This window comes from Nelumbo lutea, chromosome 1 (genome assembly GCF_056320005.1).
Source record: "Nelumbo lutea isolate HS-2025 chromosome 1, American lotus-T2T, whole genome shotgun sequence".
Classification (NCBI taxonomy): Eukaryota; Viridiplantae; Streptophyta; class Magnoliopsida; order Proteales; family Nelumbonaceae; genus Nelumbo; species Nelumbo lutea.
In genome coordinates this window covers 139153803-139215001 of record NC_142684.1, presented here as the reverse complement: position 1 = coordinate 139215001, position 61199 = coordinate 139153803, and the positions used below count along the sequence as shown (strand labels likewise).

Below are 61199 nucleotides of genomic sequence, written 5' to 3'. Positions count from 1 at the left end.
GTTGCACAGTATCGAATCCCCATACTCTCCTCTACTAATTCTGAGGAGTGTAAATCAACTCTTATTGAAAAACTGAAAACAAAACTTATAATTTTTCAATGTGGGACAAGTTCAAAACTGGGTTTTTGTAAGAGAAAAATTGATTTTCCAACCAAGTGTGTAGGTGCAATTTCTCATGTAATTGACCAATCAAACTCATTGGATTTAATCTCTTATGAGATTTAAATCCAACAATCCCTCACATTGATTGATCAAGTACATAATCTTCTCTCAATCCAAACTACTATGACACAGTTATGCATACAAAAAGTGTTTATCAACTTAAACCTCTTGTTAGTATAGTTATCTCAGAGCCTTTTCAAAGTTATTGGTGGTAAAATCTTAAACCAATTACTCTCAAGACAGACCGGAAACACCTATACACACAAAAATGTCCAATCTCTGCAAGAGTTTCAAGTTTTGCTCAGCACTGTTACGGCCATGTGCTTTTTTCTTGGTTTCATGAACAATACCAAGAACAAACCCAAACCCTCATGAGAACGGCACCACTTCTATGTTCACATAGGTGAAGTTCCACTATGCGCTCCGTTATTTGACACATTTCAGAACTTCATTAAGAGTTTATCTCAACCTCTCATCATAACGGACATCATTGTTTATGTTGTGATGGGAAATTTCTCAATGTCAGTGCTAACAGTCACATTGTTGTAACTTGTTGTTACCCATTAAACCCAGTACTTATGGTTTTTCAGTTCAGATTGGATTACCATTACAGGTGACTAAGTAAAGGGTTTTAGCTCCATCTCTTTGGTTGTCATTCTTACTAATTCTCTGGCCAAGCCCTTGGTAAGAGGATCAGTCAAGTTTTTACTTGACCTCACATAGGTTATAGTGATGACTCCATCTTGAATTAGTTGCCTAACAAATTCATGCCACAGACTTATATGTCTGGACTTACCATTGTAAGTACCACTGTAGGCCATTGACAGAGTTGCCTCACTATCACAATAAATGGAAATTGGAGGCATAGGAATAGGCCAAAGTTTTATATCCAATAATAAATTTCTAATCCGTTCAGCCACTTTTCCAGCAGCCGCTAAGGCTATGAATTCGGGTTCCATGGTCGAGTGAGATATACAAGTTTGTCTCTTGGATGCCCAAGAGATTGCACCCCCACCAAGGACGAAAATCCATCCAGATGTGGACTTGTTATCTCCATTACCGGTAATCCAACTTGCATCAGTGTACCCTTCTAGTAAACTGGATAATCACAGTAAAACAAGCCAAATTCCAAGGTTCTCTTGAGATACCCAAGAACTCTCCCAATTGCCTTCCAGTGCTCTGCATCGGGATTACTTGTAAACCAACTGAGTTTACTTACTACGAATGCAATATCAGGTCTGGTACAAAGCATAGCATACATCAAGCTCCTTATTGCACTAGCATACTCAAGTTGTACAATTGCTCTACCAGTATTTTCTACTAGCTTTATACTAGAATCATATGGTGTGCTATATTCTTTAAACCCTAAATGCTTAAATTTTTCAAGTACTTTCTCGATATAATGTGATTGGCTTAATGCATAGCCCCTACTATGCTTTTTAACTTTTATTCCCAAGATGATATCTACTTCTCCTAAATCTTTCATTTTGAAGACAAAGGATAAGTAGTTTTTAGTTTCATTTATGCCAACCATATTCGTACCCACAATAAGCATATCATCAACATAAAGACACACAATTACTCCATAATTTTCAGTGAATTTAGAGTAGATACATCTATCAGCACTATTATATTTAAAACCAAAAGCTAGGATGTAAGAATCAAATTTCTCATGCCACTGTTTATGTGCTTGTTTTAATCCATATAGTGATTTAACCAATTTACAGATTTTCTTCTCGTTTCTAAGAAGAACAAATCCTTCTGGTTGTTTCATATAAACTTCTTCATTTAAATTATCATTTAAGAAAGCGGTTTTAACATTCATTTGGTGAACAGATAAGTGATAAATGGATGCTAATGCTATGAGTGTTCTAATGGAAGTTGTTCTAGCCACTGGTGCATAGGTGTCAAAATAATCAAACCCTTTCTTTTGACTAAATCCTTTGGCTACCAATCTAGCTTTAAAAGTTTGTACAGTTCCATCAGTGTTGTATTTTCTTCTAAACACCCATTTACATTTTATTGGTTTTGATCCTGGAGGTAGGTCTACTAGTACCCATGTGTTATTTGACATTATTGAATTCATTTCATCATTTATAGCTTCCTTAAAAAATGTAGCATCTCTAGAGGTTATGGCCTCACTATAGGTTTTTGGATCATTTTCAATGGTTAGGACAATAGTTATCTTATTTAAAATATTCTCTCTATCAACTTTAACCAAAAATACAATTGGCTGAGTAGAGATAAAATCTGAACCTAAGTGTTTCTCTGTTCTTTGTCTTTAACTTCTTCTAAGTCCTATTGTAGGTGTTACAATTGTGTCATTTCTTCTTTCAGTCTCATTGTTATCAACAGGTATTGAGATCTGAGTTTCTCTGTCATTTTCTGTGGATTCATTTTCTATAGGTTCAGAATACAGTTTATTTTCAAAGAATTCAATATCTCTAGTTTCAATTATTATATTGGACTCTAAATCTAGAAGCCTATAGGCCTTGCTATGTTCTGCATATCCAACAAATATGCATTTCTTAACTCTGAATCCTAATTTGGTTCTTTTAGGATCTGAAACTCTATAATATGCTAAACACCCCCACACTTTTAGATATGCTAAATTAGGCTTTATTCCTGTCCATAATTCATATGGGCATTTGTTATTAACTCTAGAAACAATTCTGTTATGTAAATGGCAGGCTGTTAGGAATGTTTCCCCCCACAGGTTTAAGGGTGCATTAGCTTTTAACAACATGCAGTTTATCATTTCTGTAAGTGTTCTATTTTTCCTTTCAGTCAGACCATTCTGTTGAGGGGTATAGGGAGCAGAACACTGATGTATTATTCCAAATTCTTCACAGAAAGAATTAAATTTATTTTTAAAGTATTCAACACCCCTATCACTTCTAAGGATTTTAATTTTCTTTCTAGTTGATTTTCAACTTTAGTCTTATATAGTTTAAACATATCAAAGGCTTCATCCTTAGTTCTCATAAGGTAGACATAGGTGTACTTAGAAAAGTCATCTATAAATGTTATGAAGTATCTCTTACTTTCTCTAATTAATACACCATTGAGTTTACGGATGTCAGAATGGATTAATTCTAGAAGTTGAGAATTTCTCTCGACACTAGGGAAAGATTTTTTAGCCATTTTAGATTTTACACACATTTCACATTTTTCAGTTGATTCATTACTATAAACAATTATACATAGTCTGTTCATGTTCTTTATGGATTTAAAATTCAAGTATGCTAATCTATTATGCCATAAAGAGGAAGAATCAACAATATAAGCATAAATTTTTCCAACCAAGTGTGCAGGTACAATTTCTCATGTAATTAACCAATCAAACCCATTGGATTTAATCTCTTATGATATTAAAATCCAACAATATCAATGAAGGAAATAGCAATAGCATTCCAGCAAAGTTGGATACATCACCAAAGGAATTTCAATCATCATCGATTGATGATATAAAACTTGGAACTTGGAAAGAAGGAGAAGAAAGAGCTTTAATTAGGTTTAGTTTGTTACAGATAAGAACAGTGCATTTTGCGATGTGACGAAGCTCCTCTACCTCGAGTGACTCTTCAACCATCGTCTTATTGGCCTTCATCAACCACGTTTATTATGTAACAATAATCCTTAATTACCACCATACTATACTAATATAACCTAGAATAATACAATATATTACTTTCCCTTTTATTTATACTATATGAAAATTGAAAATTAGTATTTGATAAGTACTAATGAGATTTAATTAGGGGTGTTCCACAATATGGTTGGTTTCTTTTGGTGAGTGTGCATGCTTGTTTGTATCAGTTCTTCTATCATTTTCCAAGCATATGCAGATACTTTGCACCTAACGTAAACTATTAAAATATGTTTTTTTATTGGTTTATGCATTATTTTTAATAAATTTGGCTTTAAATTAGTACTACTGATATTTCATTCATATTATACTTAAAAAGAATGAATATCTTGACACGCATCTTAAAATTGCCATTTTGATACTAACCCGAGAAAAGATGACTTGGCGTGATTCAACAAATCTGGACTCATGCAATTTTGCAAGAAAAATGCGAATTTAACCATTCTTCCTCTTTTCTCTTTAATTAATTTGTTTGTTGAATGATGTCGATCCTTCAATGTTCCTAGTCATCAAGTCTCTGTCCAGACACTCAAAATTTAACCATACTGACCCCTGTAGCTTTTTATAATTGTTCACATTCACTCTAACTCTCATTTTCATTTATGGCTGAGGGTGAAATAAAATGATTAATCATATAACCAAAGTTCCCAGTATGATATGTATCGACCCATATCGATTAATACGTATCATTTTGAGAACTCTCCGATATATCTTTAGAAGGGATGTATCAGGATTTTAACTGGTTGTGGAGGTAGAGGAACATTAAACTGACCCCTTTAAATCGGTCTTGGGCTAATGAATATTTTGAACCTTACATACAACAGTAATACATCAATCAAAATCAACTAATTAATTTTTTTTCCTTAAATAGGAAAAGGACTCAAAGAAAAAAAGAGGTCCATGTGAGTTCTGAGTGAGATAAATATAAACCCCTTGTCTGGGGTGGAAATGGGTGCGTTCGTTTGGGTTAGGTGTGGGTTGAAAATCAATACACCCACCCTGACCCTGACCCATATGACCCACTAATCCGAATTATATAAACAATAGAAAGTAAAAATTTTCAACCGAAAGAAAAAAAAAAAAAAAAAAAAAACCCTCTTCTTCTATTTAAATGTAGATGACATTGATTGTGATTGTTTGATGTTGAGTAGTCAACATCGTAACTCTGTACCAAGAAACTTCATCGAATTTAAAAACATTATCTTGATGCACAGAAGAAGCTAGAATTATAAAGGATATTGGAGTTGTAACACAAGAGAGGATAATGCACAAGAATCAAAGCGTGCAATCACTGAGTAACCCAATCCCTTAGAGAGTCCAGGACTCAATAGCTCATTTTATGTCCTATTGGATAATGAAGGGGAATGAATTAAATCATGAAATTGGATAAAAATATTTCTTGAGGCTCATTTTATGTCCTGATCTATATTGAGTATGTGAGTGAGAGCACATTTGTAATGGGATTTAGGGTTTCTGTGATTAGCATCTAATATTTACGTACGAAATATTTTATTTTTCATTATCGTTTTTATATTGAATTTCTGTTTCTCTTTCGTCGACTGTAGATGTAGGCTATAAACATAAGCATTTTCTTCTTGTTTTTCTCTATTTCTTTCAATTGATTTTTGGTCTTGGGCTTGTTCTATCATAACAAATAAAAAAAGTTTTTCTTTCCTTCTTTTTCTAGTTATTTTGAAAGTGAGAGAGAAGTCCATAGATTTTTTAATTATTTCACGTTAAATAAGAAAGAAAGAAAGAATGACTAATACATGCATGTAAATACAAAAACAAAGTAGAAAATGAGACAAAAGAGTGAGGTTACTAATTAAAGAAAACAAGCGGGCAGGTGCAGGTGAGATCGGCTCCCGTAACAGCATTTTCAGCCTTGCATTGAGAATATTTCCAATACAAGGTTATTATGATTGCTTGAATGGGCCTTACAGTGATTGAATCCCATATCTGTGCAGGTCCATTATTTGGTTTGGGATGTGCCTGGATTATCGTCTGCATACATATGACACCATGCAACGTATCACAAATTGACACCAAATTAATTAAAGAGCTGATAAGCTCCTCATCTTCCTTTATTCCAGAGACAACGCCTTTGCCTCAATAAATTCTTCCATGGGCTACGCTTGAACCTGGACAAAACTGCAGTATGTGTACCACCCCGACCCCACGTTAATTTTAACTCTCTCTTGGATTCGGATGCTCTATCTCAATTCTCAACCAAAAAATCACGCCATCCAATAAGGTTTGGACAAGGTTGATTGGTCTGATTGTTGTGGAAATTATTTTTTTTCAAAATCGGACCGGACGGATGATTGGATCGGAAAAACTGGGAACTGTCTGTTTTACCCCAAAACCGCTATTTGGCCAAAGATTGTTGATTTGTTCAGTGAACCGTTAATTTAAGTGGTCACACTGTTTGATTCGGGAATGGTTTTTGGCTACTTTTTATGTTTTTTAATTTTTTTTGTCAGAGCAGGTCGTCTGTTTGGACCATTCAACCCAGGAACTGAACCCTAGAGTGGTTCCCTGTCTGGTCCACTTTTAAAAACCTTAGTGGGAATGCCTTATCTCCAAAATGCCTCGCCTTTTCAACTATCTCTTTGGGTTATTTTGGTGGTGGGCTTACCAAAAGAGTCTGAATTTCCTACCCATCACAACTCTACCACACTTACACACATGACATAACATCGCAGCCACACATGGATAACATCTTACCCACTTACATGTTATTATGTATGGGGAGATATTCCCAATACATGGAGGTAGTGTTTTGTGGGTAAGTGTGGATAGAATTCTTGTGGGTAGGAGATCCAAAGTCTTCCCTAAAACACTGCATCTTCTATAAGGATTAAAAGATGATCATGTTTTAGGGGAGTGGTTAAGAGGGTATAGAAGCAAGAGAGAGTAGAAGGCTGATGTGGACAACTGCATTTTAGAATATAGAATAGATTTGGATAATGCCCGTTCTATGGCTACATACGGATCATACTGAATTGGATAGAAGGTACATCCAAATTTGAGCCATTAGTATTTGAAATCGACTAGAATCTTATCCATATGATATTTGCAAAGAATTCAGATTGCAATTGGATATCGATCAATAGCATTAATGAATTAAATAAAAAATGATGTTGTTAATAAAGTGACTGAAAATACTTTAATATTGCATATCATGAATCAATGCTTTTATTGTATAAATGTATCATTCAAAATATCATATCAACTTTAATAATAGATAAAATATAAAATTTAAGTATTGTTGTCGTTAAGGATGGGTGGAGGGCAACAAGGTAATTTCACTTCCTTAGCCAAGAGCTAATGTGTCATAGGCCCCGGGTGTTATCCCAAGGGTGGAGTTTTTGACGGTCAAGTTAGTCAAGCGCATAGAAGGGAGTCGGACGAGGCCTGAGGAGAGAGCTTAGATGAGGTCACCCAAGAGTAAGAGAGATTAAGAGCAAGAATAAGCCAAGTGATCTTACCAGTAGAGGGATGCCCTTATTTATACTTGACTTTGCTTTGGCAGTGGTTGGAGGTGGTTAGCAGCGGATGGCCAGGATCGCATCCAACCGATGCCACATGGCACCATCCTGGGCCCTGCCACATGCGCCTACATCACTTGCCCCCACTCTCGAGGCTGTAATGGACGAGGTGCATAGAGCTAAGTGGAGACCTCAGTTTCTAGTGCCTTGGCGTCACCCAAAGTGGTGGAGGGCGATGAGGTTGAAGAGTCGAGCCCTGAGGAAGTAGCTAAGGCCTAGGCTTAAGGCATAACTCTAATGCGCTATCTATGCTCCGGCATGGATAGTGAACTTAGCATAGAGCAAGTGAAGTCTCTTGCTAAGTTGTACCATATTCTGAGGGGATATAAGCTAAGAGTCCCCAATATAGGTAATTGGCCCTGGCGGCCAGATGAGGGGAGGTGTGCATACACGAGAACAACCTCTACTTCGGCCTTATGTTCCCCATGCCCCCTCTCATCTCCGAGCTCCTAAACTATTATGACATCTCCCTTAGTCAGCTTGTCCCAATGCCGTCAGAACCATTATCATTGTGCTAGTGATGGTCCGACTATAAAGTGTCCATGTGGTCGTGAATATATTTTGGTGCATGTTTGTGCTGAGAAAGCACCCTGCTAGGGAAGGCCTCTTCTACTTCTAGGGTCGATGGGGTAGAGTGGTAGATAACTCGTCGTCTGTCCACAACTAGAAGAAGAAGTACTTCTTCATGTCTTGTCCATAGGGTTGGTCGTTTAGGTTTGGTTGGGAGGAACTGGATCTCGTGGCCGAGAGGATGATGCCTCCTGTGGGACCCGAGAAGAGAAAGGGGCTTATCGAGGCCAAGAGGAAGGAGAGGCTAGCTACGAAGGAGTGTCCAACTGAGGGCAATGGCGGGGGTCCCATCTGCTAAGGGAGTGCCTTGCCAAGGGTGTTGTCTGGGGTTCCCACCAGTCAGGGCCCCATACTTCATTTGACCACCACAACGAGATGTCATTGCTTGCACGACATATCTTCTACCTCCATTGGAATGTCCAGGAGGGCAATAGCTTGAGCACCCCTGGGGTCGGTCGAGCCCTGATCACTAAGATGCTCCCAACTAGGGACAAACACTCTTGGACCCAGTGAGTGCGCAGGGTGCCCGAGACATCTTGTTGGATCGTATGGCCGAGGTGAGTTTCTCTTCCCCTAGTACTTAACCAATTTTTCTCTTCCCCTAGTATTGTTGTCGGCCTCTATGACAAAGTCGAGGTCCTCTTGGAGTAGATGAGAGTCTTGAAGGAGAAGCAGTTGGAGCTGTGGATGGCAGAAGTTGAAAGCGGTCAAGAGGAGCACACCCATCAGAAGACTACCTAGGCCTACCAAAAGGAGCTGGCCAGCTTCGATGTTGCCTCTTACTTGGAGGGCATCAAAGACACTAAGGCCCAAGTGCTGGCCTTATAGCCCGACTTTGATGTTAGTCGATTGGGGATTCAACCTAATCCAGTGGATTAGAGGTCAGTGGTAGTCGATGGGTACAACCCTCTGAGGGCCAAGCCAGCGAGGAGCAACCGATGTAGACCGAGGCGGCTGAGGAGAATGCAAACATTGGAGCTTAAAGGGTCGCAAGCTGTGGGGTCTCCTTTTATCCATCCTTCCCCACCTCCCTTTTTCTTTACTCTGTCATTTTTTTGTAAGGGACTCGGTTTCTCCCATCTGATGTTACTTTTTGTAAAGCTCACAGGATATATCAATGAAATACTTTTTTGACTAACTTGTGCTCTTTTTCTTTTTGGTGTGCTAGGGTCCTAGGTCTTGCTAACCATGGCTGGCCGAGGTCATGGGTGTTTCCTGTCATAACGAAGTAGCTTATTTGTTTTAGTGTGTTTGTTTATTAGGTAATGGGCCAATGTTGTTGGCCGATACCATGGCCAAGGTCCCCAAGGTTCTTTGCCTTAGTGAAAAAGGCAAGTAGGCGTATGACTCGGTGAGAGTCGTGTGCCTTGGCTGTCATCCAACCCAAGCGTATAACCTTGAAGATTGTGTGTTGCAACTAGTTGTACAACTGAGGGGTCTTGGCATTTGAACGTAGTAGGAACATTTACACTAAAGTTGGAGCCAAGGTGGGAGGAACTTTGCACTTTTCATTGATAAGCTCTTTGTGCAAAAGATTACATATCACTAGTAATACATCTGGAGGTTTTCGGAGTTCCAAGTACGAGGAACTGATCCTCCACCGAAGTACTCTAGCTGAAAGGTGTCGGGGCTGACGACCTACTTGATTCTATAGGGTCATTCCTAGTTGGGGCTGAGCTTTCCAACACCAGGCTCAAACACCATGACCTTTTTGAGAATGAGGTCACCTTCTTTGAAGTGTTGCTTCTTCACTCAAGAGTTATAATAACGAGCAACCCTCTGTTGATAGGCCGCAACCCTAAGTTGAGCTTGCTCTTGGACACCTTTCAATAGGTCTAAATTGTTTCTAAGTTCTTCATCATTCTCAGCTTCATTGTATGTAGTGATGGCAATTTCCCCCGTAAAACCAAGGCCTCACCCTGCCCCGAATGGGGTGGGTTTTCCCCGACCCTAAACAAGGACGGGGCGGGGATGGGGAAAATAATTTTCCCCGAACCGGGCATGGGGTAGGGGCGGGTTTTGTATATAATTCTACGAACCCGAAGGTAAATTAGTAAAATATATAGGTTTAATATTGATATTTAAAATATCTCTAAGTTTTCCCTAAATTTTTAAAATCCTAGGAACCCATAATTTTATTTTTGAATTATCGATAAAGTATTATAGTTCAATTCTAAAATACCCCCAGTTTCCTATATCCTATGTAAAATTGTCCATAAAATGGATATTTTTTAAGTAATTGCCTTGGAGCAAGGAAAATTCGAGGATTCCTCGTCCCCGATGGGGAATGGATGCCCCACCCCGAACCTGCCCCACCGCCAGGGACGAGGCGGGTATGGGGCAAGGTATCGTGACTTCGAGGTGGGGATGGGGAGGGGTGCCCCGCCCTGTTGCCATTCCTAATTGTATGCCTCATTTCGAAGCGTTGGATAGTTGATCTCTACTAAAATGTCAACCTCTGTCCCATAAATCAAGTTGAATGGGGTCTCACCCGTGGTTGTTCGAGGTGTCATCCAGTAGGCCCATAGGACATTTTATAGCTCATCGGCCCAAAGGCCCTTAGCTCTATCCAACCTTATCTTCATCCCTTCCAGGATGGTTCTATTAGTGACTTCGGCTAGGCTGTTGGTTTGGGGGTATCCTACCGAGGTGTACTACTGCTTAATGCCAAGGTTCGCACACTAGTCTCTGAATCTGGCATCGTCGAATTGCTTGCCGTTGTCAGTGGAAAGCATGTGGGGGATGCCAAAGCAACAAATGATGTTCATTCAGAAGAAATTCTGGATCATCTTAGTCGTAATGATTGCCAAGGGCTCAGCTTTGACCCACTTGGTGAAGTAATCAATTGCGACGATGAGGTACTTTTTGTTCCTAGTATCTTGAGGGAAGGGGCTGACGAGGTCCATTCCCCATTTGGAAAAGGGCAATGGACTGTTAAGGGCTGAAAGAGTTGTGGCTAGTCGATGGGAGATGTTGGGGTGTCTTTGGCATCGGTCACACTTCAACACTAGCTCGATCGCATCCTTTTGTATGGTTGACCAAAAGTACCCTTGCGTTAGTACTTTTTGTGCCAAGGCTCTGCCTTCGAGGTGGTTGCTATAGATGTCTTCATGGATCTCTCGAAGAACATACTTACCCTCCTCCTTATGAAGGCATCGGAAATAGGTAAGGTAAAGGACCTTTTGTAGATCTTTCTTTCAAGCATAGCGTAGTGGGCTGCCTGTCATCGGACTCACCTCACTTCATTCTTGTTAGAAGAGAGTTGCTCATGCTGCAAACAGGTGAAGACGGGGTCCATCTAATAGGGCTCAGTTTGGATTGGGAGCTGTTGTACTTTTTCAATGTTGGGTCATGCTAGCTTCTCGATGCGGACAATGTGGCTGAGGGCTGAACCTGAGGTACTTGCCATCTTAGATAGGGTGTCAACCCTCATGTTCTCAACCCACGGGACTTGGTGCAAGACGATGTGGTGAAAATGGTGGGCTAACTCTTCTACTTTGGCCAAGTACTTATCCATGTTTGGTTCTTTGGCTTCGTACTCCCCGTTTACTTGGTTCACCACTAGTTGAGAGTTGTTGAAGCTTTGATGTGTTGAGTGCCAAGGTCTTTGGCAAGTTGTAGTCCAACAAGTAGGGCCTCGTACTTGGCTTCATTGTTGGAGGTTGAGAAGCCGAATCTCAATGTGTACTCCACCTTGTTGTCATTCGGGGTTAGGAGTATGAGGCTTGCTCCACTTCCCTTAGTATTGGAAGAACCGTCTACAAACAATCTCTAAGTCGGTCGAGGTTCCTCATCTTCTACGGGAGCCTAATTGAGGGATTTGCTAAAGGTGCACTCCACCAAGAAATCTGCCAAGGGTTGTGCTTTTATTGTACGCCTCGACTAGTACTACAGGTCAAACTTGGATAGCTCAATGGCCCATTTGGTTAGCTGACTTGAGGTTTCAGGCTTGGAAAGTACAGATTTGAGGGGTTGGCTAGTTAGCACTAGGATGTTGTGGGATTTAAAGTAATGTCTGAATTTCATGGCTGAGACCACCAAAGCGAAGGCAAACTTCTCCACTTCAGGGTATTGGGTCTCGGCGTCGTAGAGGACTTTGCTGACATAGCAGATTGGCCACTACATGTTAGACAATTATGCCCTTTGCTTCAATTAGATTGATGTATCTTTTGACATTTATTGTAAATGAATAAAGTACATAATTGATTCATGTCATTGTGGTGTGTTTCTCTGTAATACCCTTAAATTGGACACTTATGAAACTTGTGTTAGTTTAGAATCTTCATAACCATTGGATAGATATGGGGAGATTTATCCTGCCAAGGCTAACACTGATGTGCCGCCAAGTTGGTTGGGGTGGCTTGTCTCAACTGCCAGGGTTTGACCTAAGGTACATGTAGTGTGGATTTTCTTAAAACCCTGAACTTGACAAAATTTCAGTATTGCCCTGGACCTTGAAGATAGATGGGCAAAACTGAAATATTACACTTGACCCTTAGACTCGATTATGGCACTACACTAGGTGTCGGATTGGACTGCCTTTGATATGCCAATCAATGATATCCTTAGAGGGGGGTCAAAACCTAAGTATGTTGGGACAATCTAAGAATTCATCTGAGTGGGTGATCATAGTGACAAGATCAGCCTCTTTGTCAGACAAAGTTAATGATTGGGGAATGCACTCTCTCTAATGGAAACCTAAACTACCGGCAATTGATTTCAAACGTTGAGATTTGTTTTTGCAAAAAATTATTCTCTCTCTCTCTCTCTCTCTCTCTCTCTCTCTATATATATATATATATATATATATATATATATATATTATGGTTTCAAAATGTTTGGAAACATGTTTTAATTCCCGGGATCCATGTGAGTCGAGAGTGCATCATTGCTCCTTGTAGCTGAGGGAGAGCTTCTCTCTTGTCGGGCAGTGTTTTATCATTATGGGCTGAGAGGTTAAGTGTAAGACTATTGAGAGTAATACCTAATGGGCTAATTTTGCATCTACCTACAGTTCTTGGGTTTTCATAAGGTGGTTGGATCCAATAACCATTTAGTGTAGATGTTGGGCCCATTAAGAGCCCATGGTGATGGACTTAGGGGTTCATTGTCTCCTACAGTGAATTCGGCCAGGCCATGTAACAAAGGCTGGGTTGAACCCATGTGGCTGATGTGTAGATTGATGTAAGGATCCCACGCCATACAAAGAGAGCCAACTAGCAGCAAGTTATGGAGTAAGTGAGCACATAAGCTTAATGGGCCTAAAACCCAATTCGAACTAGGCTTAAGTTAGTTAATTAAAAGGGGCAAGATCTGGTTTATAATCTGATTAGGATTAGCTGAAGGATAAAATAAGTCTTATCCGTTTAAGAGTCTATATTCAAATATCAGATTTGGATTAAGAAATTCTCTCATAATTAGATTAGGGAGGCTGATCCAAAGAAGACTATAAATAGGAGGCGAATTCCTCAATTTTAATACATAGCAATCTGCGGAGTTCTCTCATGTTCTTGCCATCCCTAACCAGTTCAATCTCCAATTGTTTGATCAAGAAAGGTTCCTGATATTGTTTTTTGGTTGAAGAAACAATCTGAAGTCATGCTCACTAGCCCCTATTCGATTCATGCTGAAGAATCCTGGTTCTCACTGAAGAGACATCATGTTGATCATTTTTCACCACACACAGTGTCATCTTTTGTGGAAGCGGGTTTTGGTCTTCTCTTTGGGCATGAACACTTTCATTGGGAGTTACTGCTACTTCGTATCAGGTATATCCCTCACTTCCTATTGGTTTTAGATTTGGTCTGGTTTTGTTTCAAGAGTGATCATTGAAAATACAGTTTTCCAAAATAAGGAATGCGATTCCTAAATGAGAGAGAGAAATTTTTGAAATTTTGCCCATCCTTCCTGTAGGGTTCGGCCATCCATATGATGGATCTCTCATCCCTTTAGTGGTATTAGATCCAAGTTCACATTCTTGAACCGAAATCGGATCTGATTTGAACCTGTGCAAATAGGCAAGAACTACCTGTTGATCCTGCCTCATCCTAAGCTGTTTTATCTTCAGTGGAGGGGGAATTTGGTACACTCTTTGGGCGTGAACACCTACGTTGAAAGGAACATTCTTGCATGGATTCCATATCAGGTATATCCCTCCCTTATTTTGATTTGATATTTGGTCCGATTTGATTACATGAAAGAACTTTGAAAATGCAGTTTTCTAAATTGGAACTAGGATTTCCCTATGGGAGTAAAGGAATTTTTGAAAATTTCCCCAACCTTCCTATAGAGTTCGGCCATCCATATGATGGATCTCCAATCCCTTCACTTATCTAAGGGCTTTACTTGTGCATTTTGAGTAAGTTAGATGATAGAGGTTAGTGGTTGTTAAGAGGAAAAGTTTTGTCATGAATCACCAATTTTCTTCTTAAACATTTATGGAAAATGGAAACACATGTTTTATTATGGGTGTTCTACAACATGAATGTTTTTGTTTTCATTTGTTTTTAAAGTTGCCATATCAACGAAAAATAAAAAACATGTTTTTGATTTTTTTTTTGTTTCCAAAGATAAAAACAAAGTTTGGTTTTGTTTCAAAAAGTAATGCATGTTTTTAGAACTATCAAAATAATGATTTTAAAATAGACACAAATTTTGTCGTGTAGAAATTATATAATTTATAGAACATGATATTAAATAACAAAATGAATATATGTTATTGTAAATTGGCATAGAATTTAGAGAGAAGAAAATAGCACAGAGTTTTATAGAGAAGAATATCTACAGAGAAAGAAGAGTTTTCTATCTGCCTTTTAACTCATCGCATGAGGATTTTTGTTCATCACGTGGTAATAATATTTATAAACACAGGTGCGATGAAGTCTTAGGAGAGTGAACACGTTAGTCAATGTGTTTGGATTGCCAGCCTATTTTTATGGAATGTTCAAACTTTTTTTAACAAAATCTTGTTCTATTAACACCCCCTTCAAGTTGGACATGAAGAGACCGAATGCCTAACTTGCTAAGTAGATAATGAAAGCAGTCAGCTCCCAAGGCTTTGGTAAATAAGTTAGATAGATGCTCCTTTGTTGAAATTTGTGAAGTTTTGATTGTCTTCATTCGAACATGTTCACACAGGAAATTACAATCAATTGCAATATGCTTTGTCCATTCTTGAAAAACTGGGTTTGCTGCTATGTGAAGAGCAGCTTGATTGTCATAATGAAGCAACAACGGGTAAGTAATAGAAATATTGATATCAACAAGTTGTTTGAGCTAGAGCAATTCTATAGTGGTAGAGGCCATCGCACAATATTCTACCTCGGTTGATGAACAAACTACAATATTATATTTCTTCCTCTTCTAGGATACAAGGGAATTACCAACAAAGATTACATACCCTATTGTGGATCTTCATGAGATTGGGCAATTACCCCAGTTAGAGTCACATTAGGCTCGAATAATGAAGTCGTTTGATGAAGTTACAAAAAGACCTTTGTTTAGAGAGGCAAAAAGATATTAGAGGACGTGCAAGGATGGAGACATATTCGCTTCAGTTGGATGTTGCATATGTTGACTAAGGGCATGGACAGAGTAACAAAGTTCTAGCTATGTGATGGTTAAGTACAATAACTGGCCAATGAGACAGTGAAATCGGCTAGGATCCAAAAGTAAGGGACTTTGTTTGTCAAACCATAGTTGTTGTTCCATTGGAAATAATGTTGGGTGACAATAAGTCATGCCGACTTCATGGAGAATGTCAAGCATGTATATTTGTTAATGTAAAAATAAATTCCAAATGAAGAGTTTTGAACTTCAATCCCTAAGAAATAAGTAAGTGGTCCCAAAACTTTGAAATGGAAACACTTGTGTAAGTATTGCTTTAAATAATTAATTTGGTCAAGATTACTGCTAGTAATAATCAAATCATTGACATTAACAAGGATGCCAATGTATGAACCTAAATTGGAAGAGAAGAAGAGTGAGTAATCATTTAAGGACTGAGTGAGTCCATGCTGCATGAGGGCATCTAAAAACTTTTCAAACCATTGTCGTGAGGCTTGCCATAGGCCATAAAGGGATTTGTTGAGTTTACACACTCGTTTGTCTCATGAAGTAAAGAGACTTGACAGAATTTCTATGTAGACTTCCTTATAGAGGTCGCCATTTAGAAAGGCATTGTTAACATTGAGTTGGTGGAGAGTCTATCTCGACTAACAGAAACTGATAGAAGGCATGAAATTGTAACTAATTTAGCCACTAGTGCGTATGTATCATGGAATCCCAAACCCTTAACTTGAGTGTATCCTTTAGCCATTGTTTTATAATGCTCAATTGTTCCATTAGAACGATACTTGATTTTGTACACCCATTGTAATAAAAGTTCAACAAGAGTCCATGTGTTATTTTGATTTAATGTTGGAAGTTCATCTTCCATAGCTTGCTACCATCGTGGATCAAGAACTGCTTGATTATATGTGGATAGCTTATCCGGGGTATCTACATGATGAAGAAAGCTAGTTGAATATCCAGAGAATTGGCAATCATAATCCCTCAAGTATGTAGGAGGATGTCATTGTCGTCAAGGACGAGTTATGTTAGTTATGCCATGTGTAGGATGAACTAGGTTGGGCTGAACTAGGTCCGACTAATTTGGGCTAGGTTGAACCATTGGTTCATCTTGTGAGAAGCTGCCAATGTTGTTAGTAGGTAATAGTATAACGGGCCTAGAATTGGTAGAAGGTGTAGATTCATTTAATATGAATGGAAGATAATCTTCATAGAAGACAACGTCATGTAAGGTGAAAATTTGGTAGGAATCCAAATAAAAGATTTTGTAAGCCTTTTGACCAAATGAATATCTAACAAATATACTTCTAATTGTGCAATCGGAAACTTTTGCCGGTGCAATTGTGGTTTCTGGCATAGACGAAGCAACCGAACACGCGAATATGATCATATGTTAATGGTTGATTAAACAACAAATTGAAAGGTGTTTTGTCGCTGATAGTGCACGATTTGGAAGCTCCTAGCTGGATGATAGCCCGAATGCCGGTTGCTTGGTTGGCGAGTCAAGCTGCAAAGAGAGAAAGCATAGAGAACCCGATGTGGTTAATTCGGTGTGGTCACTCCGATGCTTAAGTCAGTGGCTAGTTGTGTAAGCGAGCTAATACTTGAATGCAAGAAAGTTACTAAGCACAAACCATGCATACCTTGTGTCACTGAGGTAGATGCCTTTATATAGGCATTGTTTGGTGTGTGCTTCATGCGTCATGTCTGAGGTCTTCGGGAAGATGTGCTTAATTAGCCCGATATCCTCAGAGGTAGTTGTGCACGTAGACTAGTCTTCACGCCTTGTTCAGTTTCCTTTGGAACATTCGATATAGGGGCCAACTTTCGAGAAACCTGGGAGTGTCAGGATATGCATGCCGAATTGGTTAGTGAGCACGTCTCACAAGTCGCCACCTGGACCTCAATTAGGTCGGCAAGCCCTCAAGGGAGGTCGCTCCTCATTGAGGTCACTTTGACTGTACTAACGAGGTGCCATAGATCGGCCCCTAGACGAGGCGCTACAAGCTACTCAGAGTTGTGGATGAGGTCGTTAGCTAGGTTTTTGCCAGGTCACCACGTCAGACTCCACCTCTTTGGCTAAGGCAAGTCATCGCCTAGGTGGTGTTGAGTTGTCATCTAGTTGTTCTGAGATGCCATGTGCCATGATGTCACTAGAGGGCCAAATCTGCCCTTATTAGCCGCTAAGTACTTGAGGTGGGAGATAATTAATCAAATATGTTGTTGTAGTTTCACACTCTCCCCAAAAAGAAAGAGGGAGGCCTGCTTGGAAATGAAGTGCTTGAGCTATCTCAAGCAAATGTCTGTGTTTGCGTTTGACCACACCATTTTGTTGTGACATGTCGATGCAAGAATGTTGGTGGATAATTCCCTGTTGTAACAAGAAGCTTTTCATGGGGTGTGAAAAAACACTAATTCATTATTAGCCCATAGGATATGTATAGAACATTGAATATTATATTTTGACCATATTGTAGAATTAAGAAAAATAGTGAAGGACTTGAGATTTATTGTTCATCAGATACAACCAAGTACTATGAGAAAAATCATCTACTATAGTGAGAAAATATCGTGCCACTATAAGTAGAGTAACCACCCCGTATGTCAACATGATCTAGGTGAAACAGTTCCGTTGCTCAAGAGTTGCTTATTAGAAATAGCATATACAATTGCTTTGCACTGTGGCAAGTGTCACATGGCAATCCAATAATGATGAGTAGAAATATCAAGAACTAATGAAATAGAATGTCGAGAAGCATGACTCAAGTGCTTATCCATGTTTTAGTAGTAACTTCATTGTGGGTAGTCAAAACAGAGGAACATGGAATGTCAACAGTGTGGAAATAAATTCTGTTACGTGCTTCATCTATGCCAATCACTTTATTTGACACTAGGTCCTGGATCAAGCAAGTAGTTGGCAAGAAAAAGGCAATACACCGCAATTGATTAGTTAATTTGTTAATAGAGATAAAATTGCAGTGAAAACCAGGTATATGGAAAACTTCATGAATAGTAATATCGATGGTTAGCATACCCAAGCCTTGATGTGTGGCTTGTAAAACCACTCCATTGGGTAAGCGAACTAGCTTAGGTTAGACTAAGGTATTGTGAATAGTAAGAAGTTTCGGATCAGAGACCATATGATCTAAAACTCTATCCAAGATCCAAGAAGGTTGATTGTGAAAGGTAAACAAGGGCCTTACCAAAGGCATTGACTGCAATGTTATATGGTGTTATGAGAGTTAGAAGCTGATTGTATTATTCCAAATTCAATCATTGCACGAGAGATGCCACATCATTTTGTGTACTAATTTATGCAAATGCGTCTCTTGTCCCTTTGCCCCATGCTTGTGTTTTACCTGTGTTCTAGTCTGGCAGATATCTGATAAGTTTATAACAGTTGTCTTGTGTGTGCCCAGGTTTCTTGCAGTGTTCACACTTCACCTTAAGCATGATATGGGAATTAGACATCAAACGATTCTTGGAAGAATTCACAAAGATTTCCACTCCGACATCAAGATTTAGCATAATCTGCGTGTTGATGACGACAAGATACAAGATGCTTTTCCTCATGTACCCTAGGAGTGTATGCTCTATTGATGTTTGACATAGGATTTGATCCAAGAACATTGGATCTGATAGTGTTGAAGGCATCACCAAGTCCCATGAGAAACTGATGAAGTTTCTCATCTTCTTGTATGATCACAAATTGTTTAGCTGCTCCACAAGTGCATTCAGGTACATGTATTAATGTCTAGAGCTCATCCCATAGTGCCTTTAATTTGGTGAAATAGGCTGCCCCAAGGATCACAAGTTTTTTTTTCTTGAGCTGGTAAGCTCTTGGCGCATTTATCGAGAACCTCTTTTCAAGATCTTTCCAGATTTCATTAATTATGTTTGTCTAGACAACACTGTCATAGATTTTACACACCAATGAGTTAAACATCCAAGAAATAACCATTTAATTGCATTTGGTCCAAAGTGATTCTTGCATTGATCCTACATCTGGCTTCAACAGTAAACCATCAATGAAGCATTACTTGCATGTTTCTTAATTCTCAAGGCATTCCTCATCGCAAGCTGCTAGGTTGGATAATTATCTCAATTGAACGGACAAGACACCAACAGTCCTTGGATTATTCGAGGTATACAAGAAATAAGGTGAATCTTGATTTAGCTCCACTGCAAAATGAAAGAATGAAATATAGAGCAAAGAAGAGTGGCTTTGATACCATGTAAAATAGCACAGAAATCATAGAGAAGAAAATAGCAGAGAGTTTTACAAAGAAGAAAATTTGCAGAGAAAGAATATATTTTCAAAACAGATGATTTTGATTTATTTTTAAAACCAGCAACAATAATGAAAGGAATTCACGTCTTGGAAACTGAGAAGTTTCTAAAAAACATAACGTTGAGTAGAGACGAAACCAACGTAGCGTTTTTGACATGTTTTCTGACGAAATTAATGAAACAACACGTTTGGCTTGAGCAATAGCATTATCTCGGTTGATTGGGCGGAAAGTATTGTTTGCAAGTTGTTTGTTGCGCTAGAAATCAAATGCCCCAGTTGCCAACGAAGAACTATTACTGAGAAATTGTCCTTCTCTTTGCATTTCCTCAACTTAACATTTTGCTGATTTGACAACCTGAAAACGCCATATTAACGATAGACGTTCTCCTTCCCTATTTAAAACCACCACAAAACTGTCCACCGCCAATAATAAACACTCCAGCAATCAACAAATCATTGTCTTACTCTTCATATACACGTGCTTACACGCAACGCAAAACCCAATAAAAATATCTTTTACAAAAAATAAAATAAAAATATCTCCATTCCCTAATTACGTGCATATCACATGCGTCGCACATTGGCACCCAATCAACAAACAAAGGTTCCAAACTCCACAAATACTGGCCATCCATTTCTGGTGGACCCATACTAACCTAAATCTAACCCTAATTCGATGGAATGGGCTGGAATGTAATTAACGCTCATTGACGAAAATCATCCTATAATTATAGAGTGTTCACTTCACGAGTAATTCGGAAGGATGAGATTGAGAGATACGTTGTTCTGGTTTTGGGACTGTGCGTATTTATTGCCCCAGCTCTTGGGTTTTGGGGATTCGTTGGATGACGACGGGTCTCCCACGACAAGTCGACAACGCACTCTCAATTATGAGAAGGATAGTATTCGTGGCGATATTAGCTGAATCCTAATTCCGATGGCGTCATCTTATTGGGTTTTCTTGCATCATTTTTTGTTTTTTTTTTCATTCAAAATCTACCATCCCAGTAAATTACAATTTTTTGCCACCTCTAGGCTATAGCTTTTCCATGAAAAGACATATTTAACTTTGCAGAGTCTTTTCCTGGGTCCCACCTTTGTCTCTGGGCCAATGTACGACCCTTCCACCCTTATCCTGTTCAGATGGCCAACTCTTACCGTTTATATTATTGTGCGTGAGGCCGTAAACTTTACGCTTTTTGGGGAAGGCGGTCCCACCGCTCATCATTTTCGTATCCTGCGGTGGTGATCTATTTCCAGGTTGTGGTGGTGGGCCCAACTCCGACCCGGACGGTCTGAACCCCCCCATCACGAGCTCACTTCGAATCCGAACTCCTTTTCTGTTTTTTCTTTTATTATATTATAAGGCTTTCATTACGATGCGACACGCTGCATGCAAATGCGGTGGTCCTAATTCCAAACTTCTACCCCAAACTCGAATCCCTCGAGTTTGAGTTGAGGTTTTATGAGGCGGGTTTCGTGTATCCAGTGCCACGTGTGGTCCGGAGGAAACTATCGGCTTTTGGTTCGTCGTCGTCGTCCAGTTAGGAGCATCTTCTTCTATGTGGCACGTGTTGAAAAATAAAGGCTGTTAGCTCTTGAGGACATTGTGATCACATGTTACCGTGTCCCACCGTATAATACTATACCGTTTCCACGTAATAAAAAAAAAAAACCGAGCTTGGGCCTTGGGAGCTTCTCCCTCTCCGTGGTCTACAGGCTGTTACCGTGTTGAAACTCTGAGAATACTATATAATACCCGGCATTCCACCTTGGGCAACTACCCTAGTCCCTATTACACTGACCGGTCATTGACCAAATAAGACCTAGAATTCCGAGATATTTCCCACCTTGCCAGCCGAATACTACGGTTGTAGAGACGAGAACAAAAGCAGATGGAGCACTCGCAAAACCGAGCTACGCTATTTTTTAGCGTATCGTATTCGTGTATAACGTCTCTATCGCGTAATCTTAGCCATGTGATTGATTTTTTAATGTGTGACCCACCTAAGTTCCACGGGGCCCACCACCCAAGGCGTGGGTTTCAAGCCTTGAAGTGAGCAAAAAAGCGCGTGAGTGAGAAATGAGACTTGAGAAAGAAGGGTGCGTGTTACGTGCTTGCATGACGTTCGCGCCCTCGCGGGCCATGCATGTGTTGTTATTTTATTTTATTTAGATTAATATTATTTTTATTAACAAAACTTTCAAGAAAAGAGAAGGCTCAGAGAAAAAAAGCTAAGCGATAAGAACGGAATTCTCGTCCATTAATGACAACGGCGACGACGACGACGACGTGAGAGAAAGTGGAGAGAAATATATATATATAAAGGGAGAGGAGAGAGAATACTAAGAGAGAGAGAGTGAAGGCACGCCACGCCTCGCCTCGCCTCGTCGTGTTTTAAAAGATTTATTTGTTTATTTTATTTTATATTTAAATAATATATTTTTGTTACTTGTGTAGTTGTGTTTTGCTCTCCCTCGCCCAGTCCAAAACCCCTCTCTTCAACTCCTCTCTCACTCTCATGATTACAGATCAAGGCACCACCCTCGCCTTCTCTCGTCTCCTTCTGAAGTACGTCTCTAGGGTTTTTGTTCTTCGTGCTTATCTGCTTTTGTGGTTCTGAAAGTGGAGACCGGAGAACTTCGATGTCGTCGTCTTCCGCTCCTGCTCCTGCTGCTGCTTCTTCGAAGATCTGTTTCAATCCAGACTGTAAGGATGCTAAATCGGAGAGGCTGAGGAAGGGATGGCGGCTTCGGAATGGAGAATACGCTGAGCTCTGCGATCGATGCGCGTAAGCAATTTTACATCATCTCTATTTTTCTGTATTCGTTTCGATTTCGGCTGTTAATTTGTTGCAACGTTAATTTGGAGTTTGGTGGATCGGGTTGCCTAGGATTTTTGTGTGTTTTTGAAGCTTTGATGAATTTCTATGTGCTGATTCAGTGGATTCTTCCGCTGTTTTGGGATTATGTTTAAGCTGACTACGATTATTTGAAGTGAAAATTCGAATTCCTTTTGAGCTTTGTTCGTGAAGGGACGACTTTACTTTTTTTACTGGAGATGGAAGTTCTTTTGGGTTTGAGTGTTCGGTTTTGCGTTAATTAGTGGCTATAGTTGGTTTTAGTCCCTTCCGAGTGCGTTACTTTTTGGTAGAAAAATTGCTTCTTTGGGGTTTATGTTTGTAAAATGGAGCCTTTTTCCCTTCATTTTCAAGTTCTGACCTCCTAAGTAAACTGCTTTTGTACTCTGTCACATTGTATAGGTGTATTTTAGAAGGTACCTGTTACTGGTCCGAAAGTGTGTGCTTATTTCTATTGTGATTTGTGAATTATGTTCTGTTCTCCATTGCCACGATTATTTTCTTATGTTTCAATTGTTGTCTCCCATGCATTATTTGTTCTGGCACTCAAGTTTAACTGATATTTATATAACTTCTACTATTATCTGGAATGGTCATGGACATTATTATGGAGAAAACGCAAACATTAGTTGACCATTCCTTATTTTTTTTAAAAGAAAGCTTTCTGACCTGTAATAAGCAGTAGGCTTACCCTTTAAGACTATTCATTTACTACTTCGTCACCCCCAACTATCAAAGTTTATTCTTTATGTAATCTTTCCGCACAAAAGAGGCAAATATTCCTGCCTAATGTAATTTATAATTAAACTCAGGATCATATTTACCTAGATTGCCGCCTACCACTTAGGAATGCAAACTAGTCAGATTAGAATTGATTACTGATTTGTTTTTTTTAATAAGTTGGAGGAGAAAAGCTATTAGCCTAATATGGTTACCATAAGGAAAGAAAACACAAATCAGGACATCATTGATTAGAAGGTGAATTATATAAGATGATTTGAAGAAAGGAGAAACAAATTGAAAGTCTATACAGTAGGGTATTAATAAGATCTTTCCTTTTGTTTTCTCCTGAAACTTGTCCACAAATATTTTTTTATCATTACTTTGCCATAGATATTTCAAATCCTAATAAAAGGAAGTGCAATGTCTAGTCTTGTCTCTTCCATGGAATACATGTATATGAAGAAATCTATTCATTAATGAACTAAAACAGTTCAACTCAACTCAGCCTTAACCCCAACTAACTAAAAGAGATAATTGCAGTAAAGTAAAATAGAAGCCTATCACCATCCAATATTTCAAAAGGCACACCTCAGGCGTGCCTAGGTGCAATGGTGAAGCACATTTTAAGGTATGTGCCTCTCTTGAACTGGTCAGCCCCTTTCAAAAGGCATGTGCTTGGCGTCCCTTGTGCATCAGCTTAGGTGCTGGTGCATGCCATTTTTTGGATATTCCTTATTTCATTATTTTTTGTAGAATCTTTTATGTTTTACACATTTAACTTCTAAACTACCTTTTATTGCTTCTTATACACTAGTAATGGTCTATAGCTTTTAAAACCAACAGAAAACAAAGACCTTTTAAATACCTGAAGCCTCAATTCATGCAAATAGGATCTCAAAAAGCAATGTTTCCACCAAAGAAGCAACAACAATACAACTAATTTCTGATTCCTGGTCCTAAATTGAATGGATTGTGATTAAAATATGAAATCATTCCCTTTATATGTACGAGCTAAAAATTTAGGTCATGAGCACTAGTGCGCTATCTCAAACCCCTGTATGGACTTGTTCTTTGGGCTTGTTGTAGAGGGCCTTTACAGAGGTGGAGGGCTGATCTCCTAGGAATAATGCAACTGGGAGATAAATAAACACACTGAAAGTTTCACATGCTTGAATTTGGTATGATCCATATATTTTCTGTCACTCCCACATTTTGACTTTGGATATATTTTCTATGTAATGCTTATGCATTTTAATTTGTCCCAATATGCTTTTTATAACATTTAATTTCTTTTAAAATTCAGGTCTGCATTTTTTATGTATTATTGTTATTTTTTATTTTTGAAAACTTGAACCTTGCTTCAAAATGAAGGATGCCTTGCCTTCCACACCATGCCTCAGGCGCTAGAAGGCCCTTCCGAAAAATGTTGTGCTTTTAAAACACTGCCACTAACTGATCTAGTGCATTAAGGGTTACTAGTTATGGTTTCCAAATACCAAGTGAAGGAACCTATGAATGAGGAAATTGTGCTTGGGATTATCTTGTGGAGGTGTGGAACTTTATTTGGAGAATGGAGAATCTTCACAACCAGGTTTTACTCCTTTGTCAGATAGATGTGTGTTAATTTAAACATCTTTAGTTATTTTCACATTTAGTTGTACTGCTTATCCTGTGTTCTTGGCTTTCTTGCCTAAAATAAAGGTTGTGTATTTGCTGATTCCTCCATGTAGTTTTGCATCAGTTTAAACGGTACTACTTATCTTCAAATTTAATTTTGCTGCTTATCCTGTATTCTTGCCAAAATTAAGGTTGTATTTTTGCCAATTCCTCCATGTAGTTTCTTTAGAATGTGATTTTAACCCTATGTGACTCCAGTTCTGCATTTGAGGAAGGGAGATACTGTGAAACCTTTCACTCAGAAGCTGCTGGTTGGAGGGGCTGTGAGTCATGTGGGAAGGTAAGCTGAAAGTATCACTCCTATTTTTTGTTTGTTTTCCTGTTTATTTAGGTAGATGTATAAGTTAACTGATATAATGTAGACATTAAATAGATTATGTATATTTCAAAAATGTATCTTCAAATTTAGCTGTTGTTTATTTTCTAAATTTTATAGTGGCTCATCTCTTTTGCAGAGGGTGCACTGTGGATGTATTGTTTCTTTCCATTCATTTTTGTTATTGGATGCTGGAGGAGTTGAGTGCATCGCATGTGCTAGAAAAAATATGATACCGGTATGAAATGCTTAACCTGTTCCTAATCAGATCTCTCAATGTTTCCCTGTTGCTGTTTTATTATGGATATAATATGAAAAGAAGATTGTTAAGCTGCCTAATCCTTGTGGTAGTGGTTAATGGCTATAGAATTTGATGATAGATGGTTATCAATTCCACTAGAATAATTAGAATTTTGTATGAAAAAACACAGATACTATTCGATTCTTGTTGCCAATCCAAAAAAAAAAAAAAAAGAACTAGAACAGCAACATAGTTTTCAAGTCACCAAGGTGTGGCCAGGCGACAGGGGGTGCCTTGTTTCCTAGGCAATGGATTTTTTTAAGTGAAAACCATATATCCTAGGGTAGTTCCCTAGGTTCCATAACCATATTTCCTTAATAATTATCCATAATTTTCATAAGAAAAGTATAAACTTCATGTCAAAGTCTAGATAATCAACATATTTATGAGAAGAAAAAGAAGAAAGGAAGAAAATTCAAAAAATATAGGGGCTGAACCCCTATTTTTGTTATAGGAAAAGATGAAAAGAAAAGGTGGAAAAAGAAGTGGAAGAAGAAAATGTGTTGATTAGAAAAATTTTTAAGTTTTTCCTTACTTGTTGGTTCAGGTTTTGAAGTCCGTGAGGGTTTAATACAGCAGTTAGCAATGCTTGTGTTGATTAAACCCTAAAAAATAAGAAAATAATAAAAAGAAATTAGTATATAAACACACAAAATGAATATTTTTGTTTAGTGATGTCTATTTTATAATTATAATCTCAAAAAATTAATAATATAAAAGTATTTTATATCATAGTATACAAAACTGCTTGGCGATTGGGCAAGGCGAGCTTCCAAGGACACCTTGTCTCCTTGACAACTATGACCAGCAATTATTTGGAGCATTTGGGAATAGGGGAATTCAAGGATCTTCAATGATGAGAAGACAGAGATGGAGAAGACTATTGGTTATTAGAAAAAAAAAGAAGGGTTCTACATTGGATATATAGAAGGGAAGGATTGAATGGTCTACCTATAAATGCAACCCTAAACCCATAGAAGTGCTTGTTTGAAACATGGGCCCCTCCTTGATATGGCAAACTTTTATAGGAGCGATGGAAGAGCTAGTAGCTACATTTTCAGGGTTAGTAGGAGAGGCACAGGAATTAGGGCGGAGATTCTAGCCCTCCTACAATATTTGAAAGTTTGCTATCCCTTGGGTCCATGAAAGTTTGCCACTGTGATGCTACATAAGATAGGCAAGATAGCCAGCACAGCCAAGATGACCATGTTGTTCAGATGGGTGCTAAGATCAGCTAATAACCTTGGGGGTAGTCTAGCTAGAGAAGTAAAGGGGAAGCACTTGTATTGGGTATTAGGAATGCAGCGCTAGTAATGTCTTTCATGTTCAAGCCTTGCTGTATGAGGGGGGATTTCTCAGGTTTTTTTTGTTAGTCTTGTGTCTTTGTAAGCTTTGTTGGGATTGGTAGCAGGTTCGGGTGTTATCTTAACACCCCTGTAGTGCTGTAATCTGCTTTTATTTTTCAATAAATTTTTTCTTTTATTCTTAAAAAAAAAGTCTTTCATGTTCAATGTGAGCATGGTCAGCCACTAGGGATCTTGGCCTTTCTTTTTGTTTTTTTTTTTTTGGAAAGACATCTTAGAACTGTTTTTAGGTTGTCAATGTAATTTTGAGATTGCTAATGATTAGAAAAACTAATTATTTTCTCTTCCAAACAATATCTTGCATAAAATAAGCAACTAAGGAATACAATAGTGATTTGACCTCTCAACAATTGGCGCTTCTGTATATGAGGTTGTAGAGGATTTTCAAGTGATTATTAGTTGGATGAGAGATGGCAGTGGACCCTGGTTTCTGCATTATCATATTTGTTAGGTGAGATCTTTGGCATTTAATCTGAAGATTCTGAACCTATGTTACCCAGATATGACAAGGGCATCGATAAAATTCTGCATACAGATTTTACACTAAAAATTGAAGCATCAGATCAGACATGATACATTATCTAGGTATCTCTGGGTATCATAGGACTGGAAATCTCCTTCAAATGGATTCCAAGACCAACCCATTCTTTTGCTGATCAACTTGCTAAAGCAGTGAAGGTGTAGGTTCAGTTCCTCTTATGTAGAGAGGGCAATCTATGAGCTGTATTTGTTTGTCCTGCTGCAAACAAATGGAGACAGAGTAAAAAGTGATAGAAACTAAGCCTATCATTTTACACACTAAATTTAACCCAAGTAAAATCTCATTTTACTTTTTTGAGCCGTAACATTTGGATTGTATTAGCTGTAAAAATGACTGAAAACCTCTCTATCCAAAACAGTTGCAGTGAGGACCAAGGATCAAAATTTTGATACAATACCGTATCTTTTGGGTTCCGACTTCCGAAACACCGGTAACAGGTGTTTTGGGAACCCTTTTTTCAATAATATATATATATATATATATATTATTAAAAAAAATATAAAAGGGCATGGTTTTTAGTACCGATACACCTCTGCTGATATACAGAGGTGTATCGATACTTTGAACCTTGGTGAGGACTATTCAAACAGCACTAGGCTGACATACATCTATAAGTTTCTGTTATATTAAAGGTGGGTTTACATCAATACCCTGCCCTGGTTCCCCCATAAGATCTATTCCCTGGTTACCCCAGGCCTTGTGAGGGCATCTGTTATTGAATTAGCTGAATAATGTGCCTATCTGAACTGTTCAGATTGGATGCTAACAAAGGAGCTTCTCCTTCAATACAAATGAAGCTTAATTGACCGACTAGTAGATCCATCACCATATATATTCATGATACAGTGATGAAACTTTGGAGAGAGACATAAGTTGGATCTCCTCTTTTGTAGTATTTCCAAAATCCAAAGTACTAATTTTCCCATGAATTACTTCCCAACAAAAAGCTCTTATTTTAGGGGGAATGGGTTTGCACCAAAATTCTTTCAAGGGAAACAAATGAGAGGGCAAATAATTACAAAGAGACTTGAAGAAGGAAGCACAAGAAAACAGGGGGAACAATGTCTGCACCAAAACTTCCCAGATATGCTTGTCTGACTTATCAGGATCAAGACACACACTTTGAAGTATTTGAAGCAAATCCAGGCAAGCCCTCAATTCATCATCCCTTAACCCTTTATGAAAGCCAAAATCCCAATTATGATCCACTGGATGAACATGGGGAACAATGAATTTAGAAATACATTTGTTTTTGTACAAGGAAATTGAGTATAGGGATAGGAAGAGATGCTAATGTAGCCTGGTTAGAGACACCTGCATCCCAGCCATTCCCTAACCTACCATGAACAGTGTCTATTACTTTATGCTAGAGTCTGCCCCGTTACCGTGGCCATCTCCATAACCATTTCCCTAGCAATGCCAAATTCTTTTTATCCACATTCTCAATTCTCAGTTCTCCTTCTAGGCTTCTACTCACAATCTCCCAATTAACCAAGTGTTCTTTTTTTACCTTCTCTCGATTCCCACAAAAAGTCTCTCATCAGTTTCTCTATCTTATTTATTTCCTTTTTAGGGATCCCAAAGACCGACAAGTAGTAGATTGACAGATTAGCTAGCATGGACTTAATCGGAGTAATCCTACTCCCAATTGAGATGTAATTCTTTTTCCAGGTTGCTAGTCTCTTGGTACACCTCTCAAAGATTGGACTCCAAAATCTACTCTCTAGGGTTTGCACCTAGGGAAGTCCTAAGTCGGTCATAGGCCAACTTGAGATGGAGCAATCTAGGACATTTGCAACAACTGTAAGGCCTCCTTCTTCCATATTAAATCTCGCAATGCAACTCTTCTCGAGATTAATTTTATGATCGGAGACAAGTTCAAAATTCCTCACCAAGTCCTTCTGATTCCTCTCCAAAAGTTGATCTCCCCCTTCACAAAAGTTTATAATATCATCTGCAAACTATAAGTGAGTAATCAGTAACGTATCCCTTCCAACCTTCTAACCATTAATTCTATTATTCCTTTCAGCCTTATAAATCATTCTACTCAAGACCTCCACAACTAGGGTGAAGAGGAAGGGTGAAAGGGGGTCTCCCTGCCTCAAACCTCTACGAGCTAGAAAGAAATCTCTCACAATCCCATTGACCAGAATTTAGTAATGACAAGTCTTAACACATCCAAAGATCCAATTACACCATCTCTCCCCTAATCCACAAGATCTCATTACCTCAATTAAGAACGCCCAATCCACTAGATCGTAAGCTTTCTCAAGGTCTAACTTACATGTAAAGCCTTTTTTCCTAGATATTTTCATTTCTTCCACACATTCATTTGCGATAAGGATTTGGCCAGCTATTTGTCTCCCTTTTTCAAAAGCCCTTTGTTGCTAACTGATTAAGGTAGGAAGAACTGTTTTTAGCCTTGTGGAAAGGTCCTTAGCAATAATCTTGTACAAGCTGGTCACTAAGTTGATCAATCTAAAGTCCTTTGGATGGCAAGCATCAGGCTTTTTTGGGACAAGAGCTAAAAGGTCGCATTTATCCCTGGACTAATGAAACCCTTCTCCACAAATTCAATGAACACCTCAACTAGATCATGTTTTACATTTTCCTAGGGGCTTTAGCTCTGTTCATTGAGAAAACTGCCATCCTTATTTCCTCTTCTTCAAAATTCCTTTCTATCCAGCAAGCTTTTTCAGATTCTAGGCAAGTCCAATCAAGGTCCTCCATATCCACCCTTTCAATCAAAGGTCTTCTAAAGATGGATTTAAAGTGATCTACAAATCTCCTGGCAATCTCACTTTGATTGGTTATCTCCTGCCCTTCTATCTCCAATTTAGTTACATATTTCTTCCTCTTTCTCCCATTTTCCAAAGAATGAAAATATTTTGTATTACCGTCCCCTTCTTTTAACCACTTGCACCTAAATTTCTGTTTCCAGCTGATTTCTTCCCTTAGTAAGGTTTCTTCCAACTCTCTAATTTGCATCTCATGGCTCTTTCCTTGTCAACAATAGTCCCCTGTGCTTCCTTCTTATTTAATTCCTCTATGCTGGATGCAAGATTGAGCCTTTTCTCCTCTAGTCTTCCTTCTTATCTACTAATATAATAATTTGCCTAGGCACCTAGGCAAGAAGGCACTTTCCTCTCCCCTAGCTTCTCCTTGGTGCCTTTACAATTATGGTTTGTGATGTCATTGTTTGGCTCATTGTGATCAATTATCATTAATTAATTTCGTATTTCTAATCTGATATTGATTGCATATTGCTTCAACTTAGTTCAACCATTTATTGAACTTATTTCTTTATCTGTGTGGAGAAATGGTATGTGGTCTTATGTTTAACATTTTGTATCTTTTCTTTCTCAGGCATCCACGATATGGCCATCCTCTTTTTTTCTGCCTCTACCGCTTCCCGAGAGACTTAAAGACCTCTCAATCAAGAATTGGAGTCATACTTCAGGTCCAAGTGCAGTTGCAACACAGTGGCGTCAACCACCCAATTTATGGAATACTGCTACTTCTCAGCCTGAGTTGCACCCTAGGTTGCCTTATGAAGTTGACAGATTAGGTGCTGTCTCTGCAATGGACAAGAAGAAGTCTGATGATCCATCTGAAAGATTAGCATCAAGCAGCTTGAAGCTTCCCACATCAGATAGACTTGCAAATGGTAATGCTGGTATTGACACATTGTCTGGATTAACTACGTTTCACAGGGAAGAAGGAAATCTTGATGGCTCACATCATTCCTACCGCCATAAGGGAGAAAATGATCCAGCAGATACACGAAAAGGAGATACTTCTATGAACAATGACATACATCCAAGTTCATTTGTAAATATTTCACTATCATCATCCATTCCAAAGGATGAACCATCAACTCCACATTTTGGGTTTGGTGCACCTTATGTTTCAACCAGTGACACAAATGCTGCAACTAAGACTTCTGGAACTCAATCACAACGGCAAACCCCTCCACCTCCATTGACAAAGCAAATCTGTGCTAGTCCAAATAATGGTGGCGATTCATCTACTGAATCTCAATTACGCAATGGAAGACCTCGAGGGGATGCTCGAGGAAGGAATCAGTTACTTCCCAGATACTGGCCAAGGATAACAGATCAAGAGCTACAACAAATCTCTGGAGAGTATCCACTAATTAATAATATTTTTGTTTCTTAGCATTTTCAGATAACAGATGTAAAACATTGTGGCTACATTTTAGCATCATATGACAACAACAAAGATAACCATCTTTAATAACAACTAATTCCTATTAATTCAGGGTTTCTTACTCATGGATGGATGACATAGTGACATGGCGGCTAATCCAAACTTGTCATCCATCAGCCACATACCTGCATGGCTAGGAGAAACTTCACATTAAAGGAGTTCTGTTTAAACTTTTTAAGAGAAGAATAACAAAAGGGTATGCCACTTCTGCCACTTGACAAATGAGTGGATGACCATGGGGTGATTAATGGATTTATGACCTTTTCCATTCCACCTCAGCTGCCACATGTAAAAAGTTTTTTTTTTTTCAGTAGAAATAATTTCTATTTTGTTTAACAGTTGAAGAACCTCCTGTTCTACTTTTGTTTTTACTTTGCTACGAGTTCTCTTCTCATTGTCATAATTATTATGTCTTATAAAACAAATTATAAACCTTAACCATGTTAAAGCAAAAATGCTGTCATCACACCATTGTTTGAGAAGATGTTAAGTGCTAGTGATGCAGGCCGGATTGGGCGTTTAGTGCTTCCAAAAAAATGTGCAGAGGTTAGACATTTTTTTTTCTTTTGATGATTGAATTGTTAAACATCTCTATTTTTAAGGTTGAACTACACTTTGAGATGACTATAAGGTAAATTTTTGTTTTTTTTTTCGATATTTGATCAACATAGACCAAATCTAAAGATAATTCCTTAGGAGAGGGATCACCTGGGAAGTTGAAACTTAAATTTTTTAAGTAAAAGAGGAATAAAGAATGGATAAAGTACACAGGCTAAAAAGTTTCTTGATGGAAATAACAATTGCTTCTTCATAATTGACATGACCATCCCTAGTTCCATGCTCAGAAATGGTCTACATCTGATAACTGGTCCAACAAATTCCATATCACATGACTTGGATATGATTTTGAGAGTGTTAAGCTCAAATAGTCTATTGCTGAAAGCGGTAAGCATCCCACCTACTACTCCAGGAGACTTGGGATCCCATCCCAAAACATCCCACCTACTCTAGGAGGGTCTGGATTACTGATGCTTCCTCTATAAAAGTTGAGTTTTATGCAGTTCTACCTGGTGATTGCCGCTGCATTAAATCAGGCAGAATTTTACAAGAGATGTATGGTTGCCATGCTATGCTAAAGCATCTTTTGGACCTTTGTAGTGGAGAGTTCCATTGTTTGTTTTGGAATCTTCTTTATTTTTTATTCACAGGTAAAATATGATTTTGTTAATATAGTAAGTACTTGGGGGGGGGTGAGGCCCCTATATAATAAGTTTCTTGGTCATCCTAGAGCACAGACAACTACTGATCATTAGAGGATGCAAAAATAGTGCTATTCCAATCACCTACTGTTTGTATACTTTTGCAAAGATCATTTGTATATTGATGTTATTTTAACTTGTTAAATACAACTTTATGACATTGTTTATAAAAAAAATTATCTTTTATAAAGATAAGGTAATGTTTTCATTGAAAAAGAAATAAGAATGTATACGCAATTGAATAAACATAAAACATAGAAAGACGATAATTTCCATCTGTCTTCAATAAAGAATCATGTTGGATAGATTTCTCCCTCTGAGTGTCGAGTAAAGAAGGGTAGAATAGTCAATTAAGTTTTATTAATATGATGTTATGTCTTTTAGTGAGTGCTGATATGTCCCAACTTAAATAGGGGCATAAAAGTCTTTTTCTATTCATGTTAATAATCTATATATCCTGGCCGACCTAAGAGAGAATTAGAACTATTCTCTTCTCTTGGGTTTGAACAGGTTTATTCTTCTTCTTCTTCGATTTCTCCTCTTCTTCTCTCCCTCTCTCTCTCTTTTACTTCTTTTCTACATCAAGTTAAGATCTGAAACTGAAATCATCACATGGTATCAGAGCCAGGTTAAGTTAGTCCAGATCTGTTCTGTTCGTAATCTCTCAATTTTCTTCTCTTATTTTGGAGTTTCGTAAAAGGGCTGAGAAGGAGTTGCCGTATCTTCATTCTGGAGTTTTTAATGTGTTCGGTTGGGTGTGAAGCTGCGGTTTCAGGTGATTGGTAGAGAACCCTCTACTCGATGGAATGAAGAGGGCTGCAATAGTAGGTTTTGTGGTAGGTGCAGATGTGTGGTTCAGATTAGTAACAGTCATATGGTGAAGATGTGTGGTAGGTGCAGATGTGTGGTACTCTTGTGTGTGATGTGTTTGTGAGGTGCCGAAAGTGACAATAGTAGAGGTTAACATTGCTGAAACCTGTGACTGTGTATGTTTCAGCAATGGTCTGTCCTATGGTGGTGAGTGATTAACTTGAGGAGTGACATACAGTGTTGTTGGAGTGCAGTGTAGTGATTACTGGGTAAGGCAGGTTGAAACAAAAAGAAAATTACAGCCATGGGAGATAATGAACATAAGTCGGTTATGATCCCTCAAGACTACTTGAATGTACAGATGACCTCAATTAAATTGAATGGAGAAAATTACGTACCTTGGGCCAAATCTGTTGAAGTGTTTCTTAGAGCCAAGAAGAAAGCAAAGCATATAAGAGAAGAAAAACCCCCAGTTGATTCCCAGGAGTATGGTGATTGGGAGCAAGAAGATGCATAGATTATGACTTGGCTGTGGAACAGTATGGAACCTAAGATTAGTGTAAATTTCATGTTCTTAGACACAGCCAAGGAAATTTGGGATCATGCAAGGAAGCTTTATTCAGGACATGATAACACCACCGGAGTATATCAGCTCTATCAAGAGTATTTTAGTCTACAGCAAGGTAACTAGAGTCTTGAAGAGTATTATGCTAGTCTTAGAAATTTGAGGAATGCATTGAGTGTGTATGACCCCCTTACATCTGATGTTAAAATTTAGCAGCAACAGAGAGAGCAACTTGATGTAACAAGATTTTTGGTGGGATTGAAGCTTGAATATAAACTAGTGAGGGCTTAGAGACTAGGTGGGTCTGCCCTCCCCTCTCTCGAGGAGGTGTTTGCCCGCCTTTGGAGGATTTCTATTGGCTCTCCAGAGAACCCCACCATATCCGATAGGACTGCCCTTGCGGTGGCTAAAGGGGGCGGCCATGGTGGTAGAGGATTAGCTCATCAGGGCCAGCCAAGCCGTGGTGGTAGAGGTGGACACATGTACAGTCATGGTGGTGGGCATGTTGGCGGTCAAGATTCAGGGGGAGCTCGTGGTAGAGGACATAATCATGGTCCGAGAAAGTGTACGCATTGTGGCATGGATGGGCACACTATTAATTTTTGCTATGATCTACATGGCCCACCGTCACCCTTGGCAAATTATGTAGTGGCAAGTGGTGATATGGAACAAGGGAGTCAATAGACCGGTCCGACACCTTCACTTATAGATGCCTCCGGACAGGAGATGATGAGTATTTCTTGTACTGAATATGAGCGGTTGATACAGGATACTTCTCAGCCGAGTACAACTACGCTTACCCACTCAGGTATGGCTTGTCTGGCATCCAAACCCTCCCACTGGATCATTGATTCTGGAGCTTCCGATCACATGACTGGGGCTCCAGGTGTGTTATCTTCACTTTCTTCATCCTCTACAACCAACACTGTCACTCTTGCTAATGGTTCCACTTCTTTCATAAGTGGTATTGGTGATGTTAAAACTGGTTTATTATCTTTGTCTTCAGTTTTGTATGTATCCAAATTTCCTTTTAATCTCATGCCAGTTAGTAAATTGACCAAGTCTCTTGATTGCTCTATCACCTTTTACCCTTTATCTTGTGTATTTCATGATCTCAAGACGAGGATGAAGATTGGTGGAGGGCATGAAGCTGGTGGATTGTATTACCTTGATAGTGGTGGTGGTGGTTCTTCAACAGCTCTTCAGTCGTCTCTCACCCCTCTCCAGTGGCATTGCAGACTTAAACACCAGTTTCTTAAAGCACTTAAGCAACTTGTTCTAGCATTGAGTCGTCTTTTTTACTTTGGATTGTGAGTCGTGTCAGTATGGGAAACTTCATCGGGTTTCCTTCAGTTCTAGAGTCGATTATCGTATGTTGAGTCCTTTTTCTTTGGTCCATTTGGACATTTGGGGTCCAAATAAAGTAGTGTCACACAATGGATACAAGTACTTTGTTATTTTTGTTAACAATTATTCAAGGATGACATGACTTTATCTTATGAAAGAAATAAGTGAATTATTTTCTATTTTCCAAAAATTTCATGCTGAAATCCTCACTCAATTTGGTATTCACATTAAGATCCTACATTCAGTTAATGGCTGAGACCCTTTTAGCAATATTTAGAACAACATGGTATTATTCATCAAATCTCTTGCTCTTACACCCCCAACAAAATGGGGTAGCTGAACGGAAAAATCGCCATCTCTTAGAAACCGCTCGGTCCCTGTTGCACCATATGAATGTACCCAAACATTTCTGGAGTGATGCTGTGCTTACATCTTGCTTCCTTATTAACAGAATGCCTATGTCCATCCTTGATGGTCAGACTCCATTCACTATTCTGTTTCCTACGTTGTCTCATTTTCCTCCTACTCCTCAGGTTTTTGGATGTGTATGCTTTGTTCATAATCCTGGTCCCAGACTAGACAAACTAGATGCACGATCTACGAAGTGTCTTTCATGGCTGTTCTAGGACCCAGAAAGGGTACAAGTGTTATAATCCTAGTTCTCGACATTGTTTTGTGTCCCAATGTTACCTTCTTTGAGTTGGTTCCATTCTTTTCTGGGTCAGATGTCTCTTCCCCTTCTTTCCTTCCTTTTCCAGTTCCTGTCGCGGACCCCATTCCTCTCGTTCTAGCTGCGCCTAAGTCTTCACCTCCGGTGCCACTTCCTCCTGCCCGACCACCTATCCATCAAGTGTATACGCATCGACATGCACCGGCCCATCCAGCTTCTTCACTATTGACGGATCTAGAAGTGACTTCCGCAGCACTAGCACCCCCGTTTTTGACCTTGACCTTCCCATTGCCCTGCAGAAAGGTAAACGTAGTTGTACCCTTCGTCCTATCTCCAATTATGTTGCTGTTTCTCACCTATCTCCTTCCCATCGACAATTTGTTTCGTTGTTATCTTCTTTTTCTGTTCCTAGGGATGTCCAAGAAGCCCTTATCTCTCTAGGTTGGTGTCAGGCGATGGAAGAACTCTCCACTCTAGCTCATAATCATATGTGGGATCTCACCACTCTTCCCCTGGGTAAGCATACTGTAGGATGTAAGTGGGTATATATGGTCAAGTATTTGCCTGATGGTAGTGTTGAGAGATCGAAAGCTCGGTTGGTTGCCAAGGGTTATTCATAGTTATATGGTATTGACTACACAGAGACCTTCTCTCCTGTTGCCAAGATTGGTTCTGTTCGTGTTCTAATCTCCCTAGCTGCTATACATGATTGGCTCTTGTTTCAGCTTGATATTAAAAACGCTTTTTTGCATGGTGATCTTCTTGAAGAGGTGTATATGGAGCAACCACCCGGGTTTGTTGCTCAGGGGGAGGATGGTAAGGTGTGTAGGCTCAGGAAAGCTATCTATGGACTTAAATAGTCTCCTCGTGCTTGGTTTGACAGTTTCAGTGAAGTCATAAAGAAGTTTGACATGAAACAGTATCAAGTTGACCATTCAGTATTCATCTATGACTTGATGCGGGGAAGATTTTGTTAGTGGTATATGTTGATGATATTGTTATTACTAGTAGTGACAGGCCCGAGATTGACAGGTTGAAAACATTTCTACATGATCATTTTCAAACAAAAGACCTTGGCAAATTCAGTATTCAGCTATGATTTGATGCGGGGAAGATTTTGTTAGTGGTATATGTTGATGATATTGTTATTACTAGTAGTGACAGGCCCGGGATTGACAGGTTGAAAACATTTCTACATGATCATTTTCAAACAAAAGACCTTGGCAAATTGAAATACTTCTTAGGGATAGAAGTGGCAAGGTCCAAGTATGGTATTAATTTGTGCCAGAGGAAATATGTACTTGATCTATTGGAGGAGACAAGCTTATTGGGTGCCAAACTAGCGGAAACACCCATGGAATTGAATGTTAAGTTGAGCAGTGATACAGGTGAGGAGTTTGAAGATCTAGGAAGGTACAGAAGGTTGGTGGGCAAGCTAAACTATCTAACTATCATTCAACTAGATATCTCATTTGTAGTGAGTGTGGTGAGTCAATTTATGCAGAATCCTCGGGTTCCACATTGGGACGTGGTCCTAAGGATTGTAAGGTATTTGAAGGGAGCTCCTGATTGGAATGGATCTATATCTGACAGAAGGTCCACTACAGGTTATTGTACTTTCCTTAGGGGTAACTTGGTGACATGGAGGAGCAAGAAGCAGATCGTGGTGGCAAGAAGTAGTGAAGAAGCCAAATACAGAGCCATGGCACATACAATTTGTGAACTAGTGTGGCTAAGAAATCTCCTATAGGAGATTGGGTACTCGATTACCACTCCGATGAAGCTATATTGTGACAGCCAAGCTACAATTCACATATCCTCTAACCCAGTTTTTCATGAGAGAACAAAACACATAGAGGTTGATTGTTACTTTGTGAGAGAAAAGGTTCTTAGTGGAATGATAAGTATAGCATATGTTAATACAAGGAGTCAATGGGCAGACTTGTTCACCAAAGGGTTGAGTCGGGCAAGAGTGGATTACATATGTAACAAGCTGGGACTATATAATATATACTCTCCAGCTTGAGTGGGAGTGTTAGTGTCAAGTAAAGAAGGGTAGAATAGTCAATTTAAGTTTTACTAATATGGTGTTATGTCTTTTAGTGAGTGCTGATGTGTCCCAACTTAAGTAGGGGCATAAAAATCTTTTTTCTAATCATGTTAGTAATCTATATATCCTGGCCGACCTAAGGGAGAATTAGAACTGTTCTCTTCTCTTGGGTTCAAACAGGTTTTTTCTTCTTCTTCGATTTCTCCTCTTCTTCTCTCCCTCTCTCTTTTACTTCTTTTCTACATCAAGTTAAGATCTGAAACTGAAATCGTCACGCTCCCCATACAAAAAAACCTTTCCTGCCCCAGTTCTTGTTGACTGTCAGCTACTGAAGTAAGCTCCCTTGGAACCAACCTTCTTTGTAGAGGAAAGGTTGAAAGAATGTTTCTAGTCTTGCTGAGGTGGTGGGCTACCTGGGCTACTTCCAACAACCACTACTACTTATGGTTGTTCTAATAGCTCATACCTATATATTTTATTCTTTTATGGTTGAAAAAATTCTTTACTGTTTAGCAAAAGTGGGATTTTCAATCTACTTTTTAATTTTGTTTCCATAGTTTTGATTAGTATCATTGTATGTTTTACATTTTATTGAATTTTAGCCTTTTTTTAGGGGAGTTTAAGTAGTGATAGGGTAATTCTTTTCGTAAGCATTTAAGTCGACAGAATATTTAGCTATTGGTCTATACATATTAGCAAGAAAAAAATCAATTATTGTCATCATCATCTAATCCGTAATCCAACCATATGGGGTTGGCTACATGAATCCTATTTCACCATTTTGTTCTGTTTAATGCCATATCCATTTTTAAAGTATGAGTGCTTAAATAATTTCTTACTATTTCAACTGATGTCCTTTTCTGGTCTGCCCCTAGCTATTCTAGTCCCTTCATCTTCCCAAGGAGAGAAGCATTTCTACTTCTCAATCTTCTGAAACCTAGACCCTTCCCCTTTTATTCAAACAGACTAGATCCCAATTAACCAAATGGTCTCTTTTAGTGTCCCCTGGATCCCACAAGAAGTCCCTCATTAATTTCTCCACACCTCTAGCAACACTAGCAGGGGACCTAAAAATTGACAAATAGTAAGTGGGTAGGTTAAAAGAAGACCTTATCTGTGTCTATCCCCAAATTGGCGTATACTTTACAAAGCTAATAGGAAGAGTTTTTATCACATACTAATTTCTTGTCCTTTTTGTTGTAGGCATTTGGGGTGGTTTTTTTTTTTTTTGTTTGTTTGGGTGCAGGTGGAACTTGTGAACAGAGGTGAACAGACTTTTTTTGTCCAACCACTTTTGTGTGGCCTAGAAAAAGGGACAGGGTTATGTGGAGATGTTCAAGGGCATGATCTGGACAATTTGGGAAGAAAGGAATACTAGAATTTTTTTTTTTTGGATTAGAACAATGGATATTTTCTCTCATGTATCCATTGATGATATATGGAGGAATGGGATGAAGTGGAAAAAAGTTCAAAAAAGAAGCCGATATCTTCTGTTTGGGCATCTCCCCAGGAAGATTTTATCAAATTGAAATTAGATGGTAGTAGCCAAGGCAATTGAGGTCCTTCTAGAGTGGGGTGTGTTTTTAGAAATAAGGACAACCATGTTGTTGCATTGCTTTTGGGCCTGGGGGCATGGCAGACTTGTTCAGGGCTGAATTTCTTTCAGTAATTCAAGGGGTACAGAAAGATAAAGAGTTGAACTTGGGAACTTGGACAAGTTGGTTATTGAAGGAGACTCAACACTAATAGTGGGATGGTTAAAGAAGCTAGATTCTGTAATTTGGACTTGCAGGGTTGAGATAAAGAAGTTTAACTGGTTAACTAACAAGATGACCTTGAGGATTCAATGGGTTAGAAGATCGGCTAATGGGATGGCAAATACTTTAGCCAAGCAAGAGATAACTAGGGATCAGTTGTACTGGCTCATATTGATCTGTAATCTAAATGTTTTAAATATGTGAGAGGTTGCTTCTATTGATAAAAAAATGTGAGAGTTTCACATCTTACTCCTCTCCTAGAGATTCTTGTATTGCTTGTTTATATTGATATCTTTCTAATAAAAGTTTAAAGTTATTCATCAAAAAAAGGGTAGGTTAGCCAAGGTTGATTTTATTAGTATGATTTTGCCCCCCGAGCAGCCCAAAACCTCCATAAATCCCATCACCATTTCCTCCATATTGATTCCACCTATATAGCTTTTACCCAGGTTCTGAAAAGGCGGCATTAGAATCTTTAAAATTTTCACTCCTTCCTCCCCAGTATCTTAAAAAAGATTATTAATGGATTAGTGAACACATTTAAGTAATGGATTAGTTTCACAGCTTTTCTAGAGATACCCAGTAGGACCTTTGATTGTTCAAATGCATATAGAGTAAAGTGAACACATTTGTAGTCATGTTTCAACGTGGTAGGTGGCCTTCCTGAAAATTGGACGAATGACAATTTTGGGTCCTATGGCCATAGAACTAAGCATTTTCCTTGAATTATTTTTTTGATAGGCCTTTTCCTTGAATTATTCTATGCTCTTGTGCTGTTGTTGGCTTTAGAGCTACAATGATATTTTGGTGCCATTTTATTTTCTTTATGGAATCCATTATTATAAAGGTCAAAAGATCAGATTGGCTTACCAGGGGGGGGGGCATTATTGGGTATTATTAAACTGCTGCTCTATTCTGAAAAAAAATCCTCTGCTTTCAGTTATTAGATTATCATTATACCATGCAAGCTATCGTGCTGTTGTCTTGAAGAAATCTCTCATAATTGCTATTCTGTTGCTGCATGTTTTCAGAAGTGGCTCTTCATTAAATTATATGAAGGTATTATGTGGTATATCTCTTCCGTTACAAATGAAATTGTTACTAATATACACTTGCTATGAAACAGGCTTACTTCCCTGCAATTTCTCAACCTGAAGGGTTGCCTTTAAAAGTCCAGGATGCAAAAGGCAAGGAATGGGTATTCCAGTTCCGTTTCTGGCCAAATAATAACAGCAGGATGTATGTTCTAGAAGGGGTTACACCTTGTATTCAGTCAATGCAGTTGCAAGCAGGTGATACAGGTATTTATTAACTTAAGTGGAAACTAATTCTTGGGAGTTGTTTCTAAGACACTTTGATTGGCCTTGAGTTAAGTTTTTCAGAATTCCCCTTCCATGCTTCTGTTCATCTGTCGGTAATAGGATGCCGTTATCATCTACAAGTAGCAGTTCAGCACTCGCATGCCACATTGTGCCAGTTCAGGAACCTCATAATCATTACCTGTACCATCATTATTTTAGTCTTTAGATTATTTTGTTGGTAATGTTGGGATACTGCTACAATACAAGTTTTCTCCCTCTTTGATTTCTAGTTTATGCTAAAATTTCAACTTTCTTGTGTAATTTGATAATATAACAGTGCCTTTCTTTGAGTTTTAATTGGGTGGAAAACTCGTGCTTGGATAAGGTTGCAGAAATTGTAATAAAATGTATGCTAAAGAGTCTGGCTTTGTGAGCTAAAAACTACAGATTGGAGACAAATACAACAACAGTTAGAGATGACCATTACCCAATTTTTATTTTAATAATTAAGTAATTACTGATGTCTTGTGCATTTGAATCTAGTATTTGGGATCATTAAAGGTTGGAATACGTGAGAGGATATGGTAGCTTTCCATCCTAAAAAGTGATAATTATAGCTAAACAAACTTTATTCCACATCAGTTGGGTACAAAACTTGCAATGAACAAATGCATTACAAACATAGATGGTCATGTCCATGTTCTGTACTCCAAGACTTGCCTCTTTGGAGAGAAAACTTGATTGGAAAATTCTGTAATTCATCTGCTCCTGCTCTAAGGAGTCCAACATGGGATTTGGGAGTTTGGCACTAGTTGGCTTGGGGCGACACATTACTTGGGCAATTGAAAAAGAAATAAGGTCTCCATGCAACACTGGCATGATATATTATCCATGAGTTTTATTTTTCTTGTTCATCTATTTGGTTCCATTTCTCCATTTTTGGCTTGTTTTTTTATTAATATATAATTAACTTCCTCAAATTGTAATTGAGAGTTAATTTTCTTTCTCAGTAACATTCAGTCGGATTGATCCAGAAGGAAAACTGGTTATGGGATTCAGAAAGGCTTCTAGTGTTCCAGCTGACCAGGTATAGCATCATAAAGTAGTCTAGTGTCTAGTTTTCATTTTGAGATCGTAATATGGAGAATACCACTGATAGTTCATTCCAAGGTTCAAAGTATTGATACGTATCATGACGGTGGCTTCCCGATACACCCCTACAGGGGTTGTATCAAGTCAGACCATGGTTCAGAGGGTAGCCGGGACTTAAACTGACCCCTCTGAACCAGTTCTGAAAAAAATAAATAAAACATGAAAAAAGCACCGATACAGGCCGATAAGTATCGACTTATGTCGATACTTTGAACTTTGGTTCATACAACTGCTTCTTTTGTTGCCAATCTTAGAGTTGCAATTCTTTGATGTCTGATACTATGTCATGGAAGCACTTTGTACTCCTTATTTGCTGAACTCAGTTGGCCTGCACATGTGAATACTTGATTTATGCTATATGGGGTCAGATACATGAATCTTGTTCTGCCATTACAAGGGCCATTACCCAATGTTGGTCCCAGCTATCTGGGGTCTTGGGAGGGGTAAACTAGATATGGGCCTAACCTATGGATTTTTTTCCTTTTCCCTTTTTTCTTTCTTTCTTTTTTTTTTTTTTTTCATAAAGTGGCCACTCTCAAATGTGAACCATCATTCTCATACTTGTTCAGTGTCATATACATTGTTAAATTATGAGCCTTTAAATCATTTCTTACTACTTCAACCCATGTCCTTTTTTGGTTGCACCTAACTCTTCTATTCCTTTCAACTTGTAACAAACCACTTCTTACTGTTGTTGCAGATGGTCCTCTCTAGACAACGAAACCATCTTAGTCTGCTTCCCTTCATTTTATCACCTATTGAAGCTACTCCTAGGTTATTACAAATAAATTCATTTATGGTTCTACCTATAATTAGTTTTTTCCCAATGATTATTTCATTGTTTATTTAACATAAAGATTTTTTTGATCAGTAAAAATATTTTATTAATATCAATTTCAAGTATTACAATAGGTGGGTATTTCCACCTTAAAGACAGACATTATAATTTATAATTTTGCCCAAAACATTTGGTGCCTTGCTGTCCCTTGTTTGGCCAAAACACCCGCCATCCCATTTGCTGATCTTCTCACCCATTTAAAGACAACATTCAGCTCCTTTGATATGCTTTCTATTTCCCGAAAAGTATGTCTATAGACCTATGGAATTTGGGAGCTACATCTTGTCCGTGAAACTGAATTGCTTAGCAAATTTGAACCCATGGAGTAACCCACACAGTGCTAAAACCTTTCCTTCTGTATCTCTGAACACCCCTCCCAGCCCAGCTGCAACCTGATTACCAATATAGCTCCCATCAAAATTGAGTTTAACAAAGTTGGTTGCTGGGGGTCTCCATTCCATATTTACTCTTTCCTTGGCTTGAGCCGATAAAGCCACTTCCTTCCAAGTTCTCAAAATGTCATTTGTTGAGAAGCCTTGGAAATCCTCCAGGGTCTTCACCCAACCTAACTACCAACATAAGAATGAATCACTAAAAGATAAATCTTAAATTTAGAGTTAACTGTAGAAATCCCTGAATCTTTTTTTTTTTCTGGAATTCCCCGAGTCTGAGGCCTTGTAGCTGTGTCAGATTGAGTGAAATTCTGTGAAAACACTATGCAAGTTAAATAATTTATAAATCATTATAGTGAATTATCAAGTATTAGAAAATTCACAATTCATGTCAACATTTTACCCCAAGAATTTGAGGCTTTTTAGTCACATATTACTGATTTGACAGAGGGAAGAGTCCCCTCAAGTGTCATGTCTGTATCAGTGTCTATATGTGCCTAATCCAGATGTGGTGCCCATTTTCTTTTCTTCCCATTATGAAGTTTTCATGTAACATGGATATTAGTCGACCATTATGAAGTTTCTTCCCATTCTCTTTTCTTTTTCCTTTTTGTGGTGGGAAAGGGAAAAAGAAATTAAGTTGCCTAATTGTGCATCATCACCAGCACCAAAATAATCACCTCTGTGGGAATACATGAATCACATGGATTCTATTTCTGGGTATCCAAGTGTACATGTTTAAAGGATTCCAGGTGACCTAGATCTCTTATGATTTCTCTTATTTCAGCCATATGCATACTATTAATCAGATAGGGGATCAACTGAGGCCGTGTTCAATTGTTTTGGATTTTCTTGAATAAATTCCAAACATTAAATAAATATAGAAAGACCTAGAAGGATGAATTTACCTTTGACACATGGCTGGGGCTGTTGGAATGGAACTTGCTTTGTGAATATAGATAAGCATCAAATCTGAACTGCTCGTTCAAATGGACACGTGACTTGTCTAACTCAAGAGACTGATGCTTTGGTTAAGACTGGAGTAGCTAGGGAACAGCTTTTATGGCAGACTCCAGGCCCAGGCACTGATCTAAACCTGGGTTAATGCTAACGGAATCATTGGATTGTCAGCTTCATGCTCTTGTACAAATTCCTTGCATCCTTCTAGATACAGAAATGCCCTTCTGTTCTGGATTTAAGAAAAAGGTGATGTGGCATGGAAGGTAGTACTACTGTTAGGAGTGCACCATGCTTTTATGTTGAAGCTCTCAAAATTGCTTGTACATTTCTCTTTGATTTGTGATTAGGAGAGTAGAGGCCAAAACTGGCTTTGCCACATTGGGATCCTTACTTTTAAGTACCAACTTTAGTGATAAGTGAGTTTCATATGGTTCACAGGCTTTTGTTTTAGCAACTGGATGGGTTAGGTGTGGGTTGTGTTAAAGCATACACTTTTAATCTGTAAACCCGTTTAACACAAATTTTTGTATAGCCTAACATGATTGTGACTTAACCTGCATCAGCTGATCTGAGGAGATAGAGAGAATAGATGGGAAGGATAGGGGCAGATTATTACTTTTGTTTGTTTGGGATAGAGAGCACATCAGGGGTGCTACCAAACCCAAATCCACCCATGTAAACTCAATTTTCTGGGTCTTCAACCCATATGGAATCCACTAAATGAAATCTTCATATCCACCTTCTTGTAAGTGGGTCAGTTGAACGGATTTAGACAGAAATTGCTACCCCTGTTTAATATTGGTTTGTTCTAGGTCTTCTGCTTCATTAATTACTCATGCCTACCCATTTACAAGTTTGTTCTTTGTGCAGTATAAAATAATGTTTTTGAAAATTTACTAAATTTTGTTTATGTTATATTTTATTGACAGGATAATCAAACACATAAATCTGGGAGTGGTATCTCTGCAAATGGAGAGGTTAAATAGAAAAACTAAACTTAAATGTTTCAACTCTTCTTCATCATTTATAGGGTAATTCAAAATCAACTAGTTATTCCTCAATCAACCAGGTTAAATCAGCAGATCCAGCAAGCACTTGGTCTAAGGTTGATAAATCAGGATACATAGCAAAAGATGTGCCTGGAGCCAAGGCTTCTATCCCAAGTAAGAGGAAAAGCAGCACCCTTGGCTCGAAGAGTAAACGCCTACGGATTGAAAATGAGTACTTGATAGAGCTCAAATTAACATGGGAAGAAGCTCAAGGACTGCTCCGCCCACCTCCTAACCATGCACCCAGTATTGTAGTAATCGAGGGCCATGAATTCGAAGAATATGAGGTATGCCAGTTTCTTTATCAGTAACTCATAATTGTATTATTGACATATGAAAGATATACAAACTATGCTACACCGTGGTATGTGAGACTTTCTAATTCATTTTTCTATAAAGTGTCAGACCATTGCTGCTTGCCCCTGCGATGGTACTGTCCATGTAATGTTGCTTCTTCCTGGAAGATGATGATGCCACCACCGACCATTCTCTTAGGATATCATTATGAATCAAGAGAATTGCTCAATGGTCTTGATCCGGTCAATGACCCTAATTTTTATCACCCCAATTAATTCTCCTTTAGTTTGACTTTTGTTTGAAGCCAACCGCTTGGAATTGAGATGAGGCTTGGATGATGATGAGTTTGGATTTTGTTTGAAAGTATTCTGTGTCTGGGACTTTGTTCTTCCCAAATTATCTATAACATGGCTGCTTTCGTTCATTTCCACATGATCTTTCCCCTTCTCTTTCTTGGGAAGAAGAAAGTTGGCTGAAGTAGTGTTTTTATATCCTGTTGTAGGGGATATAAAGTAAAATTGAACTTTGATGGAGGTGGAAGGGAATTCAAAGGTTCTTGGGCGAGATGTAATAAACATATCCCTTGGACCCTCAAGAGTGCTTACAGGGAAGTTGAAAGGTTTGCAAGAGAACTAAATGCTAATTTCAAGTGGGTTAGAAGGTGTGCAAATAGGTTAGTAGCTGATTCCCTTGCTAAACAAGGAGTGGAAAGGCAACAGTTGTTTTGAGCTTCTATGTAACCTAGCAGACATACTCGGGATGATTTTATGGTCATCAAAGTGTACTATTATCTCTCTTATAATTAATTGATCCAATAAACTTTTGCTGATAAAAAAAAAGGCCGTGGACCCAAAATGGAAACTGATATACGATGGTTTAGAAGACATTCCAAATGATCTTGGAAAAGTAAAAGGAAGATAAAGAAGAAATAAGAAAGCATCAAAAGCATAGGTAATTGTAGAGGAGATGGGCCAAATGGCCCATAGACTGTCACTTCATGTTATGTTATGTTATGTTTCTCTGTTATGGGCCTTATTCTGGGCCCATACTCTGTAGTGTTCTGTTTTTTGTATTTTTCTGAGTAGTCCATTATGTAGCAGCTTCAATTAGGGTTTCGGCAAGCCTTTAAAAGTGATCTGACTTCAAAGAACTCAGATTGAGTTGAAATAATAGCAAACACAACAACACACAAACTCAGTTCAGAACTGACAGCCGTGAGAACCAAGTTCGGTGGCAGCACTTTCAAAGAGGAGAAACCCTGGTTCAAGGAACAATCAGCAGGCCTCCAAACAATATGTATTCTTGGTTCCCAACAATAATTTCCCAAGGAGAACAAAGAAAACAGTCCACAGTACCTAAGATGACCTTTTACAAACACTATGTATGCAACAGTCAACACTTCACTGTTAACAAGCAGAAATCACTTCAAGAACACTTTGTCTAGGTCCAAGAAGCAGCTGAACTAAAGTAGAGGCTTGTACCACTTAATTTAAATAAGTTTTTCAGCAGTTTGGAAGCCCAATAACAGCCGAACAACACTTCCAGAATAACCCAGAAATCAATACAACAACAGTAGGCCGAATGGAGGTGTGCTTTGAATGCTTTAACAGTCCTCCCAAATAACAAAAAAGAACTCAGCAAAGAACTGAGAAAACAACTTACAATATCTCTGGTTTGAACTTCAAACCAGGCCGAACTCTTTGCTCTTTGAGCTAGCTTCGAAACCCCTTTTCTTTGATTTCAAATCAGGCTGAAAAAACTTGCTCTCTGGTTCCTCCTGGTCACCGAACCCTTCTCTAAGTGTATAGAAACTTGGGCATCCTCCAATGACCTCCAAGAACCAGGCGAATGACTGTAAACATTCAGCCCTAGAACCTCTTCATGCAGTTGGCTGAACTAGAACCACATGAGGGACATGCCAAGTAACGACCCGCTCTGATACCAAGTTGAAATACAATCATTAAAGTATGGGACTGTGCTAGAAAACCAGAAAAACTAACAAGAGAAGATTAAAGAAGGTTAGAGAAGAAGAGAGAGAGAGAGAATTGCGGCAAGGAGAGTTAGAGGATGAGGTGTTCGAACTTAACCTCCCTCTAACACTCTAATACTCTTTTATTAAGTTAATCTTTGATAAATTATAGAGAGGCCCTTGAGTGGGCAGAAAAATACAAAAAACAGAACACTACAGAGTATGGGTCCAGAATAAGGCCCATAATAGAGAGAAACATAACATAACATGAAGTGACAGTCTATGGGCCATTCGGCCCATCTCCTCTACAGTAATTTTGAGAAAATAGGAACCTTTTGGGTTCATTAGATCAACGTCTTGATTTATTTAGTGTTATATTACACATTTGAGTAGTCAATACTCAGGACTTCTCAGGTAGAATCTAACAAAAATGGCCAAATTGTATACTTCAGTTTTATGACTCTCTTTCATGGCCTTATATAGGCTTTTTTCTCACCTCTAAAGGCTTATATAGGCTTTTGCTTTTGTATATATATAGAATGCAAAGATGACATTTTGGCTATTAGAGTTTCTGAACAAATTTCTAATAGTAAAATCACCTTGAGAGCCAGTCCCTACTAAGGCCTCGTTTTGCATCCTTGTAACTTACCCGGTTAAGGGAACTTACCCAGGTAAATGTTTCATGGGTAACATTTACCGGGGTAACTGCATTTACCCATGTTCTTTTGATTTCTAAGATTCCAAGCAAGTAAAAGAATGTCATTTTTACCCATAAAAATCTAATATAAAAATGGTTAATGTTGTCCCTTTATGCTTTATAAAATTTCTCCTAGGTGGGAAAGTTACTTACCCACCTAGGAGATGGGTAAGTTTTACCCAAGGAAGTGGAGCTTATTTTACCGTAGGGCCCATTAGTAAATGTAAAAAGAACATTGTAAAGCTGGTCAATGGGAAAAAGATACCCATTGACCAACTTTCCCAAGCTTATTTACCACTAAGGGGGCGTTCTTTTTTTGGATTTTGAGAGGGGGGAAAGTAGGTCAATGGAATTTTGGTTCCCATTGACCAAGAATCCCATGTTCTTTGTTCAGATTAATGTGGGGACCAGGGAAAGTTTATTTACCCATCTCCTAGGTGGGTAAATAACTTTCCCACCTGGGGGAGAAAGTTTCCAACACTTGAATGGGACAAAAATGCCCGTTTCAATATTGAATTTTTATGGTTAAAATGGTCATTTCGTAATTGTTTTTACTTGGGTAAGTAACTTATCGAAAAGCAAACGGGGCCTAAATGAACAGGGCCTAAAAGTCCTAAATTGACAACATTATTATGTAGAGAGACTAGTGTGATCTAGAAGTTGCAAATCATTTTGCATGGGCTGAAACTTTGAAGTATAAACACAAAATCTACTCTGATCAATACCTGACTAAAAACATTTCTCTTGATAGAAAAAATAGGACAGGATTCATGTAGCCAGTCCTAAATAATTGGGATCAAGGCTGAGTCGAGTCAACCATCAATGACCAATGAAAGAAAACTTTATATCATTTAACTTATTCAGGTAACTTAATTAATAAAATATGTACAGTAGTACAATGGGAAAGTAAAGAAGGAAAATCAGAATGCTGGAATTACAACCATGATCTCTTTGTGAATACAATGTGAAATTCCCTTTTGCCTACCCTTCATTGGTAAGTCCAGTTTACAAATCTGCTCTGTTTACCCCCTCTCTTGCCAGTCCATTTTCTAGGGAGTTTGCTGATCTTCTAATTCATCCAAATGAGATATTCACATTGTAAGTTAATGATCCAATCTCCAATAAAATACACTTGTAAAGCCAAGGAACAGTTACTACTCTATCATCCACCCTATTACCACTTTGGTGTCTTGTCTTCCTCTGACCTTGCTAGATGCTAGCTTTAGGGAGGTACTTAGCCTCAAACCTTAAAGCATTGAGTGAAGCTCCGCTCGAAGCGTTTTTTTTTTTTTTATGATAAGTACTCTTCTTAAATTAAGTTGTCATTCCAAATTGATCTAGAATAGACGTTCAACATATCTCCCATATGATTTTAAATGTGCTTCCAACTTCTGATATCCCCTGGTTGCCCAAGTTGCAGCCATCAAAGTTTAATTTGATGTATTTCAACAGGGGAGGAGGTTCCAAACTATACGAGGCAAATTTCTTCTAGATGCAGTAGCTGTCCCCATGGACCAATTCCTGATTAATTTGTTTGTAGAATAGGATCTAAAATTTTCCATTTTCTTCAACCAGTGCACAACTATATTAATGATGAGATAACAAGTATAACTGATGAAGCACACCTAGGGTCAGGTAAGGTGCAGCTCACAAAATGAGCGTTGCTTGTGAGCTATGTGTCCTTTTTAAAACATTTGTCTTAATTAGCCTTTTCAAGTGCAACAACTGACAGCAGCAAGAAAAAATCTCTTGTATGTTTAATATGATTGTCTCTTACAGGAAGCACCAGTACTTGGGAGGCCGACAATTTTTGCAACCAATAATCAGGGGTAATTTTCATCCTTTTTTTCATTCTCATATGTTTGGCTAAGAAAGCTATTTTCTTGGTTACAGTTGTAATTTTGCTTATGGCTGGTGATTATTTTCTTTACTATCTTGCTATAGAATTTTTGTGGGTATTGTAGAATTTGCCTCAATAATTTTCTATAATATTAATTTCATAATATTTGGTTGGGAAGGTAACACTTTATTGTTATTCAGTTATTCCTTGGGAAAAACGTGCAATTATATGATTTGACTTCTATACATAATTGGATAATTATTCACCTATATCATATAAGAATGTTGGTTTCATTTAAGTCATAGATTTAGTTAGGGCTGTGAACAGATTCTGAAAGTTTGACATCTGATCCTATTAAAATTTGAATCTGATTATATCATAATGTATATTGATTTAATATAAATATATAATTTTATATATTGTGAACATAATAAATTCTATATTTCATATTTATATTAATTTATTATATATGTTTAAAAAGTAAATAACTTTTTTTTGTTTGCTTAAAAAAATGAAGCTGAGTTGGATTAAATCTAAATCCAATCCATTTACTGTCCTAGATTTAGTTGAACTCGAAATGTTTAGATGCTATATCCTTCACTGAATTTGCTGTTTTGCCAGAAATATTTTCTTCAGGAAGTAGTACTGTAGTAAAAAATAAAATTTACATGTATACGAGGAATACTGTACAAAAAGTTTGTACATGTGACCATCTTTAAGGACCCCCAAAAAATTCCACAGCCAAACAAAGAAGCCAAAAGATCATCTTTGCTCTCTAGAAAAATTTTGAAAACTATTTAACAGAAGAATTTTACAAGACTTGAATACTTTGCTTTCAGGATACTTGATTCGTTAACACAAAGAAAGATGACAAAGACTCTTGCATCATGAGAATTCTTCTGCCAATAACATTTCATAGGAATATGAACATAGTGCTATTCTTAGCATAAGAGTAATATTGTTGGCAGCTCATGTTATCACTTATCACTTGTTGACATTGCTGCGTTTTTGCATCTACCATCCATAAAGCAATTGAATGACATTTACTCATGTATTTTGATACTTTCTATTTTCTGTTTTATAAATGCATGCTGAATAAGTCACGCATTGAATAAGTAACTTGTAAACTACCGATGTAAAAAGTGCATGCTGGCATGGATACAAACAAATTGGGCACAAAGAGTTTAGATCTATTACATATGAACATGATGTTAATGCAATCCAGACTTTTTAATAGTGCTAAACTCTTTTTGTTTGCTTGTTTGTGGTTTTTTTTTTTTTTTTTTTTTTGGTTACAGCATCTCAAGTTTGTACCTCCTTTCTCATTAAGAAACAGTTAATGCTTTTCTTTTCCAATCTCAAAACTTCATTGGTTTTGTATATTTTCTACAAGTGAATGCCAATGCTACATTTCATCTATGTTAGTGATAAGGTCCAATGGGCTCAGTGTGAAGACTGTTCTAAGTGGCGTAAACTACCCTTTGATGCACTTCTTCCATCCAGATGGACCTGTTCCAAAAACTCATGGGATCCAAAAAGGTATGCATTTCGAACATAGACCTTGGGCAATTCATATTGTTTGTCAGGCCAATTTGGTGTTTGTTTCTTATAGGAAATATCATGGTTTCCTTCCCATATTTTCCCCACTTAAGCAAGTTTCCTTGTTTTGATTGGATATACTTTAGACCATTGGTTTCTAGGATGGTGCATGGGATCAAACTGTTGGTTAGTTTAAAAGAGATGCTATTTCCTTTTCTATGGACATTGATTCTTTGATGCATGTCCATAATTTAAGATAGATGAGATTTAAGGGAGTAGGAATATCTCCTCTTCATAATTCCCGATATTATGTTTTGGGACTGTTGTCTCCTTTGGAGATGGGTGATGATAATGCACTAGGGGTTACTCTGACCCTGATCTTGTTGAAATTAACCCTGTTCCTAACCTTGTCCATCCTCTTTGTTATATGAGAGAGAGAGAGAGAGAGAGAGAGAGAGAGAGAGATGGAAACCATAACCACTGTTTGTACTTTTGCTCAGATGCTTGTATGTGTTTACCAGGTCTTGTAATTCAGCACAGGAGTTAAGCATGGAGCAGCTTGAAGAGATTATTTCTTCTGGCAAATCCAGTAAGTAGAACCTGTTATGCATCTTTGTATTTTTTTCTTAACTATTTATCTTCTACTGCCTAACATATTTGCGGCAGATTTTGATCCCAAGGAACCTGTTAAAAGCTTCTATTACTATTTTTTTGTAGACTTGTACTGCATTCCCAGACTTTGTCAAAGCCAGTAGAGCAATATTTGACAAACTGTTGTATCTATGACTTGGCAGCTGCTTCCAAGAGAACCAAGGCTGCCAAACAAGACAAAGATGCTGTTGAAGCATCAGATGGGCTTGACACTCTTGCAAACCTTGCCATTATGGGAGAAGGTGATGCACTGCCTCCATCTGCCCAGCCAACTACAAAGCATCCTCGCCATCGGCCTGGGTGCACATGCATTGTCTGCATCCAGCCTCCAAGTGGGAAGGGCCCCAAGCATAAACAGACATGCACATGTAATGTCTGCCTGACCGTCAAACGCCGCTTCCGCACCCTCATGCTACGGCGGGAGAAGCGACAATCGGAGAAGGAAGCAGAGACAGCTCGCAAAAAGCAGCAGCAGATTCACCTACCTAAGAAGACAACTCAGGAAGATGATCCACCAGTGAGCAGTAATGCAAGAAATAGCAGTCCAAACCAGAAACAATCAGAAAATGGGGTTTCTGAGGAGGATTCAAACAGGAAGAAACCCTCCTGTTCACCTCTTAAAGGCCAAATTGATCTGAACATCCAGCCAGAAAGGGAGGATGAACCACCTTCTGTTTCAGAATCTGCCAGTATGCTAAGGATGATCCAAGATGCAACTGACATGTATCTGAGGAAGCAGAGACTTTCAAGTTCAGCCACCAGAGATCTAAACGAAGGTGGTGGGGATGGTGCTGGAGCAGGAGGGGACAAGACTGATGGTATTTCCCACGGAAGTAATCATCTAGAAGTTGATGCCGACCATCCTATCACTTTATCTATGTCCATGTCTGCACCAACATCAGCAACAGGCTAGATTCTTATCAATGTTTTGCAATATAATATTGAAGATATGCACAGTGGGGGCGGTTCTGTGTAAATTCATTGACATCTACACGGGGTGCTCCCTTAACCTGATCCACATCCACAAACAACGGCTTCCCATGTACATACAAGGAAAGAGAGGATTTTGGAGAATATGGTAATTTATTGATTGTATGTCTTGTACTTCTTTTCAACATCAAGAGACTGGACAGCAGGATAGAAGCTCTACATTTTTTTGGATGCTGATCTTGTTGTCTGCAGGAGAAGGCGAGGGTTTTCAATCCTTCAAAACAGAGAAAAGGAATGTTTCCTGTTTACTCTTTTGAGCTTCATTGCATTTATGGTTTAAGTTTGAAAACCATGGTGATGCTGTTACTTTTTTTAGCAATCAAACTACCTATGAAAAAATCCATACAGAATTCGAAACTTCGAATATGGAACGACTTGCTCTATAGTATGTCGTCTTATTGATAGATGAATCGTTAGACTGGACTTGCAAGTCGGTACAATACAAAAACTAAATGAGAAATTTTTAGGCTATGGCCTAATTGGTCAGCATTATTATATCATCCATGCCAAACACCAGGAATATCTTGTGGGGCTAATAGGTTGTCGTTCATTATAACCATGCCTCAACAAGAACCACCAAAAATCAGTAATTGGTCACTTGACCGGTTCCATTTCACCCAAATATTGTCTTATAGCCAAAAACCATTGATTTAATCATCTAACTGTTGATTTGAGCCATCGAACAACTTAAACTGTCAACCCAGGCAACAGTTTTGGTCGTTTTTTTATTTATTTTTGTCAGTGGGATCAGATGGTCATACTGTTCGACCTGGGAAGTAGACCCAGAATGGTTCCTTATCCGATCTGGTTTTATAAACCTTGCCTCTGAGTGTGGGTGGCTCTAAAAATACCTCCTGATGTTTCATGCGGACAACAATCACAAGGCATTATTCTGGACTTGATTGAAGGGGAGGTGGAAAACGAACAGGAGGTGATGGGAAGAGAAAGCGAACAGGAGTTTCAGGTGGTGAATAGATGGACTGGGTTGGATATTGAAGCAAAGAGGTTTCTCCTGGAAGGTGGAAAATCTAAAAGTAAGAATCTGCTAAAGGTAAGAGAGGGTAGAAGGGCGACGATAATTCTTTTTGAGGAAGCTGCTCACTGGTTGAAAGGTTTGATCGATGGTGTACTCCAGTCCATAAAAACCGTAGGGTGGAGGAATGTACTGGAACTGGAAAAGAAAAAATATGAAGTGGAACTCAGATGGAATAAGAAAGGGTGGTTCATCACTATCGTACAACACTTTGGTGACCAAAAGCAAATGGTTTGTATATCGGAAGGGAAGCAAAGTCAAGGCTATTTGCGGAGGAGTTGCAGAGTTTCCTTGCTACGGCTAATCACCTGCAAATAGATCAAGAAAAAGAACAGAGCAGCAAAAAGGATATCCTTGAGTCCTCTTTCCAGGCACTGAAGCAAAATTCTTTTAGCTGCGGCAAGGCCGTAGTGTTTCCAAACAGAGGACTAAAAGTTTGGGTTGAGGTGGAACTGGACGAATGGGAGAAGAAAATGGTGGTTTCCACCAGTAAAGATGTTCAAGACTGGAGGAAGCTGTTGTATGAGGTAGTGAATAACTTGCAGATTGACTCGGAGGTTACTTTGGAGCCATTTTCAAATCAGAAGGCAATACTAAGTGTCGGAGATGGTGTCAACAGGGGATTCACAGCTTTCGAGTGGGAAGGGGGATTGATTTATGTTCAGAAATGGAAACCCTTGTGTAATGAGGTGGAGCCATTCAGAGGGAGCTTCACGTTGAAAATGTTTGGACTCCCGTTTCATCTATGGAATAGATTAATCCTAGAAAACCTGGTAAAAATGCTGGGGGGAGTGCTAGAAGAATGCAACCTACAGGATTTTCGAGTAGTGGAGGTGAGAGTTAAAGGGGTGGAACCAGAATCGATCCCAAAAGGTGTTCGAAATCTTTGTAGATGATGTTTGGTACAGAGTATGGTTGGTTTCAGAGATGAAGGTGGAACTTTGGGGAAGAAGAACCGAGGTTGAAAACGAAGGAGACGTGGCGGGTTTGATCTCGCATGGCAGACAGGTGTTGGTGGGTTTGAAGGCAGAGAGGCAAAGACCTAAGGAGGAAGCTGAAAAGTTGCAACTGGAAAACCAAGACTCACGTAAGCCATTTAGAGCAAAAAATTCAAAAAATTTTGAAGCTTCTTGAAGGTGGGGTGGGGGGCTCGAACCTCCTTTGCTGACGTGGTCAAGAAGAGGGTTGGACCATATAACATGCTATCGTGGGCTGGAGTATCTGAACCGGTTACAGGTGGGGCTAGGCCAACCAAAGAATCAGTTCTGGGGCCACGTGACTGTTTAAGTGAGCACGTGGCCCAGGACAGACCGAAGGGGATTATAGACACAGAATTAGTTCTATTTTCTTCCTCTCCGGAGAAGAATTGTGTTGGAGGCTTTGTTTCGAATAGGCGAAAAGAGAAAACAGCTAGATCTCTGCAATGGGTCCCTAAATCCGTGCCTGAGCTCTCAAAAGGAAGCAACTCAGAGTAAGATCATCCGAATCCTAGATATGTAAGAGAATACGGCGAGGAAAAGAAAGGGGTCGATGAGGGCTGGGTAAACTATCAACTGGAAGATCCAGATCTGGAAGAGGACTCGGACGACCAATCTAGTATAGGCAGTACTGAGGTAGACCAGCTATCAGAGGCTGATTTGGCAGCAACCTTGAACCTTGGTATTTTGTTTTCAGAAGATACAGAAGAATGTTATAATTCAGACCAACTTCTACATCAGGAGAATAAGGGTGGGGAAGAAGTATATGATCTGGCTTTAGAAGTTCCTGTACCAAATCTTGATAACGGGCGGGTTCTTAGTAAGGAAGTATCCACAACTCCTCTTAAGCAAAGCAGAAACATAGTAATGAGGGACAAACAACTGGGTGCAGAGATGGACCACTGTACAACGAAAGAGGTAGGAAGTTTAACTCCACAGATCCGAGCCAAGGAGCTAGCCGACAACCACACCTCCTTCCAGGACTCGATTGCTTACAATTCCAGTTCCCCTAACCAGCTAAACCTAGGTAACAATGCCCCTTCAGTTTTTGGGACTAATGGTTACTCTGTGTCCTGTGTGCCAGATTCCATTCCCATTTCAGAGGCTGCAGTCAATGTAGGAGGAGGGCCGGATAATAGTTGCAGAGGTAGAGAGGAGTTAAAGAGGGAGGGAGAAAGAGAGGAGGAAATAAATAGTAGCATCGGGTATTTAGGAGACAGTGAGAATAGGTTACCTGAGGTGGAGAAGAGTAAATGTTCGAAAGATGGGGCAGCAGAGGCTCGATTAGGGTACAACAAGGAGGAAGAAGGTACAGGTGGGGACTTGGGCCAGGAAGATAAAATCAAGGAATCAGAGAAAGAAGAGCTGGCAAGTGAGGATTCTGTGGCATTATCTGTATGAAAGCTGGGGTGTAAACTGAAGATCCAAATAAGCTGAAAGGATTCTTGCAAAAAAAGAGAGAAGTCAAGGTCGAAAGTAGGAGATAGAGTGAGGCTGGATGTAAGGGGAAGGAAGTGGCAAGTGACAAAGGCATTAGAGCTAGAGGGGTTAGGAGGGGAGGGAGTAAGTGAGGGACAAAGGTGCGAGGAGTGGATATAAAAAAAGAATAATGAGGATATTAAGTTGGAATGTGCGGAGGCTGGGTAGTGCAAGGAAAAGAGCAGTCATGATAATGTCCGTAATTTTCATATTATTTGTATTTTTTTTATTTAATTAGTAAGTTAATTAATGGATTTTATTGTTTTATTTAGAAAATCGCAATTTGGGAAAGAAAATTGAAAGGACTTTACAGCATAGTCCCAGCACGTTGGGAGAAGACCAGCACGATTTCAGCATGCAAGAAGTGGGCCCGCTTCATCAATCCTAGTAGGATTCGGCTGAGTTGGAGGCGTGAGTCACCAAGAGTTTTAATAAAGTCTATTTTTTGTTGTACTTCTAAAAAGAGTTAGAGTCCATCTCAGTTAGAATTCCTATTCCTATTTAGAGATAATAATAGATTAGATCTGAAATAAGCATTATCCCATTAGGAAATTAGACTTCTATTTGAGAAAGAACTCCTAAGAGGTGTTGGAAACAACCCCAGACTAGCAATGGGGAATCAATCAATCAAAGAGTGAAGAAAAGGAGGAAGAAAGCAGAATACGTCATCTTCATCTGGAAACTGCGATCTCTCCATGTAGTGCGATTAGCTTTTATTTTCTGGTTGAAGGTTAAGGAAGCCTTGGTTCTACAAAAATTGTGAGATCTAATTGATTTTATTTCAGTTCATTGTTTATGAGTATTTATATATTTTTTACGATTTCTTGTATAGATCATTTTATTGATTGAGTAACAGGATCCATTGTTCAATCGATAAAATAACCTATTGCCGATTACATCATCAAATTCATATATGTTTGTTAGATTTAATCCTTGTGGCAAATAAAATAACCGATTATGGACAAGTTTTCGGTTTATGTTATGAAAATATATGATCTGGTTTTAATCGAATCGAGCTTGTGTGTTCGTTGACTAGAATTGAGTCTATCTAATTCTTATGCTGTTAATAGATTAAATCCTAAGAGCTTGTTTAGGGTTGTCTATTAATAAGAGAAGCAATCAAAGAGCTTGTTTTGATTGCCAAAAATACAAGTAGAGATTGGCTACTAGAGCTTGTTAGTAGCTATAACCAATTTACTCATAAGCACCTGAATTCACCATTGCATCGATGATCAATTGAAAGAATCAACTGAACTTATCCCTTCAATCGGATGCTGCCTTCTATCGAATTGACCTTTATTTTATTTTATTTTCCTTATCTTTATAACAACCCCCTACTTTGTTTTCTTGGAAATAAATCAACCCAAACCCTGTGGAGACGACCTTGTTCATCACTATATACAAAAGTATTTAATTCGAGTAGAACTTTTATTTTTGATTGGATTCGACACCCACCAAATTGTGGCACCGTTGTTGGGGATTGGTGTCCTAAATAATATTTATTTCCTTTTGCTTGGTTTATGCCTCATTCTTCTCATGTAGGTGAACTCCAATACAATCCCGAGATCGAACACACAGTTTGCTGGTTGAGGAAAGAAGCCAAGCAACGTCGTAGCCAATCAGCATTGCTCCTATCTCACGGGGTGAAGTCGGCAACAGACCTCATTGAGTCATCTAATAACTCTGAAGAAGAAGTCATGGCCAACAATGACGAAAGAACTCTTAGAGAGCTAGCTGCACCAGATCTGAATCAACAACCACTCTACATTGAATATGCAGATCTAACGGTACCTTTTGAACTAAAATTCGGTCTTATCCACTTACTTCTTACTTTCTGTGGACTTTCAGGTGAAGATCCCCACAAACATTTAAAAGAATTTCATGTAGTCTACTTGAGCATGAAACCTCAAGGTGTTACCGAAGAGCAGATCAAGTTGCGTGCCTTTCCTTTCTCACTAGCTGACAAAGCTAAGGATTGGATTTACTACTTACCCTCCGGTTCTATCACTACATGGAATGAGATGAAAAAACAGTTTCTTGAGAAATTCTTCCCTGCTTCATGAGCCGCTAGCATCAGGAAGGAAATTTATGAGATAAGATAATTCAGTGGAGAAACTCTCTAAGTATTGAGAGAGATTCAAACAACTTTGTGCAAGATGTCTTCAACATCAGATTCCTGATCAACTCCTTATCCAATATTTTTATGAAGGATTATTGCCTATTGACAGAAGTATGATCGATGCTGCAAGTGGAGGTGTGTTGGTGAATAAAACTCATACTCAAGCAAGGGAACTAATTGCAAGCATGGCTGCTAATGCACAACAGTTTGGCAATAGACAAGATTCCATCCCAAGGAGAGTTAATGAGGTAAGTACTTCATCGATCAACGATTGGATACCCTCACCTCTCTTGTGGAAAAATTGGTTATAGGACACGTACAACAAGTAAAGACTTGTGGCATTTGTTTTACTACGGGTCATCCAACCGACATGTGTCCTACACTTCAAGATGAACCCTACGAATAAGCCAATGTTGTTGGGGATTCCCACAAAGGAGATACGATCCCTATTCAAATACTTACAATGCAGGATGGAGGGATCATCCTAATCTTAACTATGGAGCTAAGCCCTTTGGTTTTCAACAACAATATCAAGTTAGACAACTGGCTCCTCAACATTCATCTTCCAAACCAGGTATGTCTTTAGATGAAATTGTTAAAGTACTCGCAACTAACACCCAACAATTTCAATAGGAGGCAATGATAAGCATCCAAAACCTGGAGAATCAAGTAAGCCAATTGGCAACAGCTGTGAGTCAATTGGAATCTCAAGGATTAGGAAAGCTACCCTCACAGACCATAGTCAACCCTAAGCAGAGTGTTAGTGCAATCATTTAAAAAAGTGGAAAGGAGTTGAATAGGCCTAGCAAGGAAGTGCCTAAGAATACAATTGAAGAAGAAATAGAAAAGGAAGCACCACCACCCCAAACTCAAGATCCAAGCGGTGAACAACCCCAAGCCATAGTGACAACTCCACATTTTCTTAGCCGATTTGCAAAATCCAAGGAGCAAGAGAAAGATATTTTTGAGGTAAATATTCCCCTCCTTGATGCAATCAAGCAAGTACCTCGCTATGCTAAATTCCTCAAGGAGTTATGCATTACTAAGAAAAAGTTGAAAGGTAATGAGAAAGTTCATATAGGGGATAATGTTTTAGCAATCATTCAAAAGAAATTAACTCCTAAATGCAAGGATCCAGGTATGTTTTCTATCCCTTGTAAGATAGGAAACGTTAAGATTGAAAGAGCAATGTTAGATCTAGGAGCTTCGATAAATGTCATGCCACGTTCTATTTACACAACTTTGAACATTGGGCCATTGAAAGAAACGGGTGTGATTCTACAACTTGTTGATCGATCCACTACATATCCAAAGGGTGTTTTGGAGGATGTATTAGTCCAAGTCAATGATCTGGTCTTTCCTGTTGATTTTTATGTGATTGATATGGAAGAAGATAATTCTTCCAATTCAACTCCAATTTTGTTGGAAAGGCCATTTCTTAAGATATCCAAGACTAAAATCGATGTGAATAAGGGGACACTTACCATGGAATTTGATGGTAAGATTATCAACTTTAATATCTATGATGCTATGAGATATCCTAGTGATGTACATTATGTTTTTTTTCTATGGATATTATTGACTTTTTAGTGCAGCAAACTTTTGAGTTGGAAGATGAAGATGCGTTGAAGGTTGCACTTAACAACGGTTTTG

The 61199-nt window shown here is 38.6% G+C and overlaps 1 protein-coding gene across 1 annotated transcript; it reads left to right on the top strand.

The window, feature by feature from the left end:
• Positions 1-22028: 22028 nt before the first annotated feature.
• Positions 22029-54227, top strand: LOC148877907 (B3 domain-containing protein Os07g0563300-like). The gene is made up of 14 exons (XM_088946334.1): positions 22029-22158; positions 22325-22584; positions 25252-25333; positions 25509-25607; positions 30942-31720; positions 32255-32351; positions 41390-41564; positions 42575-42651; positions 45836-45883; positions 45976-46242; positions 50698-50747; positions 52184-52297; positions 52819-52886; positions 53092-54227. The coding sequence occupies exons 2-14, from the start codon at positions 22439-22441 to the stop codon at positions 53859-53861; spliced, it is 2772 nt and encodes a 923-aa protein (XP_088802460.1). The 5' UTR covers positions 22029-22158; positions 22325-22438; the 3' UTR covers positions 53862-54227.
• Positions 54228-61199: the final 6972 nt, after the last annotated feature.

Excerpts from the sequence above, each read along its gene's own strand:
- LOC148877907 (XM_088946334.1), top strand. The coding sequence starts at position 22,439 with ATGTCGTCGTCTTCCGCTCCTGCTCCTGCTGCTGCTTCTTCGAAGATC. Across the intron at positions 25,334-25,508 it reads GCTGTGAGTCATGTGGGAAG|AGGGTGCACTGTGGATGTAT; the intron begins GTAAGCTGAAAG and ends TCTCTTTTGCAG. Across the intron at positions 42,652-45,835 it reads CTAGTGTTCCAGCTGACCAG|GATAATCAAACACATAAATC; the intron begins GTATAGCATCAT and ends TTTTATTGACAG.